General features: G+C 39.6%; 1 long non-coding RNA gene across 1 annotated transcript; it reads left to right on the forward strand.

Moving 5' to 3' along the window:
• The first annotated feature begins 13,798 nt into the window (after window positions 1-13,798).
• LOC104689368 lies at window positions 13,799-44,342 on the forward strand. Its single transcript, XR_751772.3, has 4 exons — window positions 13,799-13,901; window positions 33,389-33,486; window positions 41,752-41,793; window positions 43,609-44,342. It is a non-coding gene; the product is annotated as an uncharacterized LOC104689368 (long non-coding RNA).
• Window positions 44,343-70,239: the final 25,897 nt, after the last annotated feature.

Consider the following 70,239-nt stretch of genomic DNA (forward strand, 5'->3'; position numbering starts at 1 on the left):
AAGCCACAAAACAAAGCAAATTGCCCTGGAAGTTGATCTATTGCTCATGCATATTATGGCTGTTTAAAGAATGAAAAGTCAGGAGTCCTTTAATATGCTGTGAAAGCTTTGGACTTGGCTTGGTGCAATTACTGGCATTCTAAAATGTATTTGTTTTCAGGATACCCCGTGCAGGAGGCTGGAGAACCATCAGTCATTTATTACCACACTAATGCTCTGCTGTAACTCTGTTCCTAATGTTTCTGGACCCACTTGGAATGAACTGGAGGCTGATATAAATCCTGTTCCATGCATTTTGATTTTGTTCTTGAAGCCCTCTTTTTAATAAAAAATACATGACATGGAAAACTGATGCTGTAGTCTCTGAACTAATGGCAGATGCTTTGTTTAACTTCCAAATTTGGTAGTATTTCTAATTTTTTTTTTGTTGTTGTTATATTGCATGTGCACTAATGGTGTTTAAGGGTGGGGGTTTATTTGGGAAAGCAAGGCAGGCAAGGCAAATAATGTAGAGTGCCATGCCTGCCTTGCTGAACTCTCCCTGGTTTACTGCATTATTAAATATTGCATAAATTATTCAATGTCCTTTATATCAAACAAATATTTTTTTGCAAGCAGGATTGTGTGAACAAACGGGTATTAAGCAAAACCCCCAGACAGAAATGAAATGGTGTTTCTTTTTCATTCCTTGTAAAGAGCCAATGTTCTCCTCCTTTTTTCATTAATTTTTTTTTAATATCACTCAGACAGTGGAAGGAAAAAATGGTGACAATTATGTGAACTGCTCACTTTTCACGTGGTAATAAAATCCTCCCTTTTTGAGGCAGCCAGGATCTGGTACAGAACATGAGGTTCAGTGTAAAGGGAAAGGCAAATGCAGCACATGGTCTGGACTGTCCTCAGTGGCAGCTGAGTTTCTCTCACACTGCTCGTTTTTGGTGGTTTGGAAGCCACTTAGGAGGAAAGCCTGATGGAATGGCAACAAAGTCTGCTGCAGAGGAGAGAGGGCTTGCTGGGAGGAGCAGATAACACCACACAGAGTGCAGCCATGGCCATGAATTCAACCACAAGCAACTGAAAGCCAAAGATTACTTGTTTTTTTATTAATTTTGCTTTTTAATCTCTTTGTGAAGGGCATCTCAGGCACCTTCCTCATGTGAGCAGTCCTGTTATTTCCATGAAGATGACACTCTTGGGGTGTTATTTGTATGTGCAAAAATACCAGCTGGTTCAGGCCCCCCAAAAGAGGCTGTTGGGGAGGCATATGGAGATGGGGGTGGAGGGGAGGGAAAAGCCACAGTATGGAAAAAAAATAAAATTGCTTTTAATGCACAGGCAAGGTGGCTGTGGGGGGGAAGGGAATTCTGGTTTGTTTTGCTTTTTTTAAACAAAGGGGAAGGTTCCCTGTATGAGCACTTGTTCTGAGTATTGCGTGGTCAGATTAGCCATGCTGCTCTGAGCAGTTTAAGGAGGTCTGGGAACTGGGAATTACCTTCCTCTCCCTCCCCACGCAGAGCAACAGCCAGGAGCTGAACTAAATAGCTGAGAAGTGTGGACCCAGGCAGGAATAAAGGCCCCCAGTTGTAGAATGAGGAGATTTGAATGCGTTGCTGAGGTTTGTGCATCTTTCCCTTTCGAATAACTGTAAATGTGTAGGAAGGGGGAACTGGGCTGGGGAGTGAGAGGCCAGGGAAGAAGGGAAGCTCCAGGCTTCATTCCTCGATTTTGTTCAGCTTCTCACAAATAAAGGGGTCAGTGGAGGGAATTCCCGTGCCTGGTCTGTGGAGAGCTGGGAAGGAAGCAAGGATTTATTGAGTGTCTCTTTCTGTCACTCACATTTTCTTTACAAAGATGTTGGTTTTACAAAGGGCAAACCTCTGACTTGTGGAAAGCAGTTTACAAATTCACTGCTCGGTACAGAGACAATCTGATTTTTATTTTGGTTTATTTTGTTGGGTGGGGGAGGGATTTGCCTTAAGCACATCCCTGTTTCCATGTGCGTGTATCCATTTTGCTCTGGTTTTTCCTTGGAGATGCCTGGATTCTGTTTGGTTTTAGTCTGTGAAAACACGTGGGGTGGATTCTGTCACTTGGCCTCAGCCTGCCCTGCGCTGCACGCGATATTACGGAAACCTTGGAGAGCAGCATCTATTTTAGTGGTGCCCAAAGGTGAAAATGAAGTGGTATTGACACATCAGAGGCTGCTCCTGCATCCACAGTTTTTCCAATTGTGTCTTAGAAAAATAAATACTCCAGTGCCACATACTATTGGATATCTGAGCAAGGGGCTTGCTGGAGTTGCTGTTATCAACAAAGTCAGACTGTACAAAGGGAAGTGTTTGTAATTATTTACTCTGCTGCAGCAACATCCACAGGGTGTGAGCAGGAAGGGGCACCATCTGTGCTTCGTGTCATGTAAACAGAGGAAATCATACTTCTGGCTACTGGGAAGTTTATAGCCTTAAACCCTGTTTTTGTTCTTTAATCCTAAATCTAAGCAATAATCAGCCATTTCTCCAGTAGAGGATTTTTCTTTTCATGAAACCTTAAGTACTTGTATTGCATCAGCCAGTTAAGTTTCAAAATATTGGATTCCTCTGTGTGTGATATGAGATATAATGTGGGAGAGTATGAAAGGGTGCATAATGAAGGGATCAGGGGCAGGATTATAAAACATAATGAAAAGATGCTGCTTAGGAACTTAATGGTATTTCATTTTCATGGACATTGTACAACACATAAAATAATAAATAATTACTGTTAGGTTGTTAACTGGACAATGTTGGACCTGCAGCATGTAAAATGTACTCAGAGAATTATTTTATTTGTGTGTTTTGCTGCTCTGAAATCGCTCTTGTTCTGATCCTAAACTTCCCTCTGTTCCTGATGATGTCCAGTAGAACCTTATTTGATTTCTAAGAGGAAGAGAATCATATTAAAGGCTACATATAGGAGCAGCAATTAAAAAAAATTTATTTTAAATTCTACTTTTTCTGAACAATTGATACTGCAGGTTTTTGTAATTGATCTTTTTCAGCTGCAAGAAATGTTAAAGTTTTTCTCCTTTATGGGTTAACTACCACAGTTACGTTATAATTTTCTCATAGATGATACTTATTTCAAAGAATACACTAGTTTAAAATGTATATTTTAAAATATATATTATAGACACCCTCGTGTCTAGTATTTATTGTTATTGAGAAATGCTGCAGGAATGGTTTTTTTAATCTTAAATCTCACTGGGTACACTTTTCATATTGGAGTCCTACTACAGGATTCCTTTCTAAATACACTATGTCAAACTTCCATAATAACAATTAACGTTTCTTCTTTTTCTGCATATTTTTTTCTTTTATTTGTATCTTAAATTTGAGCATTTGCTAAACTTTCTTATTTGAGAGTGTGAAAGTTCAGTGCCTGATTGTTTTCCCAGTGTTTTAAAAGGAATATATCCTAAATATCCAATATCTCATATGGGGGGTTTTACGTTATAAAAAAAGAAGGAAAAGAGGACTCTTAAAATCATAAACTTCTGATACAGAATCTGGTTCTCCAAATATTGTTTGGTTTGGGTAGTGACGTGAAAATGGGAGAATACATTAGAAATGAATTGGTCTTTATCATGTAGCACATTTATTTTAATAATTTTTACTCCTCTTCGTTGCTGTTTATTATTTAATATATAACCTCTATTTTACCATTTTCTGGCATGCTTTCCTTTATAGAAATTCAGTGTATTTTAGATTTGCCTGGAAGACCAAGAGGTAATAAGAAATTATCTTCAGGAATTTGTTATAATTACATTATATCCACTTGAGCACCAAAAGAATTTAGCATGATTAATGCTATTATAAGGCATAGAAGGGTCAGGAACAATAGTTTTGCTGCTGTTCTAAAAAGAATTAAGTACTTGAACAAGAAGAAATTCAAGAATTCAAACACTTTTTTTTTTTATAGATATAGCTGAGAAAATAGAAATAGTTGGTTTTTTAACTACTTATGAGAAACTTAATAGCAAATACTGACAACTGTGATTTAATTCTGTTGTGGATGAAAGCTGACAAGTGGAATAAACTTGTTGGGAATTAGAGCTTTTTCTTTGTTTTTAACGTTTATTAAAATGGCTCAAATTTTACTTCACTTTATTATATCAGAACTTATCTATCAACCCACAATAAAATAATGTAACTTGTGTTTCAAATAATATCTGTTTGGTTAATCCTCTGGATTTATCCTGGCTCTGGGAAGGTGGAATGGGGTACATTGCTACCCATTTTTAAAGCTTTTATATGCAAATAAAGGGATGATGGATACTAAAACAAAATACTGTGTTAGAAAACCCCCAAACAGCAGCAATCTCACAAAAATGATGTGTGGCAAAGCCAAACTGTGATGCAAGCCTCAGCAGGATTTAGGACAATGTGAACAAAGTTGCAATTTTTCCTGTGAAATTCTGGTTTTAGCCTTAATTTTTACCCCTCTAAGAGAGGTTGCCAAGGTCAAAGCTACGTTAAGCACTAGCCTGTGTATTCTCTTGACGTGTTACTCCTGATTAGGAGCAACACATCAGGATAATTTGTTTTAGTAGGGGCTGGAGTTTGTCCCCTGGTGCATTTCTTCTGCAGCTTCGTGTGCAAATATTTAAGGAGAATAAACATTTTTCTCTGATGCTGTGGAGTGAAACATCTTGTGTTGCTTTAGTTGTTCATAATCCCTGGACTCTGTATTTATCATTAGGATTTATTTTGTTTGTGGTTTTTATATTTTTAATAGATAAAATATTTAAATATTTATTTTCTGCAGTTAACACATCGAAGTAGGTTCATTCTTTCTTTTGCTGGCTGTGGGGCCAGGTAGAGGAGGAGTGAATTTCATTACATTTAACTATTCGCTTAAGTGTGATTTCACCTAATTGCTGGGATGATTAGTATACCTGATTTTTATAACACCATAAAATGAAATATTGTGACTGAGACTGTATTTTTACCTCTGGTTTATTAGCTTTGCTAACAATTAGAAGCTGAGTTCTTTGTACCTCATTTAGCTTTCCTGCTAGCTAAGGAACTGAGGGGAATTTGCTTTGTAGTGGCTGTGAAACATAGCTAGGATTATTTCCTTGTGTAATGGGAAACTTCTTCACAAGGCATTTTTAGTTAATGATAGCCAAACCACTGTGAAAATCATGAATTGAATTTTTCTCTCGTTGTGATTAAGCATGCCCTTGTTTATGTTTTATGCTGGTATTTCTTTTTCACTTTGTACAATCTTGATGCTGTTTACTGATGATGTTTTCTTCCCCCCTGTTGTCTAACAGCTCTTGTATTTACACTTTCAGTTTTCTCCATCACACTAAAGTATTAAAAACTCCTTCGTTTCTTAAAAAATTAAGTGTTTGGCGTGGACATGGCGGGGTCAGGGGTGACGGGAGGGATTTGACCTGGGATTCCAGCAGGGGATGGGGACAAGAGAAGGGAATCTGGGGCGCTGTTTTGGAGCTTGGAGAGCACTCAGTCATGTTTTTAACCTGCTCCCTTGAGAAATCCAGTAGGAGAAAGTCATCTTTTGCTACTCGTTGCTTAGCATATCACCTACATGTAGGGGCATATTTCTGCTTCTGCTGGTGGAAACCAGGCTGAATATATTGTATTTCTTATCAGGTGCTCCAAGAGGCCGTGCAATGAGATTGCTGTTGGAACGGTGCAGGAGAGTCCTGGTTTTCCTACATTTGGAACTGTTTTGCAGCCCAGTGTGCTGAACTTGGAATGATCGTGTGAGTTTGCTAAAAACTGCTTTCCATTCCGTGCGTTTTGCAGAGTGCATCTCCTTCTGACAACATCCTTGGGTTTTATATTTAAGTGGAGAATTTATTTTTTACAAGTTTGATTAGCTGGATGTAACAATAATTTAGTAGGTGCAATAAATGCATTAAATGAGTTTTGTTTGGCAGTTTGAAAAACGTTGGTTTAATATAGAAGAGCTAAATAATGATTATTTTCTCTTTTGTGCCTCTGAAATGCTGTCACAAAGGTGGCAGGTGCAAACAGATGAGATGAGCATGTACCTGATGGTCTCTGCAAGTCAACCACTCATTAGATAGACGTGAAAAGCGACGGCTTCATTACAACCACAAATCATACATCGACTTTCCTTAGTTGTCTTTCACCCTTTAATTTGTTAAATTTTTGCTTGTAGCAAAGGAGCTTGAAGCTTGAAAGGAGTTGTTGGAGGCTGGAGGTGAGGGGGTTTGCTGTCTGTTGCCTCCACACCTCCAATTTGGATATAATTCATTTACCTACCGTGCTTCTGCGTGCCTGAGGCTCCTGCATATTTAAAGGCTGGGTATTCAGAGATTGTCTGTCGTGCTTTTCCTTTCCGTTTTGATCACGCAACCAGAGGAGAGCAGCCCACAGAATCAGAGGGAGAAGGCTGGGGCACTCTTCCCCTTGTGGCTTTTTTTTTTCCCCTTCACCTAAGCTTCTCTCTTGTCACACGCTCTGCATTTGGGTGGAGGAAAAGTTACCAGGCTGAGTGTGCAATTTTATAAATCAGGTGTCTGTGGAATATTTGCATGTTAACACGCACAAGGAGTTTGACTTAAAGGCACAATATTCCTTTTTACTCCAGGAGCTCCTAAAGGCAGGCACATGAAAGTCAGAACAGTGCTGAGAACCACTGCCAGTAGAAGACAAAGAAAAAAATTAAAACTAGAATTAACATTCAAGCAAAACCACAATTACCAAGTGACTTATGAGGCATCAGTTGATTAAAATGTCATGTTTATATTTGACAAAATTGAAAATTATTTTTATTTTCCTAAAAGGAAAGCCAGGAAAAGTGACAGTGACACAGAGTGGCATGTGGCTTCACTTAATTAGCTCTTCATTATACATTTGTTGCTCTGCCCCTTAAATTGTATTTCCAATGAAATTCAAACTGTTGTGTAATTAATTAAAAATGTCCTGTACCTATTTTGTTTCATAACCATGGTAGCTCCCTTCTTCTTCTCCCAGAGAATAGGAGCAGGTTTAATGGTAGAATAAGAGAATAAGGGATCAGCTGGATATGTCAGGAAATGGGAATATTCTGCTACACATCTTAATTAAGCCCCAAGTTGGATAAAAGAGAGATTCCCCCTTCTGATGACTCTCTGGCCCTTGTTTTCAGTTTAGATAACCTTAATTTTCTTTTTCAAATGAATGTGACTGAATTAGAAGCAAAAAAGTGTCTTTGGTCTTTTTTTCTCCCCAGTGTGAAATCCTTAATCCCATTTTAAATACCAGCAGCATTAATGGCAGTTAATAGCAATTACTGCATGTGTACTTTGATACAGGAAAAAACCCAGACATTTAGGGATTGGTATCACACTCGTGGTGTTCTGTGTTGTAAATTATTTGCAGATGAGGTTAATTGAGCCATCTCACTGCACAGCTTTAATTCCGACATGAAGGTCACAAATTGAACCACAAACCTGTGCAGTAATAATCAGCATGTACCCTTTAAAGGATATCCCTGATGAAACTCAGTGTGAAATAGACAGTTGCATTCCTCAAAGCCTGCTCTGAATTAACGTCTACACCACGGTGTAGCTTTCAGTATTAAAAATACAGTTTTAGTAGAAATACGGGCATATTTTCATATATGAATGGCTATGCTAATTTACAGTAAATTATTTTTATTGTATGTTTCATTTTAGAAAAAAAATTGTTCAATCATTATAGAATTTTTTTAGATGTAATTGCTAATTTTAAAATGACACAAAAACTAAGTTTAGAGAATTGAAAGAGGGACTTCTGCTTAGTTTTCCTTGATTTACTAAATAAAAAAAGTCCTAGTAATTGCAGCAAGTGATCTGTAAAGCAATGGAAGAAAGTGAAGCCAATTTTGATAGTTTTCCATGTGAAACTGGTCTTAATGTCACTCTCCCAGCATTGCACCCACCATGAAAATTTCAATGATGTACTTGTGACTTTGAAAGAATGAGAAATGTATGTCCTACGATTCAAAATAGGAAACCAAAGAAGTAGAATAATGGATGCGATTCATAACTACTCCTAAATATGTTTCACTTTAGAAATACTTTGTGAGTCCCTCACAATATTCAAGCTGTATGGCAAGATCTAATTTGATCTATAAAATATTTAGAGTTTCTGAGACTTGAGGGAGAAAAATGTATGTCCTAACTCAAATTATCTCATTTTATCGAATTATGGTGAATAGAATATAAGAAGTAGAGGTTGAATCTCATTTCAAGTGAACAGCCAGAAGACCCAATACAAAGAAACACGAATTTGTGATCTTGTAATATCTGTATTGCTTACAAACATTTTGTTAATGCTGTGAAATCCATACCAGCATCATGATTTAAAGAAAGGAGGTTTATAGACAAAACTTAAACTCTAAATGTAGTTCACCTAGAAAAGAAATATGAACTCTTATTCTATAGCCCAGCAAATATCTTTGGAGGAAAGTGTGGTTTTAATTCTGTTTTACTTGTGGAAAAAACCAAAGCCTTGAATTTGCAGGGAAAAGACAGAGTACTACCCCATTGTGGCTTTTTTCAGTGCAAGTTTAGAGAAATAAAAAGCAATGGATGACACTTTTCATTATAAAAGGATGAAACGTGTGGTTGTGTAGCACAAAGGACATTGACTAATCAGTTATTCTGCATTTAAATATGGGTTTAAATGAGATTAGGAATCCAGACTGTGCAAGAGATTTCCAAGTCCAGAGGTCAGAGAACATGCTAATGAGATAATAGGAAGTATTCACAAAAGCTTCTCTGCATTAGAAATTCACTTCTCCTCAAAGAAATCCTTTCACCAAAATACTTTTGGCTATGTGGTTTTGACCTGTAATGCCCAAATTTTATCAGGCTACCTGGTAATTTGGAAAGAATCCAAATCTCTTGAGGAAAAATATGAATAAATTGTAAATCTGTGATTTGAATTGGAAATTTTTGAGGTTTTTGGTGGGGCTGGGTATGTTTTATTTAAGTCTAATTCCATTCTTTAGGACACAGTGTAAAGCAGAGCAAATCTGACTCCTGTGTAAGGTCTTGGTGACACAGAAATATGTGGAGAGAGAGACAGAAACATGTAGGGAGAGTGTGTTCAGCTCTTTAGCATACTGAACATTATTGCACAATATTTTTCTGCTTTTATGCTGTTTCACTTGAAATTTAAAAATTACATTTTGAAATTGCTAATTATTTCATTCCAACTTAAAATCTTCAACTGGAATTTTGAAAAAAATCATAAATGATTTTAAATCAGCCTAACAACCACAGAGTTTTTTGTTTTGTGATTTAGTCTGAGTTTCTTTGACAAGTCTATTAATAAGTCCTGTTAAGTGTGGAATAAATCTATAGGATGTTTTACAATGTGGCACAAAAGCAGGTCTGATAAGCATAATAAAATGAATTTCAGAGCTATGCCTGTGTGGCAATAGCTACAGCAGATAGCCAGGCATTTTCTCCCAACCTGGATTTTCCAAGGGAGAAAGAGTCAAGGATATCATAGAAGAGAAAAATGTCAGGTGTTCACTTTGGTTTTCACTTTGTTTTTCACTTTTTCTGAAGATGAAACATTTATTTTACATATACATCTCCAGACACCGTTTAAAAGGAAATATTTTTTCCAAGAAATTATTCTGTGAAAATTTCTGTTTCAGTTAAGGAAAAAATTATTTGTGAAAAACGGTTTCCACCAGTGAGGAATATTTTTTCTTAATCAGCTTCAAGATACTGTGGTTAAAAATCAGACCAAACAAGAGGTCTGACAGAACAATGTATTCCTTTCAGGATGAACACAGAAGGATAAATTCAGAATGTAAATCTGTGAGGAAGAGTAATTACTCCAAGAAACGTCCAGTTGTTCCTGACCAGATGTTATCACATGCGACCCGAAAATGGTTGTTGTTGATGGCTTTGGTTTCCTCCAGGACAAGATGCAGAGCTTGTCACACTCCTGGGCCCTTCTGTGTGAGTGGGTGAATCCATGGGATCTTCAAGAGGTTTTGTGGGAAGTGTGTCCCCACTGGGAGTTTGGGACAGGTGCCTCCAGCAGTCGTGGTGGTAGAGGATGCAGGGGCAATACAAACTGAGATCTTTCCCAAAGCAAACCTCCCTTCCCCCCAGCTTTGCATTGGGAATGGGATGTCATTCATAGCTGAGTCTGCACCAATTGTGCTTTTATGAGCAATTAAATAATTAACAATGTTGACATCTAAATTATATTTGCTTGGCATCTGAGTTAACCCCTTACTGAGACCTCTGGGAAAAATTCCACTTCTTGGAGCCAATCCTTTAGACTTGGGCAGACATTTCTCTGGTTTCACATCCATGTTTGCTTTCCTGCTGCTACACCTGGAGATTTAGGGCTTGATTCTGCAATGAATTTAGCACTTTGATGCAATCCAGTGGGATGCTTTAATATCAAAGTCAATGACACTGGTTTTGCATTTGAAAGGAAATGTGTCCTTAAAGCAAAATACTAACTGGATCAGCTTCCTCACTGGCTTTTTGCTTCTTTCTTCCTAAGTAAAATCAAATTAGATTTTCCACAAGAGTCAGTGCCTATTTAAGAAATGTACTTAAGCCATTTGTTTTACTCTGGTTAATACCAGAATGTTTTGGGTTTTTTGCATTATGGAGGTTTTTCTTGTTTGTTTGTGGAGGTTTGAATTTTTTTTTTTTTGGTTATTTTTTAACCAGAAAAATGGAAGTTGGATTTATTTAACATACAACAAGCACAACATCTCTTTGTATTTCAGTGGACCCTCATTCATTCAGATTTTGTAATACCAAAAACTTCTGAGCTTGGGAATCAAGCGATGGTCATGTATCAGCTCACTTGCTTTTTACATCTCCTTAACTGATGAAATCAATGTCATCTCTATTTCAAGGTATCTTAAACATTAAAAATGGTGTTGTGATCAAATCAAGTCATAGCTAGTCCCTCAATTGGAGCTTAAAGAAGAGAAATCCTTCCCTCAGGTTTTCCTCGGCATTTATCTCAGCCATGCAGGCTCTAATCAGGAAATAGACTCAGATCCAATTAGCTTTATCACTTAATTAGAGATGTATTTTTGGATTTATGCTTTACTGACCTCACTGCCACTGAAATTAAATTATTTAACTTCTGAAAAAAAAATCTTTGCAAATTCACACCTCTCCATTCATCAGATTGTTCTGTTTGATGCCAGGCAACCACTTGCTTGTTTGACTGTAGAAATATCATCTTCAGCTATGCTTGGGTGTAGATGCTGCTTTAGTCAGCTCCAGGGATTCAGTTCTTCATTCTCTGCCTGTTTTCCAGTCTCTCAAATCCATGTCTGTGGATGTTTCCTGCCTTAACTCCATTTCTGACAAATAAAAAGCACTCAGAAAGATCAAAATGCTTTGAGAAAGCACGGGTGAAACCACAAGGACCTTTGGACAGTCTTGACTGTCTTTAGAAAGACTGAATAACTGGGCAATGGTGGGGTTTATTTGTTTGGTGTTGTGGGGATTTTCTCCCCCTGTTTTTTTTTTTTTTTAACTATTTCCTTGTGACTCTCAAATTATTTTGAAGAATATCTGGGTTTTCAGTTGTTGGGTTTAGTTTGTTACTTAAGATAACGCTGCCTACTACAGAATCCAAACTCTAACCTTGTGTTCTGAAGTCAGCTTCCCAAGGGATGCTTTTTTAGGCTTGTGTCCCAAGGAAACAAAGTTTGATCAGTTGTTTTCTCAGTCCCATCCTCTCTCTCTCTTCTCCCTTCCCAAACTATTTTGAAATTAATTCCCCTGCTTTAAATTAAGTTGAAAACAAAGCTGAAGTCTCAAAGATGATCAAAAGTTCAAAAGCAAGTTTTCCAAGAGATATCCAGGGATGAGAGAAAATACCCCAAATTATGCAAGTTGAAGGAGAATGGCCTGAACATAGTTCACAGGTGCTCTGAGTGTTTCATCTTAGGGAGGGACTGTACTTGTCATGGCCAGTGAGGGAAAGCAGCCAAGAAAGTTTAAAAAAACTTCAGAAAACCCCAACTTTGTAACTTCTGTTTGGGAAATTAAATAGCCGTGCTCCAGTCCCGACCGTTTTGTTCTCAGAACGACTGCAATCAGTGTGCAAAAGCTCCTCATGCTGTGATGGGCTCCCTCCAGGAGATTTCAGGTTTTTGGAGCTGGTTCATTTGCTTTCATGTGTAATGCTTGATATAAAACCCCTACTGTCTACTGGTGGGTGGAGAAAAGCATCTTGAACACAGTGTGAGGGTGATCCCGCCAGAACAGGCAGCAAAGCATTTGCATTTTAGGGGGAAAAATGCTGAATTTTTCCACTTATAAACGTGTTTCACTGACATCAGTCCACCAGCAGGAGATGCTTGTAACCCCATGTCTCCCCTTGTCATTGAAGTCCATTATTTAAATTCTGCTTTTTTCCTTCCAGAACTTCTTATTCTTGCTAATTTCTCTACCCATTTCTTCTTTCATTTACCTTTTATGCAGGACTCAACGGCACTGGGCTTTTGACTGAGTACTCGCAGTATTATTTCTCCAAACATTGGTAGAAGCCTTATAGGGAATGTGGTTTCTGTGTGTTGATTGGGTTTCTGGGATGTCCTTTTTTGTGTTTTGATTTGCTTAGTTTTTGTTTGTTTTCCTCTGGCAGTACAAAAATCTGTTCAAAATTTGTTGAGCTCAATTTTTGTTTAAATCCATCTGTACAATCACCACCTCTCCTAGGTGTGATATTATTTACGTTCTAGTTTTTAATGGGAGGCCTTTGGTAAAGGTTTTGTTTGTGTGCGTGTGTCCCTCATTATTTTGGGAGGCAGAGCAAAAGAATAAAATTGTGTATACACAATTCTTCACTTAGAAACTGCTGTTGAAGATTTGCATTCATAATTACCCTGCAATCATGGATGAACTCCAGGGTAAATTAGCATCTGCTAGTGAGAATTTAGGAGACTTAACCCCCCCATCATGATTGATTATAGAACAGTCTCTCAAATTCAATAAAATTTGACCACCAATTTTTTTGTTTGTTGTTGAAGCTGTGATTTTTCAGCTTGGATTGAGATCCAGCAATGCCTGGCTGTTAATCCAGGCTGTCCTGCTGCCCAGCCTTGACCTCTTGCTCCTTCCCATTATCCTCCTTTCCTCCTCCTTGGCACACAAGTGGCACTGCTTACCTTTCCTGACATGTGGTGCTGTGGCCAATTAAGATTTGTAACCTCTGAAATATTTCGCTGACAGGACCTGGGGAGGCAGAACTGCTGTTTTTTCAGCCTTGCATGTACAAACTCTGCTGTTTAAAACCCAGGATCTTATAGCCAGCATTTAATTGAGTATTTCTGTTTTCTTTTAGACTGGTTCAAACAGCTCAGGACCTTGGTTTCAGTATTGTGACTAGATATTATGCTAGGCTCTGAGTGCTACTAAGAAGGTAACTTCAAATGCCATTTATTTTGCTGAATTCAGTGGGAGAAAAGCTATGGTGCTACGTGCTCTGTGTATTTTAAAGGAATATATTGTACAGCAAAAAAAAAAAAAAGTGTTTTTCCCACTTCAATTAAGGGCCAATGAGCACAGTGCTGTGCCAGCTTGTGATTTACTGCTGATCCAGCCTCCTTTTGTATTTTGCCACAAATACTTGAAGAATTTCAGCTCTTCTCCAGCATTAGAACAGGTCCATCCTTCCCCTGCAGGATATTTCATTAATTGCAGTGGTACCCTGATTACCAACATGTTCATTCATCATTCAGGACTTCAAAACGTTTCTTTGTTTTGTCTTCCAGGTGTTGTAGCCAGCCCTCAGAAGGGTCTGTCCTTGATGCTGTGGAAATGGGAGCAAACCTTTTGATCTTGTTATTGTTGGTGCTTCAGGAGAAGGTGTCGAACGCAAATTCAGAGCAAAGTAGGTGTGAGAGGAGTGAGGGAGGGAAGAGCAAGCTGAGGTGAATAATTCACTGAGCAATTAGGAGAATCTGAGGGCTGAAAGATGAGTCAACACCATGAGCTGTTTTCCTTAGGCTTGGAGAGAAGCACCTGTGAGCCCTGGCGCCGTTCCTGACCAGGTCATGTTTGTCCTGCTGCTGCACCATCCAGCTTGCAGTTATTTAATCCAGTTTAGAGAAAGGAAGTGAAATGTTTTAGCTGGTTTCCTAAGGAAATGAGGCTTAAGCAGTCACTCCACATGCCAAATTTGACAGAAGTTTGTGGAAGTCAGCATCTGGGATCCAGAAGAGAGACTCAATTCATGTTGATGCTAGGCAGAAGCAAGGCAGTGGTCATCAGGATGGTTGGAATGCACAGAGCTGGACTAGTCACAACAAGCACTGTTCCTTGCCAAAGGAGCCAACAAGCCCAAAATTTTATGTAGTAGGGGAAGGAAATCCGAGTATTGAAGAGGAAAAGCCAGGAGGGAAGGAGCTGGGATTATGACAATCACAGAAAGGATGAGATGAGGCCGAAAACCATAGGGTTGGGCTAGGAGATATATAAGAGGTGTAAAGGTATTGTGGTGGGGGTGACAGAAGACCTGAGGAAACAGAACTCCATAGAAAACAAATTTTCTACAGCTCCACATTCTGCAGCAATGCTTTTAAATCCTGAGACAGTGTGAAAGAAGAGGAGAATCAATATTAGCTGATAATGTTCCTGCTTATAGGGGATTTAGAGGGGAACTGAGAGGAAAAATTTTTTTCTTGGTGATGCTAAGGCCAGCTGCTTGTAGGACCATGGGTTCAAGATGCTTGAGGTCAGTTTCCAAGTTACTGGGGCATCTAATTCAAACAACTCCTCCATAACTTGAAAACTTAATCACCTGCAATTTAGATTGGTCCATTTTATTTGTGAACTTGATCTCTCATCTCCCAAGCACCATCTGCTGCAGCACTAGAGTGATGTACACATCGCTGCATTTCAGAGAGATGAGGGATTTGGCATGAGGCAGTGAGAGGAGATTGAAAAAAGAATGCAGGAATGCATAGGGGACCACGTACAAATCATGTGTGATGAAATAACACTGCCCTGGTAAATAGAGATGGCTTCAAGGAGTGAGAAGTCAGAGCTTCAAACAGCAGAAACAGTCCACGTGAGGTAGGTGAAGGGAAGATGAGCATTTCTTGGATGGAGAGGGAGCAATTCTGGCAGCAAAGGCAGGCCTGAGTGGGTAATTGAAATGTGCTGCCGAGCACACAGAACCAGCCAGGGGATGAGGCTGAGCTCTCTGTTGTTCTGTTTTCTTGTGAGGTGACAGAAACAAATCTATTGAACTTGGAGAACACATTTAAGTGCCTTTTGAATATTTTTCTGTTAATGACTCTCCTGGCAGTCCTTCAAAATCCATCAGCTTGTTGGTTTAAAGAGCTTTTTTATTAACACACTCTCCTGAATCACTTTCTGTTGTTCTCTTTCAAAAGGTGGGGGGAAAAAGGTAAAAATATATGAATTAAAACCCCCTTGGTCTTTCTAAGAGGAGGAGGATTTGCCATCTGTGCAGGTGATAGATGAATTTGAAATATGATCTCTTAGCTCTATGGCAATTCTGAACACCTTGATAGGACCCAACCATTTAACATATTCCTACTGGTACAGAAAAGCAAATCTTTTTTTTCAGCTTCATGTGTTTGAAACTGCAGCTTAAGTAGTTTGCCATAAAAGCAAGAAAGTCTTTTAAAAAGGGATGTATTGTTGAACAAAAAAAAAGAATTAATAAACTGGAGGTGAAGTCCGTGTGCAACCTATTAAATTATCCACAATTTAGACTGTGTTCTCAAGTTTTACACACCAAAATGTCTAACCTTAGACGTGCAATGTAATCAGCAGGTCCCCAAACGTGTAATAATGTTCTTCATAGGGTTCTTCTTCTTGTTTGCACAGCTGCCAGATGGTGTGTGCCATATCCCATTTCACCACGTTGTTATTATTATTATTTCTGTCTCAGGGCTGGTGAGTGCTGCAGGCCGGATGGGATATTTCACACTCGGAGCTCGTCTGTGAGTTTGAGCCATGTATTAACAAAGGTTGGATCTCTGGAAAGCCCCAGACTGGGCAAGAACTTCAGTTGTGGAAAGTGTCAGTTCTTTGGGGCAGGTGGTCTTAATGCCTGTCCTTGAAACTCCCAACAAGCTTAGCCCAGAGCCTAACTTTCTCCTCCTTCAAACCTCTCCTGAGTTTCTTCTTGTCCCGTTAAAAGCCCACTCTGTCAAAATCTGTCGTGGAATCACAGGATAAGTTGGGTTGGAAGGGACTTTTGAGGATGAAGCTCCCCTTACAGTGAGCATCTTCAACCAGCTCAGGTTGCTCAGAGCCCCATCCACCAACAGTAATTTTAAACTTGACGCTTCCATCTCTTAAAACTATCCATTTCCATCCTCACCTCTGAATTCCTTAATGATCTCTCTGTGTGTGCTGTCTGCAGCTCCTGCCCCTTCAGGTTCCCCTCACATTATCTCTAAACCACCCTTGCCTACATACTTCCCTGGAACTGTCCTGCCTGCCGCCCCTGGAGGTTTCCTCAGTGCAGGTTTTTGGGTGGCACCTTCATCTTGGCTCCACCTCTCCCCCACCCTTTCCTGCTGGAGATCCTCTCAGTGGATGAGACACGTTGTTTGCATGTCATCTTTGATATAACCCTAATTCTTGGCTGTGTGGGAATGGTCTCCAGACCTTCCTCCTAGAATCCCTAAATCCAAGCAGTCACATCTTTCCATCTTCTCCCTGGCCTTGATTGCTGCCACTGCACTTGGCTGGTTTGAAGTGCTGCTGCTAAAATAATACTGCATGACTTCCTTTCTTCTTTATATCATTGCTTCTCCTTTCTTAAAGAGTTCAGCTTGTAGCATTTGGGTGTTTTCTAAAATAAGTCCTTTTTCATAGCCTGCATGTGTGGGGACTCACACAATAGTAAGTGTCCACTGAACCAGAGGCAGAATCCACGTGGAGTTAAATGTACAATCCAAATTTCCCAGAAACAGGGAAAGAATGAATGAATGGTGTGCAAATCAGAGTATGGATGTTGCTGCCTTCCATTCCTGTCTATGTTGTAGCTGATCTTTATGATCTTAGGGAATTCACTTTCCATCTCTGTGCATGGTTTTTCTCCTGCACTCCGAGTTGCTTGCACAGCCCAGTCCTAATCATAGCAGAACATCCCAAAAGAAGGAGGAATGAGCAATGTTTACAGCTTTCCAGAGATGGTTTTCTCAGCCTCTCCCTGGTGTGCCTGTCTGTGCATGTCTCTGTGTGTGTTTGCTTTCACAGTCAAAAGCATTCTTGGCAAATGTAATCTCCAAGCGAAGAGAATGCTCCAGCTGTTTATCTATTATGCCTTTTGGCACCAGGGAGCCAAAAGCTGGACTCCACAATAAAGCAATCACTTGCATAGAATTTGGCCAGCTCTAATGGGAAAGGAAGGCAACAGCTATTTTAAAATATCTATTCAGTAGATTAAAAAAAAAAGTTTTATAAAGTACATATCTTATTTTGTGCATGAGCAGGGTCTGTCCAACAGCTGAGGAATATAACTCCTTGAAAGAGTTAGAAAGTAGATAATAAAGACACATTAGCCTAAGAAACAATTTTTTTTTCCTAGTAAACAATGAAAAAAAAAAGGCAAAAAGTGGACATGGGCTGAGGCTCATCTGAAAATGTGAGGCTGATTTCACCCATCATCAATTTCTTGTACTGATGCCTGTCACAGCCAGTGTTGAGCTGAGAGCAGAGCATCTCAATTCTTCTGCTTGTTGTCATCAGATTTCAATAATCATCCTTTGCATCCCCTGGGACAAAAGGGGGCCTGATTCCTTGCACCTTAAGTGGTAATTCTTTTAACAGCTTGTATGCTGACAGAGAAATGGGACCAATTTTTAATGTACCTTAGATGTAGTGTTAAAGTTTAGGCTCATTTTTCATCTGGTGCCAGTTTTGTTCTCTTCAAAGTCATTCCAGTGATCCTCACGGGATTGGTCTTTCACTTCATGTGTTGCATCCTCTTTTGTGTTTGTACAAGTGACAGGATTGTGCAGCCTAAGTCTCTTGATATGAATTAGAATTTAATAATCGTAACAGTTGCCTTTCCCTCCTTCCCAGTACTCTCCATAAATTTGTATCCACGAATTTCCAGATAATTGGGACAAATTATTTAAACATAATGCCATAATCTGGTCCCTAATTATAGCCATCAAAAAGGGCTAACATTCAAATTTTCAGGACCAGGAGTGGCTCTGCATCAGTACAGAAACTTCTCTTGGCAGTTGTTTTATGAGCAGATGTGTGTGTTCAGTTTCAGGTACTTTTATAGTTGTAACCATCCTGGGCAAGGCTGGGGGACAATTGAATGTGTACAATAGAAGGTGGCATTAAACAGTGAAAAAAAGCCCTGAAGAAGAAGGGATGAAAAAACTTTTCAATTTCCTTTATTTATTCCTTGGTCTCCCATTAATGCCAAATCTTCTCGTGAAATTACCACTGCAGTTCAAATTGCCAAGTGTTAATGAGAATTTGCAGTCAGGTGAGACTCAAGCCTTATATTCAGAGCTGAGGTGTAGCTGCAGGATAAGTTTGAAGGACCAACTTCTTCCCACTGTTTCCTTGCTGATTTTCCTAATTTTGGATCAGAGGGTCACATTTAGACTGGTAGTGGGCATAGGTGAAAAGGTGCTGGGGGATGGTTCTGTGAAGAGAAGGCATGGTCTGCCCTGTGCCAGATATGGAAACCAAATAGGTAAATATATTAAAAAAAAAAAAAAAAAAATTGAGCTACTCGGGTCTGCTGTGCTGTGAATTGAAAGAAAAATAAAACTTGACCCCTGGGTTGTGCCACAAAACAAATTAAAAGAGCAAATTATCCCCAAGTACTGTTAGGCTTATCTTGTACAGCATTAGCACTGAAATGCACAGTCAGAGCAGGCACAAATTGATTCATATTGTGGCTTATTTTCCCCCAGTCAATAAGGTTTGCATTCATTAAAGAGATATTATGATGGCTTTTAGCTATTTTGCAACAAGTCTGTTCATTCTGGGTAAGGATCCAAGCTTTAACTCCAGAACAGAGGAATTAAAGAAGTGATTTATTGATGGAGCTTTAAAAGGAATATCTTTCTGAGCCCTGTTCAAGACAAAATTCATAGACACGAGATTGTTACTGATGATTTTTGTGTGACCAAAGATTTGGAGCTCTCAATGGACCCTTGCAAAGAGTGTGTGCAGGGCCACCTCCCTGGCTGGTTTTCCTTACTGGAAGGTGAATTATCATCCTAATTTCAATGTTTGTAGCTGTAGCCCTCTAGAATAGTAACTGAACTTGAAATTATTGCTTTGTTCTTGCGTACTTTGCAGTTAATGTTTGTTTCTGTTAGAAACATGCTCTGTCTGTGAATCAAGGTGCTCTACTGGAATGCAGAGTTTACAGCAGAAAACTTCTGCTCTCACCCTCTAGTGCCCCATTTTAAAATTAATTGGCTTTTTTTCCCTTAGCATATTTAACAGTACTGCAATCCTTAGGAGTATCATGGTAATTTTTTAAAATTATGTGGAAGATTTAAATGATTACTTATCATTAAAATAAAAATAAATACCCCATACCATCAGAATGTCCTTGGAAGTTGTGGGAAAGATGGAAAATGACCTTAATATGTGCAAGTGTTGTGTGGTTGTCACTCTACCTATAAGGATGGAGAATTGGAGTTCGGGTTTTTTTTTCTAATTGAAACTGTTTTTCAGTCTCAATTTTGCCCAAAAAAAATTGATAATACAACATGGACTGGTCCCTTTCACAGTAAAACAAGAAAAAATGTGTTGAGAGGATTTTCTAATAATGTTTTTATTGAAAAATGTGAGGTTTCTGATCACTCACTTTCACAGGCAGATTCAAGTGTAACGTGCATGAATTGAGTCTACAGATATATCAAACCAAAAACTCTTCTTCCATCATTAATAAGTTGGGTTTGTGATTTTGAAGTATCCTGCCCTGAAACCAAGCCTGGAACCATAATTTCATTTTTCTGAGAACCCACAAAACGTCAAGAAATCCCAGCAGTTGGAAACAAAATAAAATATTAATGTATTTTAATATCTAAGTGACATAAATACAATTTATCACTCTTTGAATAAAAGCTAATGTTTAATGTTTATGCCTTCAGACAGAATAGTTGCTTTACTTCAAAGCTATGCACAATTCACATAGCCAGTGCATATCTTTTAAGGAAAAAAAAGAAGAAAGAAAATCTTGCTCTTCTGAGGGAAATATATTTACTTTGAACCATTATTTGACAGTTGAAAAATCTGCTCTATTTTTTTTTCTTAGTATAATTTTGCCATAAGAGATATTTCTAACTGGTAATGGTAAGTACAAATAGTTCAATGTGTGGCATAAATATGACTTTACAACATGTAGTTTTTGAGAATTATTGTAATGGAACACAGGATGAAGCCCTGAGGGTGAGCACTATAGAAAATGGTAAGAAGAATTCTGAAAAAAAATTTGGATTTCAGGAGGGTGCAAGTATCTATTTTTGTGCATGGGTTTGAAAATGTGAGAGTCGTAGAATCTCACTGGATGCAACAGTTTTGTCTTCTAACTGTGAAATTCTCAGAGCTTTTTTGCTTGTTGCTCTGCCTCTTATGGAAATGGTACTTTTCCCTTTTCAGATAATTTAGTTTGTGAACAGTTCTTGTGTGAGAATTGCTGTCCCCTCTTCCTTTCCCCATTTTCCCTGCCATAAAAAAAACATTCCCAAAGAAACTGACTACAACAACAGAGCAAACATTTTGTAAAGCACTCTCTTAAATAGATAATCTGCCAAAAGAGAGAAGAGGAATTTCACTGCCATTCCCTTGCCCCTGGTATGTGCATCACGGTAATCGCTGACCAATTTCTTGTTTTAAGTGTTTATTCCAACTGTTGTTTTCTCCAACTGTGTTATGCAGCCCTGATAGAGGAAAAAAGAGGAAAATCCTGGCTAGCCTGAAGGTGAATTTTCTCAAAAAAAAATCACTGCTCCCTTTTAAAAGCGCACCAAGTCTGTAAATGTTCTCCTAAAAGTTGAAAACTGTTTATTTGATGAGAATCCACGGCATAGCTGCCTGATTCACTTCCCAGTTCTCCACTGACCTTTTGACTTCCTTACTGCTGCACGACACAAATTGTGTGATCCTGTCTTCATGCTGTTTCTTTTTGTCATTAGCCGTGATTCATCTTCTCTGTGACTTGTCAAACTTGAGTTATTTTTAATCCTTTGCTGGGCCTCCCTAAAGGCATTATATCATATCTCCTGACACTGCACATGATCTCTCAATCCCTATTGTCCTACCCTGTTCAGATTCCTCGTGTTTATTTCCTACCCCTGATAGGCTTCCATCCATTACTGCTCTCTTTAATAAATCTGCAGTTTTTGACAATCTACAGCCACTTTCATTTTTCCAAACAATTTGTATGAACCCCTTAAACAAAATCAGTCACAGTAACAAATCCTTCAGGGCCTCTGTTGTTATCTTCTCATTTGGCAGGAGACTGTTCCAGAACACAATTTTATGGCAAAATATTTTTCAGACAGTTTACTTTTACCTCTCACTTCATTAGCCGGAGTAATATCTAGAAAAGTTTGCTACTCTTTTTTGCTATTTTGATTATTTCTGTCCTTTTTAAATGCAGGTTGTGCTTAGCTGGGGTTTTTTTAGTTATTTACTGGCTATATTAAAGGAGAGTTCCTTCTCTTCTGCCATGCCTACAGATGCCAGGAAATGTCCCTACGATGAGACAGGGGAAATTCAGATTTGATCTTAAACAAATTTTTTTCACTGTTTAGGTATTATGGGGCTACAGGGGCAGTTCTGGGTGGACAGTTGCACTGGATGATCTTAAAGGTCTCTTCCAATCTTGATGATTCTCTGATTCTACTGATTCAAACTTGCAATATTTAAGTTAAATTCAAATCTGTTTGCCTTTGTTCTAGAAGTGATGCTGGAATTAAGCTTAAGGTTTGTTTTGTTTTTATTGATAATGTAATAGTTACATTTTGCTGCTAAAAGCTACAAGAATTTTAACAATTCTATTAAAAGTAATCTTCATAAACCTCAGGAATTTGGGATATAATCTCACCTTTAAAAGAACCAAAGTACATTCAAAAACAGGAAAAGTACAGTTTAAACATCCAAGCAATTGTAATTCTACTGTGTCATGACATTTCAGTCCTACTTCCACGTAAATCACTGTTTTCAGGATGTAGAAAATTATATACGAGCAGTAGAATTGCTGACATTCTTGCATGGATTTCAAAAGTCACTTTCAGTGACACTTAGGATCTGCTTAACTCACTTGGAAGAACAGAAAATGGAACTAAAAAATAGAAGCTACTTTTCTGCTTCAATAGTCTCTGTTCAGAAATTGTTTCTCTATTTATTAATATTGTAGTAGGTTTATGAAATCTAAACAAGGAACAGTAAATTACTGATTTAAATAGGAATTAGTGTTTTGATAGCTGTGGAATATGTGTGCTGTCCAATGGAATGTGTGTAGCTCTGAAGAAAGTCATATTTTCCAAGCACCCATATAGAATTACATTGAATGTGTTTGGATGTGGGCCTGAACCAAAGTGTTTAACTGTCATGATAATATTTTTGTTGTTTTTCATTGTATTTCCTTGCAATCCTAGCAAGACTCAAATATATGCAACAAAGTTTTATGGTTTTGGTTCTTTGATTTCAAGAACGTGAATTAAAACTGTCTTTGTTATGGAATAACGGTGAAATATAAACTCAGGAAAAATCATGCTGAGGATGAGACAGGATATTAGCTTTGAAATTAATTTTGCAATGCCATGGGTTATCCAGAGTACAGAGAGCCTTCAATTTATGCTCATCTTTAAGTTACACTGGGAATTTGATTTCTCATTTCACCTAAGATGGGGAGCACTGATCAGTGGCTGTGCCTGGTGCTCTACAGTGCCTGACAGTTCTCTTTTGACTACAGACAAAATAAGTATTCTCTCTTACTGAGACCTAGATTGATGCTGGGAACTGGGAGGGGGAGGTCAGAAACCTGGTGGGCTGCATGGCCCCATATCCAACCCAAGGGCTCAATCTCAGCCCTGAGAGGTTCTTGTTCTCCTCAGCTGGAGATGGTCAATGGGTTATTGAACTGTCAAAATTTCCAGCTCCTGTGTGCTTCTGTCCAAGGGTATATGTCCAGCTCTAAAAAATAGTGCTAAAATCTTCTTTTTCTAGGTTGATTTCCAATGTCAGACAGTTTGACAAACACATCAGGCTGAAGGTAGATCTGTCTGCTTTTTATGAGGAAGTGGTTGTTGAAGGAAAGCTTGAAAAGCTGTTTTGGAGGGCAACGCTTTTGTTGCTGATTGAATTGAAAACTCAGATCTTTGAGTTTCATGTGTTCACCCAATATCCTGCCCATCGCTCTCGTTCAGGAAATAGTGGCTTATTTAAATATCTAGTATATTACATAGAGTAAAGTGAGTGATTTTACTTCATAAAACTAATGATATGCCCGGAAAAGATGAATTATTAGGTTTCCAAAACATGGATTAAAAGCCATGGAATTAAAACAAATAAATAAATCAGCAGTGATATTTACAAGGATTGTAAGCAGCAGGGACAGGTAGGTTTTATGGTGGGTTTTATGTTATTTTTTTAGGCTGCTGTGTGGACTATTTCACCACTCTTTGGCTGTTACAAGAGTGGGAGGTGGTGCAGGAAAGGAAAGACTGAACATTTATGGGCATGGATGCATTTACCTCTTGTTCTAAGGCAGCTGAATTAGAAGGAAATGAATGTAAAAAGGCTGATGATTAAACACTTCCCAAACCTGTGGAAAATGCTCACATAAACTTCTCGGTAGTAGTGGAATGAATTAGTAAAAGGATTTCCAGCTCCCAGCCAAGCAATAGGCAGCAATAAGTTTCTTTCCTATTAGTAAGAGGCTGCTGGGCAGAACATGATCTTAATTTTTTGGAGTGTTTCTCGATCATGTGAATTTATAGAGGAATACATCTTAGTGTTTCTGGTTCACATGCCCCGTCAGGAGTGGCTTACGAGTCTCAGAGCTTGATGAATATTCAGCTGGCCTTATCAGATCCTTTACTGCACTCTTTTGGAAAGCTTGTTGAATTTTATTCTGTACCTTTCCTGGTTCAGAGCTGATAAATGCTCGATATTGAAGTCATGTAAACAACGTGAATGTTTTTAAGGTTTTTCAGAGCTTAAACGCCCCATCTGATCACGTTTCACCCTTTTCCAAAAATAAACAGGATGCAATAGATTTTTATTATCTTCTGTTCCAAAACTATGTCAGATTAGCTGCAAAATAACTTTTGTTTGACAATGTTGTATAAATACTTTTTGCTTGAATGGTAGTGGTACCAAAAGATTTAAACCCAAGAGCTTTGAAGTATTGTCCAATTGTCTCAGTGTATACAGCATTAAGAAATGTTTTAAGTTTTGTAGCTTTGAAGGGTGTCTTAACATTAAGCAAAAGCTGGTGTGCTTCTGCACCACATGGAAATGAGGAAAAATTCAAAAGCACTTTTCCTTTTTGATAGTCCTTTATTGGGTGATGCTGAGTGACCACTTCAAAGATGAACCCCCTGCATTTGTGTGTTTGCACAGATCTTAACTCCGGCCCAACTGGGACCTAAGGAACTGATGCAATACAAAAATGACTGCTGGAGTTCTTGGGGAAAAGAGCCATGTTTTAAATCACACTTCTGTGAAATTGGAATCTTAGTCCCTTATTGTGAGAAATGATGGATTGTACGAGTTGCTTTTTACAAAATAGCAGGAAAGGTTATTTCAGAAAAAAGCAGAGAAAACTCAGAAAAGGGAAAGCCAAAATGTATCTTGATATCATTATTGAATTTGGTAGCAGAAAGAAGAAAAAAAAAAGACAAAACTAGATGTAAAAAAACCCAAAAGACATCAATAAGTCTTTGAAAAAAACCTGAAAGCTGTGTGGATTTGCAGCTTAAATAGAAAATCTTTAAAATATCCTTTGAGTTAAACCACATTGGCTGATCCCACCAGCATCAGGAGCTTTAATAAGATCATCAGTTTTCAAATCCATTGGCAGTTCATCAGGTTTCCTACTGGTGTCAGTGCAGTGGTGGTGCAGTGTATTGAAATTCTTGCACTATTCCCATTCCAGCAGTTTACATTTATTCCTGCATTTGCAGGGGTAGGGACAGTTTCAGGATGGGTCTTTAGCCCATATAAAGCACTTCAAAGGAAAATCACTTAGAATGAGCCATCCTTTTAATTTTGTCACTTTTTGCAATGAGGGAACTTTGGAAAAGAAGCCTGAGGATGAAAGCAGCAAATAAAGCTGTGATAAAAGCCTTTAAATATTCACCTGCCTTTCAAACACTGCATGCTCTGTGACCATTGTCTTCTTACCTCGAGATACCATTCATCTCTGGGAATTTTTACCTCAAACTTTATGGAAATGGAACAAAAAAGTTGAAGGTTTTGAGTAATATCTGGAAGTATTATTTTAAGGGAATGTTGAATTTGATAAAAAGGGTTTTTTTTTTCTTTTGAGTGGTTGAAATATGATTACATTTTACAGAAATGCTCTGTAATAAGTAAAGTAATAACTTTAAAAAGTTTATTACATTTTCTGGTAGTCTCAAAAAAAAAAAGAAAAAAACTCTTAGAAACTTTTAGCAGTGTGGGATAATAGATATGCTCATGATGGGTAAAAATGACGAACAGAACAAGCAGGAACAAAAGTACTTTTTGTGCTTGAGACTCTTGGATGGAGTTTCAAAGCAGTCATATTATTCCTAGATTATAAACATTCAATAACATCAAAGAATACATGCTCAGCATATGGATACATACATTCATTATAAATAATTTATTTTCTTCCCCACTGCTCAAATATTATTTTTTAAAAAATTGTTGAACTTTTATTTAATTCTGTGAAGTGTTTCCTTTTTTTTTTTTTTTTTAGAAGTGCTTGTGAAATTTATGCCAGATGGAGGGCTTACAAAAATATCTGTGCAGCATGGTAGCCACTGCCAGTGATCCAGAAGTGCTCAACTCCATTAATCTCACATTAAAGCTATAGATAATTTCCTACACAGATAAAAATGACAGGCAATATAAACTCAGAGCAGTCTTACCAGAAACAGAGACTTTTGCATGGTATTTGGTTTCTCATTGCTTGTTTTTGCATCCTTCCCAAAAACACATGAATTTCAGTGGTCTAAGACTTTGTGCCAGTACATAGAAACCAGTGGAAAAAAATTCCAAAGGGAAATTTTGTTTGATTTTTCTGGATATTTATCCTGTGCAGAATTTTCTGTTCCCCAGGGGCTTTCTCTTTTAAGTGAAGCTGGTCTGGTTGAGGGGTACAGATTTCCTGTCCTTGTCTCTGTAGGTTTGACATCACAACAGCTCCTGGTGCTTTCAAAGAGAGAGAGAGGGTGGAAAGCCCAAAGAGACTCAGCCCCTGCATCCCAGCTGTGCTCCTGACTGGCTTTTTAGGGAAAAGGAGATAAAAGAGGCCTGGAAACGAGGGGCTCTCATGGAAGAGAGGAAGGGAGCACGAGGGAATATCTCAGAATTATGGAGCTCCTCCCATGCCAGCCCCGGGGTGCCATCAGCAATGATGGTACCACCACGGTGGGGTGGAAATGCACGACAAAATCTTTGCTCTCTGCGTGGGGCTGTGAGAGATGCCTGAAGAAACCTCTGTCCCCAAGCACTGAATTTTATTTATTTTTAATCTGGTTTTTAGGCCAGCATCAGCTGCCACGTCCTGGTTGGGCTGTCCTTTTCTCTCACAATTAATAATTTGATGAGATCCAGAGCAAAAGTTCTGTTCACATTCGGGAGAGGAGCATGAAAGTGCCTTTGCCAGTATTGTGCTTTCTGGGTGCTCTTCTCTTAGGTGGGCACTGTGCATAGAGAACTAATTTGGCTTCTACCTCATTTCTAATTTCTAACTCTTAGTTGAAATGCTAGATTTCCTGCATGACAGGCCTATCACTCTGTCCTGGATTCCTTATTTAACTTGTCTGAAACACACGCTGTCTCCCTTTTCACTGTCTTTTGAAATATCGCCCTTTTAATGTGAAGGGGCTGCTTCTAGGGGGAAACTTAATTGCCTTTTTATTTTCACTCTTTTTTTTTCCCCTGAAAAAGGGAGAGCGTTCTCTTTGATTTTGCTGCCTTTGGACGCTTCAAGCAGCTTGGAGTGAGAACATTTGAAGCGATGTATTGACGTTTCAGATGGATCACTGGCAGCCTTTCATGGCTACCGGTGCCAAGCTGTGGTTTGACAGAGTGGTCTCCACCGAGTTGCTTTGTAAAAACCGTGTTGTGGTGTGAGGTGTTCTCCTAATATTTCATATTTAAAGCCAAAATAAGTACTCAGAGAGAAGTAGCTAGAGATTATTTGTGTGCACTGAGGTTAGGAAAGGTGGGCCTGCAGGTGGAGGGGGATGATTTGTCTCTGGAGAATGTCCTGCTGGTTTGGAAGAGCAGTTCCCTGCTCCACACCATGAGACACACAGGTGTCCCCAGGCTGTGTGCTCCTCTCACTCTGTCCAGGGTGGGAGCTGATTTTCAGTGTTCAGCAGGTTCTGTGTGTCATGGGCTGAACTGGTGATCTTGTTGCCACCTGTTTCTGACCTGATTTTGGCCAGGATAAGCTGTTGCATAGTTTTCCCCCCCACTTAGACGTGGCACCGGAATGTGCCACTTCCTTGGACCTCATTGTTGGATTCAGTCTATTTTCAGTGTCAGGGATTTCAAGTCCTAATGTGAAAAGATAGTTTTGATTTTACTGTGAAAAGTGGTGTTTGAAGACAGCAGCAGTTTTTAAGAAGCAGAAGTTGGGAAAAAAATTAAATTACAAAGCCCCTGGGTGGCTTTATACAACGACTTATTTTGCAACTTTCCTTTTGGAGAGTATCACCACATCATAAAATTCATTTCTTGAGTTTATTTTTGCCATTTTTAGGCATCTGCCCATTGTACATGACATGCAGCTGACAGGGGAGAAGGAAATCAATAAGGGGAAGAGTAGGCTGTGTTCTTTCTGGTACCAGCTTGTTTTATGCATTCATTTTGTATCCTCAACCCTTTTTCCTTCTCCTGGAAGCTGCTGGCCCACATCAACCAAATCTCTTGGGAGCAGCAAGTCCCAAAATGATGTGGCTCCTGTGTCACCAGGGAATCTTCCTCCTTGAGAAGGAGGAGGGAGGGTGGCAGGAGGAGATAGTTTCAATGACAGGGAGAAGGAGTCCCTGGGCATTTTTTTGTTTGTTTATTTGTATTTGCATTTCGCATGGAATAACTGTTTTGGTTTTTAATGATGTGTGAGGAATGTTGCCAAAAATAGAAAACATTCATTTGAATTTTCAATGAAGCTGATTGTACCTCTCTTCCACTTAATTTCCATGAATATTCTAAGGAATATAAAGGGAATATTCACTGGAGCAATAAATGTTATGTTAATTCTGTGGGACAAAAATGGGAAGTGAGTTTCGAATTCCAAATATTTGCAACAATAATCTATTTTATGCAGTACCCATTCAAAAACAGGCTTAATTTGCATTGAAGTCAGAGACTTGAGACTTCAGGGTATTTGTACAGCTTCTGCAGAATCAGTGCCTGAGCTGCAAATCTAAAAGTCATCAAGCAAAATCGTGCCTAATGAAAGTATTTCAAATTTTAGAAAAAAAGGAGAAAAAAATTTAATTGTTGAAGTCCAGACAAACAGTGAGATGTCCTGGTTGTGTAAAAGTTTTCGTTGGACTAATCCCATGCTAATATTTGTTACTGCCTTGAATATTCTGATAGTGCTTTGATTTTTTTTTTTTTTCCTTAAATTCATTTGGACAAGGGGAAATTTTCCCAGGAACTTTTGCACTATTTGCTGGTGTCTCCAAACAGAATGAGGAGCGTGACAAAAAGTTTTTTTGAGTTTGGTGCTGAGACTTTGCCTCTTTCTGGCATTTTCCTGCTACTGCTGAATTTTCAATAAAAGCCTAGATCTGTTTGCATAATTATATTGTCAAACAGTTATATTTATAGTAGAGAACAGACCATTAAGCTGTTTTATAATATGCTTTTGTTCTGCTTTTTTTCTGAAGTTTTCTTTTTGGAAAGAATTTTTAATAAGCAGAATTTTAATAATGCTGAATTTTGGTATATTTCTAATATTTGTTTTAGAGTTATTTTAACCCTGATTTAGGCCATTCACCAAAGCTTTTCCTCTGAGGCTTTTTCTGCCTGAAAGTTCCCCTTCAGTACAGACAGGTATTTTGACACTGCATGTGCTGAAACAGAGCGCTTTTAATTTCGAATTAATATTGCCTTTTATTTCAATTTAGTTTAAGCCTCTTGCAAGTGCTGTGATAGAAAATGAGCAGGCACTCTGAAATCTGGAATAAGTGTGCAGAGAGGATCATTTCAGAATCTATAACACATGCTTTGTTGTGCTGAAATTTCTTTCCTTTTGTAGAAAGGAGAAAGCCCAATATTTATGGGCCGCAAGATTTCATTATAGTGTCAATAAATCCTCAATGTATTATCTATATGTGAGACAAATGCTTTGAAATTTCCACACCAAACCAGCTTGATTGGCTTTTTTCCTGCCTTTCGATGAAAATGCAAATCAATAAATAGTATTTCATTGTCTTGTGTCCATAAGCTGATTTGGTAATTAATTGTATTGGATATGAGCTGTGTGGCTGAGGGGGTGCTTGCAAGGAGCAGTTGATGGATACACTCCCCTTTCACCTTTGGAGACCTCACTTTAATCCTGCCATAGGTCACACTGGAAATCAGTTTCTATAGGCATGTTTTACTCCTTAAGGCTTGTTTGTCCCCATCATAAACCCATCAGGCCACATGATGCAGCTAACAGTAAATGCCACAGACAGGCTGCTGACCAGATCAGCAGGCAGCATTGTGAAGGCTAATTCCTGTCCCTCAGCAGAATTGTGATTGGGAGCAGCCAAGCCCAGTTTGCTGTGAATTTCAGGCCTTAATCCGTCACTCAGTTACTTAGTTTTCAGCAAATGTATATATTTGAAAAGCATTTTTTTCCTCCAGTGACCTTCCTGAAACTCCTTTAAGGGCCGAAGTACAACTCTAGAAATGAACATTTTAATAAAATTGGGAACCACCCATTTAACAACATCTCTTTGTCAAAGATTCTTTGATCTTTTGGGTTGCAGTGACAAAATAAATCAATCCATAAGAATAAAGAGATGTTATTGGTGGTGATGCTGATTCCAGTGTTACCTGTGTTCCCCAGGCAGCCTGATGACCCCATCCCAGGTTGAGCAAGAGTCCCTGAGCCAGAGCTCTGCACCACATCCAGAGCCTCACAACAGGAGCTGTGCCTCTCTGAGACTTGAGTGGAGGTGAGAGGTTTATTATTTCACACATTCGGTGTGTGCCTTCATCATGCACACCCCCTATTTCTCATAAACTCCCTGCCTGCTGGGCAGGAAAAAGGAAAAGCCGAGTGGAAAGCGGGAGGGATCTGTCTGCAAGAGGCACTTGTGCCACTCACACACGCAGGTGCAACAGCCTCATCAGCTGCAGTGCCCCTGCTTCACACCGAGCCTGCATGAATAAGCTTTCCCAGATTAGCTGGTATGCTTTCCATTTAGCATTTCAAGGTATGACTGTGTTTCTGGCATGTGGCGTAATCACAGGGAAGAGTTTTGATGGATAGCAGAGGAGGAGAGGGAGAGAGATGCTCACTGAGACCGGCTGGTGCATACAGGGTCATTTACGTCTTGTCCATAAACATATGAAGTACAAGAAGAGACCCCTGGGAGACCAGTGACACTAATGGAAAAGTTAAGTGTGAGACTGTACAGCTGGACTTGATGGCTTTTATTCAGAGTTGTTATTAATTTAGACAAGGCAATCTAAAGCTGTCAGGAGTGCAACCGCTGCATTCACTTCTGTGAATTATCCTAGTCTCCATCACCTTAATAACAGGAACTCAGGTGTGGTTGTTTGTCTTAGAGGTGAGTCTCAACCTGCTGGGTTAACTTGTGATTTGGAAGGAAACAATTAACTTTCATTCTCGAATAAGTTGTGGGGTTTTTTTTAACATTGCCCTTTTAATAAGCTTTGTTTCACTTTGTCAGTAGCTGATCTGCTTGAGAGTTGTACAGGGTGAAGGTGTGAGCCCATATCCAATGCAAAATGTTGAGTAGCAGGCATTACCCTTTGTCTCACTAGAATGTGTATGGCCATCAGAGGCCATTAGTTCTGAAATTCCAAATATTCACAGGGATTTCTGATATTGTAAGGAAAGGTTGGCTCCAGCAGTGGTCAACTTTTGTCCTCGTTTGCAGTTACACTTAAGTACCAGCTGTAGCAGGTAATTGTTGTAACATTTTTTTCCTTCAAAGAGAGCATCCCTCACCTTGATGAGGATTGCAGCCTGGAAAGATCATTCTGATTCAGTGGTCTCAATTGTCACCTCTCTGATCTCACAAAATAGACTTTTCAGCTTTTGTGTATCCCCTCCTGCTTTCTCTGTACCTGGTGCATTCTCATCACCTCCTCCTCCGCACTGGCATTTGATTCATTGAGCTGCATTCTGATAGAGAAATCCCATATTAGCCCCTCTTCTTGGGAGACTGACAAAACCTTTGTGATAAATAAGCTTTCTCCTGAAGTTTGAAATAGCCTAGTGTATACCTGCCTTCATTTTTTTGTGATTCTGCACCTACAGGGTAGGGCAGAAAGCAGCTTCAGAATCAGGACATCTGTCACATGATATTTTTAAACTCTAGCTATGGAGAAGCACAAGTGATTTCATGTAATGTTAAACAACAGCTAGGTTCTCTTTCCTTTTCCTTATCTAAGGAAACATAACTCACTCTGTGCCTGTGTCCCTAATTAGTAACACTTGCAAGCCTTGACCTTTCAACAGAGAGCTCAGCTCAGCCTCATCTGTAGAGAATTGCCCCTATGATGTAGCTGTGCATAATAATAAAAACAATTAAAAACCCATTAAAATGTTAAAAAACCCCACCAAAACCCAAACCACTTAAAAGCTTAGACCCAGACTTCTCCACATTTATTCATGTTGAGCAGTAATTTGCTCTGGTAATGGTCCCAATGAGGCTGTTTTAAGATGCTGTGGACTGAAAGTAAGGCAGGCAGAGCATTGTTTAATAAATAAGCAGTTGTGTCCTTCTGCTTTGTTCGTTTATGGCTCAATGTTCTTTGTGTCCAGTTCATGATTGTTCCCTGGACCAGCCTACTTTCAACACTTTACATGTACATTTGCTCATTTGGCTTATTTTTTTCTGATTATTTCTCGTAATCTGGGGGGGTGGTGGAGGAAAGGTTGCTAAAGCACCAGCTGGAGTGAAGTGATTTTGTCCACACTGGTATCACTGCTAGGGATGACTGAAAATGTTTATTTACCAAGTGACCATAAGCCTTTTTTCTTTTTTTATGCCACAGCCATATATTGCCAGGCCTCAATTTCTTATTTCAGATCATGAAAGTGTCCTCTGTCTGAAATAATTTTAAAATTTAACTAGCTCTTATTCATAAACATGAATTTAATATACTTATCTGTCGAGTTCAGAATAAAAACCAGCAAGCCAGACTCCAAAACCAATACTTTGTCTCTCAGTTGGTTCTGTGGTCTGAAGAAAAATAATGCAATATACAATTCTTTTCTCTCTAGTCAGAGCACTTGTCCAGGGATTTCCATGGGATTTTCCTTCTGCTTTCTCTAAACTGGACTTCTCCCTTTGTATCAATCACTGAAGAAGGAAATGGTGAATCCTTAAAACCTATCCTAAAAGAGTTGTTATTGGTTGTACCTGAAATCTGACTTGTACAGGTTCTCAGATCTCCTTATTTTCACTTTGTCTCGTGGAGAAAATAATGGGTTTCGGTTTTATTCAGAGTAGAAATTATGGTAAGCCCTGGTACCAGCTGAAATATGTTGGATTCCTTTTCTAATTAGGATGAAGCTATGCTAAAAAAATTTTTTCCACCTTGAAGGTTTTACACATTAGAGAAGAAAATTTCTGCTTTTAACAGAAGGGGGTTTACTGTTACATCAGCAAAACTGGGAACAAAATCTGTGCCTGTTTTCCTTTCTTTTCTTTTTTTTTTTGTGAAGCCAATAACACTGGTTGCCCGAATATTTCTTTATTATCATGTTCAAGAACATGAATATTACTCTATTTGATCTAGTAAATAAGGATGTTTCTCCTCAGCTCCCCCCATTTTAATTCTAAAGAAAGAGTACATTCTTTTGGTAATTTCTTTTCTTTCAACTGTTTAAAAAGCACTGTTAACCCCCAATTTAGAACATTTGGGGGTTTTAAATTCAGATTCAGAGTGCCTGAAAAGAATAATGTGTCTACATTTACATTACAGATTTCTGGAGCTGTGATGAAAACAAGATTAAAGAAGAAATCATTGGCAATGGAGTGCTTCAACAACTGAACTGCTGAAGTTTTTTCGGTGGAATTAAGGTATCTTTAGATCCCATTTTAGCAAAATAGTTCTCTTCTATATTGTATTCTCAATTTCAATGGGTACATATAGAAGAAAATGATGCCCTGCTACTTAAAGCGTTCAGTTTTCTAAATTTCTCTATTAATGTTGGATCTCTTGCTATTGCACATGCACCTTATACTTTTGTAAGGGCCTTTTCCTGCAGCTGTCATGCAAATAACTGTATATTTTAGATGGCTGAGATCATACCTAACTCATCTCCCTTAAAAGCTGCCATTTCAACTCCTCCTCCCCCTGCTACTTGACCCAGGCTCTGTCTGAGCTGCTCAGCTGTGGAAACAACTCAAAAGGAAACAGATAATGATGGTAAACTGGGGTGTCATGGTTCTCTTTGTGTATGGCCATTGTAATACAGATCCAGCAGGCCAACAATGACTCATCAGTGGCACCAAGCCTGCAATTTCACTGTGTTTGCAATTTCAGAGAAGAAAAGCAGCTCACAATTACATGTATTAAACTTTCAGATGATGCAGAAATTATGATGTACATCACTTATATTATCAGTCAAACTCCAGGGAGAGGACGTCAGATCTTTATGTGGCCCAGGTGCACATTTCTTATAATTTAATCAGCTCAAAGCACCCTCATTTCACCAGAGAACTCTAATTCATGCCTTGAAAACCACACCATGCCCTCTGTCTCCTCCCTGCAGCAGTCAGTAAATTACAGCTCACCATTCATAACCCTTACCTGCATTTAATCCAGCGCCCTCTGCAAGAAGTTCAGCCAGCTCTGCTCCACAAGCTGAAAATGCTGGACAAAATGCCATGAATTATCTTCATGGAGATTATGAATATCAAAAAGGACTGCTTAAAAAAACCCAACAAACCAACAAGTAGCTGGTAATTGGGTTTAGGCAAATGCAAGTGAGAAATGTATTCATGCTGACCTCTGGGAATGATGTTCCTCCGCTCAGCAAGGATGCATTTGTTGTGGGAGAGAGCAAGATACCTGTCTGTTTTCCTCTCCAATCCCTCTTTTCTGCCTCTCTTTTCTGCCCCTTTTCCTTCCCCCATTTTGTCACAGGCCAGGATTGCTGAGGAAGCAGCAGTCCTGGTGGGGACAACTCAGCTCACCTCTGGGCCAAATCACAGTCAAATTTGAAAACCCAGTTAGGTATGATCTCAGCCATCTAAAATATACAGTTATTTGCATGACAGCTGCAGGAAAAGGCACTCATAAAAGTATAAGGTGCATGTGCAACAGCAAGGGATCCAACATTAATAGATAAATTCAGAAAACTGAACACATTAAGCAGGGCATCATTTTCCTGTATATGTACCTATTGAAACTTAAAATTCAGTATAGATGAGAGAGGTGGGGTTAGAGGGATGACCTAAGTAAATGCCATGGTGGGTGGGACGCATTTCCAGAGGGCACAAATGTGATTCAGGGCTGGGAGGAGGTTTTTGAGTCGAGGTGTGTGGGTTTGGTTTTCCTACCAAGAGCTGGCTGCCAGCACGAGTGTTCCTAATTCCCGCTGGTGCTGGGGATCCTTGTGAGGATGAGGAGGGGCTGAAGGTGGGTGAGGGTCCATCCATCAGCGTGGGGGGCTCAGGGACAACCCCAACTCTGGTCTGCACCTCTCCCCCTGCGGTCGTCCCGTGGCTGCCCCACCCTGGAAAGGTCCCATGGTCCTGAGCGCTGGAATAGCCACGTTTGTGTCCCCCAAAAAAAGCTTAATGAAGGAGCTGGGACTGCTGTTTTGAAAGCTGTCCAAAGAGGATTTGGATGCTCTTCTCTCATTAAAAAACTGGTGGGAAAACAGGTGCCAAAATCCTGGTGTTGACCTCATAAATCTGCCTGCACCAAAAAAAACTCAGGAGAGAGTTGAGAAAGACAAATGCCTCTTCAGCTGACTGGCACTGGCTGATATCACACCAGTTTCAAAGTAAGTTTTTTCTTTATATTTTTTTGTCTTTGCCTACTCCAAAATGCAGGGTGGGGATGGGGAGAAGAAACCCACCTAAGTATTTTTTTAAATGTTTTTCATTTTTAAATTATATTCTTCTCTTATTTAAATTTCATTTTAAAGGGAATTTAAAAAAAAAACCCACTAGTCAAGAAAACCCATTAATTTCTTTACTATTCTAGTGAAAACTATTTCTAGGTACAGAACCTGCCAGTCTTTGTAGGTATTAGCATAAACTAGGAGGAAATAATGGAAATTAAGAAATGCATCTCTTTTGCCAGTCTTTGTAGGTATTAGCATAAACTAGGAGGAAATAATGGAAATTAAGAAATGCATCTCTTTTTCACCACCAAAAGAGTATTTTTACATTCAAAGAGTGGGTGAAGAAAAGATAGTCAAAGCTTAATCTCCACTTAACAAAAATATTTCCATATGTTTTACTCATATGCATAATTCACAAGACATGAGTCACAACTGAGGAGTGAAAAAAACTTCAGTAGACATGAAGAAAAATATTAACAAAGTTACTACTTGTAACATCTTGCTTTAAAGGGGCACTCTAAAATAAAAATGCTGTGGAGGTTAGAGAGGACCAACATGCCTAATTTCTATTAGCTGACCTTTGTCATTTGGTAATCAAGGTAAATAGTGCAGGTTTTATGAAAGGAAAATAAGTTATCTTAAAAATTCATGATTCCTGCTTAACATATCTGAACTTTTATAAATTTAAAAGGTACAGAACAGCTAAAGAAATCGTATTGGCTCATTCAGAGTAGTATTAAGTGTAATAATAAAAGTCCATCCATGTGATTGTAGGGAAGTTTCTGATAGTCTGATACGTTTCTCCTGGTGATTGAAACATTGTGTATGATGAGCTGAGACACTAGAGTATTTTTCAGGTTGATAGATTTGTCACTGTTGTCACAGTTAAAGATTAACAGGGCTCCCGTCACTTGTTCTTAGAGTTAAACAATAAACAGCAGAATAAATTAATCCTGATCATCTTTCCAGAAAGCAGTACCATGTGTCCCAGATCAACGTACCTCTGGTGTCTTTTTCTCTGATATTCTTGGTGGTGAGGTTAAACATGTTTCAGATCAATACAGAATGACTGAACCATGCTTTTTTTCCTTCATGTTTTTGATAATTATTCACTGTTAGCCTCTCCATAGTGGAAAGTCTGTTGCTGCATGGGAAGTGGTGTTCAGCATTTTGAAATTTAAACTCTGCAAGGGCTTTGCAGTGCAGTTTGTCACCTTGGGAGTGGAGGTGGGTGTGATGGAGCAACAGGCTGAGGCTGTACAATGACACACAAAGATCAGAACATGGAGCAAATCCCTGGAAAGCCTCAGCAAAAAGCTGTTAACAGATCTGAAAATAAGTCTGAATGGCTCTTATTGTGATGGTGACACACATCTCTCTGCAGGTTTGAGCTATGTCAGGGCAGCTGAAGCTTGTGTGTAGTTACAGAGGTGACATCACAGAGCGTATTGATATGTGCAGGTTAAGGATTCTGCTCCGTATTTATGGGACACAAAATTAGCATTGTCTGACATTTTGTGTGAGGGGTGAACACTTTAAATTTCAAGTAGATTCGAGAATTGTCAGTGCCATAGAAAGATGAAAAGTTGCTGCAAACCATTTTCCCCTTAACTTCTTTCCTGAAACACTTCCCCTTACTTATTTTAAAAGCACTGCATATTTCCCCAGACGATTTCTTGGCTTTCCTGTTCTTTTGCTGGTGCCAGCTGTCAGTGCCAGGGGTTTCTCTCCTGCCTGTTGTGATTGCAGTGTTTCTTGTGCAGGAATTGTCTGGAGGCCACAGATGGGTTTGGCTGCAGGCAGGAGACGGGGCTGACATGGCGTTGACTCCCGGGCTCTCTCCGTCTGTTTCAGATTATAACCATTGACCCGGGGGTGAAAGGCTCTGGATCCCATTACCAATTCCCTGAGTCATCCCGTTCCTTACAGCAGGGCTTTAAACAGCTGATGCAGGATGCTGGTGCTCGATAGCATCTGCACTAGGAGCACTTACTCAAATTTATGGGCCAGCATAACTTTCAGGTTTTGTTTACTGAACAGCAAGTAGGTATTTTTACAGAGCTGCACTCATGAAATGCTCAAGTCCTTATGCATCTGAACTTTTTGCTGAAGACAGATATCCTGAATAAGAATTGAAGACAAGACTGAAGTTATTTTAGACTCCTGGCATACTATTATTCACAATAATATACTGGATATATTAAAAGCTCTGAATTCAGGAAATCCCCTGGTGTCACATTTTTCTAATTTGGATGCCATGGCAGTGCTTTTAATTTGTGGTTGGGACTTAGGACACTTTCTCATTACTGCTATCTGAAAAGCTACACATCTTTGCATTTCAGCCCTATTGTTCAGTGGGTGTCTCTGAATGGAGGAGAAATGAGATAAAAGGGAGCCAAAGTTAGGGAGGGGAGAACTTCTTGCTCTTGGATGCAGGTGAAAAGCTGGATCATCACCAGCCTGTCATGTTTATCAGATGATTTTTTTTCTTTCATTCTTTTCACACATTACTCTAAACAACAGATGTTGTGTCCCCTTCTGTCTGTATTATCCTCTAACCAGCTTTTGGTTGCATGACGCAACACAAATGAAGCCGCTAGGCACCATCTCAAAGTTTTCACTACTTTCTTACATTTTTACATAAAAATTATGTGATCAGATGCATTGAAGACAATCACAGCACCAGAATTTGGTAGGGAAGAACTTCAGATTTTTTGCTTCAACATAATTTTATCTCTATGGTTTGATTTTAATTTTTTTTCCTCCTCTCACTTACTCTGAAATACCTCCACTCAAAAGTGCTGCACCCTCCAAAAGTTATGTCAAATAAACCATTTTGCCCAATAGGAACAAAACTTACTTGCATAAATCTCAGATAATCTTTTGCAGAGTTAGTCTCACATAAATGTATAGAAAAGAGTTTTGTACAATAAGAACTAAAACTTAGAGTGGTCAACGTTGGATTCACGTTAAATTTCTTTTCTCCAAACAGTTAAAACGTGATATTGTTTTCATGAACTTCAAGGCAGTGTATTTATTTTAGATATAAAATGTATAAGTTACTAATGTTCCTCAGGCATCTATAAACTGGTAATTTCCCACACTGACATGTGGTTGTACTGCTATTTTTGTTGGTTTTTTTCCGTTTTTGCTGTGCTAAAATTGTCATGGATTGTCAGGGCAACAAAGAAATCGCTTCTCTATATCCTCAATGCATTTGGTTGGGAATTAATTATGCATTCTGGAAAGCAATTTTGGGACACTGGAGAAAATATGTGAAAGTGAACAGAAAAAATTTGTGCTATAGGAACAAGAGTGATATATATCTGATTTATATGGAAATATAGCAAAAAATAAGAACAAAAGTAGTCCTTTAAGGCAAATTTTCTTTAAAAAAATCACTAAAAATTATTTTTACCATTGATTGCACATCAAAATGAGGAGCAGATTTCTTATTTTTGAGTCTGTCTGATCCTCTTGTTCTTCCAGGCACCTCAAAGCCTGTAAGTAAAAGGGAGGAAACATTTAGGAAAAACAGTTTGGAAACTCTTAGTCAAGAATGGCTAGGATTTCAAATAAGAAATGGCAAAAGCAAAAAAAGAAAAAGAGCAGTCTGAAGATTTTATAGGTTTTATTGTCATTAACTGGAAAGAGGAGCAGTCTGGAAGGAAGTGGGCACATTAAATATAACTAAGTCTGCCACATTTCCATCTGCTTTTATGTATCTAAACCAGAAAGGAGCCACCTGCTAATCAGAAGCGCCACGACTCATTTATGAATGCAATTAGTCTTTTTTAGTTAATTGTTTTAATTAGTTTGGAAATCTTTAAACATACGGGGAAACAGCAGAAGATCAAAAGATAACAGTGCTGCAAATGAAAGTCATAAAAATATGATGAGTAATCAAAGGAGTTCAGGGCAAATTCTTGAAAATTGCAGCATAAACAAGGTTGTGGTAAAAATAAGAATTAAAACCCTAGCCAATCTAAATAAAACATTATCTAAACAAACAAAACATGTTAAAAATGGGAGAGGGAGTAAAGCAGTGGAAATTGTGTCCCCAGTGCCTTGGTACCTTCCTCACCTCCAAAAATCCCGTGATATAAACACAGACTGGGGAAAAGGCATATAAAAAAAAGCTCAGTTCACCATATTTAAGTGTTCTGCTTAAGTACACAGACCTTCTTTGTCTAGGCTTTAGCTGGTTCTTTTTATACCCTTTTTGTTTCTTCAGTTACTTTCATGTAAAAACCCCACAAAAGAAGGTTATTTACATACCACACACTGCCTTTAAAGGCAGCAATAACTGAGGTTCTAGATTTTCTCGAGACTTTTGCCCACTTTTTTGCGTTGCTACAGCTGTGAGCACAGCAAAATCCATCCATGGAATCTGTACAAAAAAGATATTGCAGCTCTGTGGAAGCTTTCACTGAGGAGGAGGAGCAGAGCACGTTGGTGCTCTGCAATCTGCCTTTGGAAGCAGAGTTTTGGGGCTGGGACAGTATTGGATTAATTTGTTGACACTGTTTTCGACCTGCCAGTTGTTGATTTTGGTTTAGTTCTGGTCAGTGATATTCCTGGCCTTTTGGGGTAAATTCCATGCCTTGAGCAACTTCAGTGAAGCCCCTGGATGAGCCCTGATTCTTTAGGAGGTTTGCATTTCTATGATGTATCCATGTAAAAGTCCATTCCCACTCATTTTTCTCTTGAAAGAGAAGTTCCTGGGAAATTAATTTCACCCGTCCTTCTGCCAATCTGCACTTCCAGGGTCAAATCATCCCAGGGCCAAGAATTTGAGGATGTGTACCTGATACTTTGGAGGCTGCTGGAAGCATTTTTGCTGCTTGGCATCGCAGGGGGCACCCTTAATTTTAGCCCTTCCCAGCTGGAATGTCCCTGCTGGAGGGGTTTTTGGATGCATCAATGCAAAGAATGGATGCATCCATTTCATGCAGCAGAGCAACAGTGTCATTTTACAGGCTGGTTGGCACAAATGTGTTGGTTTAGGTGAATTCAGGAGGTGTCTGGGTTGTGCAACCTTGGTTTTTTTATGAAAGAGAGCACCCAGGTAGACTGCAAGACACTGGGAGTGTCAGGGAATGATTGGCTTGTAGCATGAAACAGACTTTTGGGATAAAGATGAGGAAGAGTGAGTTTTAATTAAAAATCCTCTCAGCTTATCTTCTCACTCAGGGGAACATGATTTTTCATCCATTAAAAGCAACTGGAGCATTACAGCTATTTTTAATTTTTTTTTTTTTTTCTGGAAGGAGAGCGAGTTCCTAATAGAGTGAGGCTTGCACTGTGCAATTCAGAAAATTCAAATGGGCCCCATTTGCTCTTCTGTGTAGAGGAGCAGTTTCTCCACTCACACTGAACACCCATCAGGCTAAACAGGGAGCCAGCCATCAGCTGAATTAAACAAAACCCAGGGAATTGCAGGGAAACTTTGGAAAAAGGCCTCAGCTTGAAGAGGAATGAAAGAGCAGCGTGAAGTCTGGATGTTTGCAAGCAGAAATTTACAGGTTTTGAGTCCCCAAAATACTGGTTCACCTGCTCTGTTGTTGGAATTGATCTGCATAATCAGGTCAAGGTTTGGCAGTTATTAGCAAGTTGTCAATAAATCAATAACTGATGTAAAACCACATGAATTGAGCAGGTTTTTTGTCACCTGTGATGCTTGTGAACAGCAAGGTTAGGCTGTTGTGAGAGACTGGAAAATGGAAACACTGGACAGCAGAGAACTTTTTGTTCTTCTATGATACTTGTGATGTTTCCCAGAGTTATTATAGCTTCTCCATGCCTTAAATAGTATGTGTGTTGTATTGATATTATTGCTTCTTTGTTTTGTAGTTAAAAAAATAGGGCCTATATCAGACAGCGAATTAACTTTTTTCCTCTACATACAATGCTTATTTTGTAATGGAGGAAAGTGAAAAAAGGAGTAAACAATCCCACAACTTACTCCTTTACTTCAATTACTAAAGAAAAAGTGAATAAGAGCAGGTGTTTGAAAAACCCTTTCATATAAAGATTTTCGCTTTCTTTGGAAAGCAAGAACATTGAAGTGAATCTACAATTCCTGGTTTACTCTAGAAACACTAACACTGACCTCCCTCTAATCCTTTTGACCTACTGTTGTGAGGCTGCTTATAGACAGAAATAGAAACCCCATGCTGTCAGTCAGGGCATCCTTAATTTCTCATCCTGAGTAAAATCAAACTAAATCCTTTGTGAAAGAGCTCATAATTCTTTTCCTTTCTTGCAGCTGAGAAGGATCATAATGGAAAGCGACACTGAAAAATCACAGGTGGGCAAGAGTTGTGGCAACACCTTTTAGAGCTGAAAAATATCCATCCAAGAGATGAAAGGATGTGGGTTTGATGGCTTTCTGCTTGTCTGTTTGGGGTTGGTTGGGTTGGGGTTTTTTTTGTGTGTGTGTGTGTGAGTGCTCCTACAAACAGCCTCTTTTTTACGTGTGAAACTATCTTCCTTTAAAGGGGAAATTGCTAATTAAGTTAGAAATTAGTATAATTTTCTTTTTAAACCATTTCAGAGCCATGGGACAGTGGGGGTGTTCAGCTGGGCTGTTAGACTCGCTGTAGGCCAAAGCAAAACCCCTAAAATGCCTTCAGCATAGATGTGAGGACCTCAGAAATATTGGTTTGCACAAGAAGATCTTTCTCTTTTAGGCAGTTTGACTTGTAAATGTAGACAGAGACTAAATAAATTCCAGTTTGTAGAGCTGGGTATCTTCATAAAATACTTTTAGTTATATATGGAGATATCAACAAAAAAAAAAGGGAAGGATTAAAGAGAAAAGCAATTTTTAGAGAAGTCCTGGTAGGTTTAGATGTCTTGAAAGAGACTGTCCAAGTAAGAAGAAAATCAGAATTCAAGTTGCATGTATTCATAAAAAATTGATTAGAAGGGCTCATGTGCTTCTGGAAGATAACCTGACCCTAGGAAAAAATAAAAAAATATTGTGACTATTTCTCTTTAAGAGCTAATTGATGTTTTTGCCACTTTCTTTACCTTTTAGTCCCTTTATTTAATTATAACTGTTACTGTGTCTTGGCTCCTCATTTATGCTAAGGCGGTTTTGATTATGTAAAAGAATGGGTTGCACAAACATCACTCAGGATGGGGTTTGGTATTAATGAACCTGCTCTTGGGTTGAGGACTGCAATACATCACCTTTATTGATTCTCTAGGGCTCTATTTTATTACTATTATTATTATTATTCCATATCTTCCTTTAGTGAGCTATGGTAAGATATTTTCTGTGTATCAAATAGCTTGGATAATGGGTTGCCCCTGCAAATATCAAGCAATTCGAGTGCTGGATTTCCATCCCAGGACAGGTCAGGACCAATTGCTCTTGGGGTCAGAATAGAACTGGTGGTGCAGCCGTAGTTCAGAGCAGCACAGAGATTTTATGAAGCCTTCTGTTTCCATGAAGTCCCTCATTTGCCCACAAAGTTCCTCATTTAAAGTAAGTAAATGTGTCTGAATGCTTCACAGTATTTGAGTGTTTAAAAAAATCAGTGAAAATGAGATGTGACCGAATTACTGAATTTTTTTTGAGTTACTTGGAAGCACGTGGATATTGAGGTGATTGCTCCTTACTTCTTTTTGGAGTGATAGATAACAGCAACTGATCAGGGATCCTATTGCTTGTAGGAATGGGTTTGATTAGGAGAAAATGCATCTCAGCTCCAGGATCAGGTTTCTCCTAAAAGAAATGTACAACCAGTTGGGTGTCTGTAGCAGATGCTGAGTATTTTAGGTGTTCAAACCCCAGACAGCAGATATTCAGGTGTAAACTCATGTCTGTGTGTGCTGGTGCCACTGGCGACTCAGGACTGGCTCTCCCACACCCCAAGCTTAGTGTGAATGTGTGTGTTTGTTTATATAAAGTGGATATCTATCACTAAGAATGACTGAAGCATTCACTACTCCTAAAAAATGGCCTAAAGAAAGTATTTTGAGAGATCCTGAATCATATTTTTCCCAAAAAAACACCTTCTGTATAGAGAAATTACATATAAAATCAAACCGCAAACCGTTGTGAATTTTTGAGCTTAAAATATAATTACAATATTTATATTGTTTTCTTCATCAGGTTGTGCTTTAAAGTCACAAGATGCCATCAGTTTTGGGGAGAAATCTCTATCAAGGTCATTCTCTTTCCTGCATCAGTTGCTCACTTACACTGGGAGGACCCTGCAGCACACGGCGGTACCTTGAGATGCCAATTACTCTGATTTGGAATTTTGTGTACAGTAATTAAACAACCAGGTAGCAGCAGACATGTGTTGCCCTGAGATAACACGCTCCTTGGAAGTATCATGAGGCAGGAGGTGGAATGAGTGCCTCCAGTGACCTGGGAAACGCATTTATCTCAGCGCTGCACGAGCCTGGGGGGGCATTGCCACTGTACACCAGCTACCAGCATTATTAGCTGCACTGTGATTGATTGCACCATGTCAAACATATGTTTAAAACATGTTCAGCCTTGTGCATCATGTGATAATTATGTCTGACTCTGAAGGACCAATATATCAGGTGTGAGGCGATAGGAGCATGAAGTGTTTGGGGTTTTTTTGTTTTCACTGGGATACGCATGACTGGCAAAAGTTATCTTGAGAGGGACTTGAGCTCCAGAGTGGCACAGCTTCAACAAACCCAACATCCATAATGCAGGAGAGTGCTCACATGTAATTGGCTCAAGTGGAGCATTCAGAGCTGGTGTGTATTATTCCTTTTTTTACAAATACATTTGTGCATGTGAGTGTTTGCATGCCCAGAGTGATCTCCACTGTGTTTATTTTCAACCCATGATTATTTTTGCCCCCTGCCTGGTGCTGTGAGCTGTTTCATTTTTCAGGTGACTGACAAGGAGCATTTTTTCCAGCAGCACTGAACAGCCTGGCACTGTCCCTGGGATGAGGGTTGGCTGCTCAGCACAGCCCTGGCAGACAAAGGGCTTTGTGCTGCCTGCTCCTGCCCACAGCTCCACATCACACACAGGAGAAAGGTCTATCTTTAATCTGAGCTGCTCAGGAAATCAAAGGGGGGCGATTAAAACAAGAGCAGTGACTGATTTCCGTAGGAGATCGCTTTCCTGTTTCATTTGATATAATGAACAGGAGAATCAAAGCAAGGTTAGAAGCCCCTTGCACCTTCTTTTCCAGCAATTTCTGTGATGTCAGTTCACAAGGTATTACAATAATGGAACACATGTGCGATAATGATTTTAGAAAATGTCCTTTTTTTACCTTAGAATAATTTACATATAGCTGCTCTGGCAAGGTGTGTGCCTTGTGAGTCACCAGGCTTGTAGTTAAACATGTTAAAGCTGATTAAATCTGCAGCTGTTTGTTTCTTCGCGTTCTTTTAATTTTTGCTAAAAATAGCCCCAGTGCCTTCATAAGGAGTAAATTTCAAAGGTACGGTGAGATGTTTCTTCAGCATTGGATTTGAACAGCCAGTAATGAACAACAAGAATCTGGTTTGTGCTCAGAGGAAAGAGCATTGAGAGGAAGGCAGGAGCTGTGGGAAGAGTCCCCAGGCTTGGCTGGGCTGTCAGGTGCAACCTCCTGACTCAGGGATTGCTCTGCTCACTTTCAGCCAGCAAAGGATGGTGGGTGTCCCTGGCAGCTCCACCTGAAGGTCTCCCTTTGCACTCATTCAGGGGCGGCCCAGGAGCCACCTCCTGCTGCCTTTGCAGGAGAATGTGACAGAGACATTTCCTGGGCTGGCACCAGCGCAGTGACCCCAGGTCCCCCCCCAGCTCTCACCGTGTGGAAGCACAGGGATTGCTGTAATGGGGAGGGAAGCGTTGTGTCCTTTGCTGGCAATGCCTCCCTGCAAGTGCAATGTGCTTCTCTCATGTGTTTTAGACAAGTTGGTGATTTTTTTTCCCCCCCTTTTTGTTTTGCTTCTGGAAAATGAGGTTAAGGTGGTAGTGCAGGATCTTGGCTTATTCAGTGCTGCCTTTCTTTGCACTTCAGTGGAATCCACATGGGAGGGTGGTATTCAGCTCTGCATTACTGCTATTTCTCACTTTAATGACCCTGGTAAATCTTTAATGATTGCCATCACTGTCAGAAGGGCACAAAGGGCCCTCATCTGTCTTGATGCAACCTAAGAAAGTATGTTCACAGATGTCAGTTAAAATAATGGCATTGCTGGTAGGTCACTTGGATTTTTATGGGTACCCACCTCTTCTTGCAAAAAGCAGCATGGAAATTCCACTCATAATCATTATAATCACTTAAAAAAAAACCCCTAAATGTCCATGTCTCAGATTTTGTTTTGATTAAGTAGGGCAGCACGTTCCAGACAAAAAGAATTGGGGCAGGTACTTCACAGGAATGGGCCTTCTCATTTCAGTGTTCCAGAGCACCTGAGATATAAGCTCTTATTTTAAATTAGGTATTTCCAAGGGTGAGATTTTCATCCAACACTTGCTTGAAATTCTGTGTTAGAGGAATTCATTCAACATTAGGACAAAGATTCTTCCACCGCTTAAACATTGCTTCATCACGAGTGATTTCTCTATCCCAGCATAGCCTTTAAGACATAATTGTCTGAAATTATGGGGTGTGTTAGCAACCCTGAGAGTTAGAAACTGGATATGCACATCTCCTCTTCTCATTAATAGCACTTGCCTGCCTAATTCACTGAGCAGCACAGAGAAAATGGAGCCCTGTGGGTCAGCATCAATGGATTCAATGAGGTCTTCACCCTCTAAAAATGTCATTAGTGGGAGAAAGAGCTGGCTGTGGGCCCTGGTGTTTGCTATGGCCCTCTGGAGAGCGTAAATCTGACACAGAGGTGCTCAGGCTTGCCTGGGAAAGCTCCCACCCATTGTTCCATTGTCTACCACTCTTGTTCCCCCCATTTCTCCGGTGTCACCAGCTCATCTCAGTGTAGGGACAGAAACTGAACCATTGCCACCTATCTCCACTCATCCCAAAATTAAATGTTCATGGTAAGCCAACCCACGTCTTTAAGAGAGTTCACTTCCCACCAGAAGTTGTCCCTATAGAGATTTTCATTCCTGGTTCAGTTGCAAGGCTCAAACTGAGTTTGCAGGTTGATCTGGACAATGAGAAGGTTTTTCTGGTTGTTTCTAAAGCAGGGACTTGGTGGTACTTCTGCTTAGTGGTGATGGAATGTGGGATCAGATTAATCTGTCTCCTGGAGTTGGGTATTTTTGATTTCCTTATCATAATGTAATCAACTACATACTAAATGTAAATTTTTCTTGCTTTCCACAGACATTTCAAGGCATGCTATCTCTGAACCTGACCAGTAAAATGTGGGTTTATTTAAGAATCCTCCTTCTTGGGCTGTTCTTCAAAACAGAAAAAACTTGAGAACTTTTTTGCCGTATGTGGAAGTTAGTGTTTGAATCCATATAACATCCAGAGCATGAGATTAGGGTGGATGGCCTAGCAAACACTATGTAATCTTATTAAAAGCCCTAAAAATGTATTCAAGCTCTAGTGGGTCATTATTTTATTCGTAAGCCATATATTCATAGCAGATTTTTATTACACTTCTATATTCACCTAACTTTGTAGTCTCTTTTGATTTTGTTTTTGTCTGCAGTTATTTTCCACTTCTAAGACATTTGATCTCTGTTTTCCTTCTGCCTCTTTGTACAGATTACTAGAAAGGAGCTCAATTACAATTTTGTCTCTGATGTGGATATTTCTTTATTGAAGGTTGTACAAAGGCATCCTTCCTCAAGCTCCATTTCAAACAGGGCTTCAAATACAAACTAAAAAAAAAAAAAAAAATAAACAGCTAATCTGAGCAGGCCAAGACATGCTTAATTTCAACTTTCATGGCTGTGTGCTTGGTACAATGTCAACAGCAAATATTCACCATCTTCTGTGCTAAACAATTTGAGCAGTCTCAGGCCTTCTAATTTTCTATTTGAGGACTTTATGTAGAGCTCCTTAAAAAAAATAGGTTCTTGAAGAACATATCATAGTACTGTATTCAGCTGTAATTTGAGGATGCAGAATTCCTCTGTTAAATATGCATTTCCCCCCCTTGGATGTGGGATTTCCTGTCAGCATTTTGTGTTTCCCTGCTGCAAATAAACATAGCACAGACCTTTTCAGTCTGTGATGAGGCAATATGAGAGTATTCTTCTGGGAATACATCTTTTACATGTGTTAATATAAACTATGCAATAGTTCCTCAGTTAAAATTTTCACTTAGAAATGTTTTAACCTGCTTTGGCAGATATGGATTTATAGAAAGACTGTTCACCCTACACTTACAGCACTTACTGTGATTGCTGGGTGAGTTCTGTCAGAATTTATGAGCAATGATGTTAATTAGCTGAATTATACATTTTATTAGATACAATTTTCCAGCCATATAATTCTTGGAATCTGAAAGACGAAAATTGACCTGCTTGGAGTTTATTCCACTGTCAAGGCTAGAGATTTTTAGTCTTTCTCTGTAGGCATGTTTTTAAGTAAGGATGTGATTGTTTTCATCCATTTCCATGCCATGTTGTAATATTTTCTTAATGTTATTTTGTCTTCAGACATCTCTGAGGTGAGAATCCAGCTGATGTAGCTGCTTGTTTAGGGAGAGAGGGATGCACAGCTGAGTTTTCCCCTGATGGTTGGTATATAAAGACTAGATAGGAAAATCTTTCTCTTAAAGAAGGCTTGGACTTTAAGATGTTAAACATAAAACTCTCTCAAGATATTTGAAATTGCTGCAATTGATGTTAAGGAGATATTTCAGAGACAGCTGGTATTTGTGTTCAAACTTAGGTCCTGACTACTCTGCAGGATACAGGACTATTCTGCATGGACGCCTAACCTCAAAGGAACAATCTTACTGCTGATCTTTCCTTACTGAGGAAAGCAGTTTTTCTTGCTTTAACAAAAAATAATAACAACAACAACAATTTTATCCTAGGAAGATCCTGGATGGAAAGCAAAACAAAAACATTGCTTCTTTCCAACCTCTGAATGGCAAGAGATGATGGCAACTGAGCTGCACTTGCACCTGATGGGGACAGGAATTGCCACACTTGGCAGAAAATGTCACCATTTTTCAAAGTATCAAATCCAGATCTGACTGACAAACTGAACATGCTAAATGGTTGTTGGGTGTGGGGGAGAGGATGCTTCAATAAAACACAGAGGGAAGAGGAACCAAATGGCATTTGCAAGATGAAGGCTACAGCTTGGACCCACAGGTGCCTGGTGAGCCTGAAATCCCTCACATCCTGAGACCTCCAGGAGGCTCAGGAAAGGACCCAGATGCTCCAACCTCTCTCAGGCAGGCATCTCCCCAGGTGCCATCTCATGCCCATGATTCCACTGTAAGTTTGTATTTGTTTATGTATCTTAACTGTGTAATTTGAACTGAAGATAACGAGGGTTATGCCTACTTGCACAAGAAATGTATTTGGCCCAGCATCTTAGTAAGCATTAGGTCTGAAAAGTAGAGTGAAATTGTCCTAATTACGTTCTTTATTGCTTGCTTTATGAGGTTCTAAATCAGGAATTATGCTAAGTCTTCCCTGTTTTCCCCCAGGTCGTCTTACTGGCTGATTTTGTTCTTCCTAGGATAAAATTGTTGTTGTTGTTATTATTTTTTGTTAAAACAAGAAAAACTTTTCAATATCTCACCTTTAAGATAGCTTGGGGAAATTTTCCTTTTGATCTTCATTCATTTTTTTGCCCTTATGTAAACTTGAATTTACACTCCATCTCTTACTGGCAATCTGCCACATCCTTCTGAGTTCTCATTTATTTGTCTCTCTTTCCCTGCTATCTTCTGGTTCCTTTCTCAGTAAAATTAACAAGCTCTTGCTTATAACACAACTGAATTTGGTCCACTGACTGATCCAAATACGCTGCTTGTTTCTGCATGTTCTTTGTGTCTGGAGTGAATTCTGCTTTAGCATTGCAATTCCCATTACAGCTGATTGGAAAATCAAATTTTTTCATTTGGAGCATTTCACAAAAAAGAAGTTTCTTAAAAATGTTTCTGCTGAACATTGTAGAAATGTTCCTATTTTCTCTGTGAAAGACTGCAAGCAAATGTTGGAAGTTTCTTTAACATTTTGTTGAGACCGGCACAAAAAAAGAAACTACATTAGTTGAATTATTTTTAATTACAGAAGTCATATAAATGTAGTCTCATATACTAAAATACCTTGTTTGTATGTGTATTTTTATGGTGCTGAAGGAAATTACTGCAATTTAGAAGTTAATATTATATTATATGCTATCACAGTGGGAGAGAGTAATGGGTCTGATTTTGGTGTTCCTAAAGAAATATGTCACAGAAAAACTCATGTAAATAATGTCCTGCTCCTGTATTTCTGCTTTTTACAGTGACTCCTTGGCCCTGTCAGACCTTACATTGCACACCCCAAATCAAGAGCAATCTTTGAAAATATTGCATTTAAAATCTGTCGTGAAGTCTGAAATGAGAATGCATTTTGCTTGTCTCAGTCCCTGCAGCGGTATCAATGAAATAATGGAAATCATCTGGTGACCTGGCTGAGAGAGATCCTCTCTGACGAGGAATTTGGTGTCAAACCCTGCTGGTGGTGCCAGGGCAGAGTCAGGAGGGGCGGGTGTCTCATCTTTCCTGTCCACACCACACATTGCTCAATGCACAGTGACAAAAATAGCAACGCTGCTATTCCTGAGTCACTGCAGCCTGTTTGCTCCCTGCAGAAGACAATGAAGTGTTATTATTTGCTCAGCTGATAAAAAGGGAGCGTTCCTGTGGCCTGTTTGCTGAGTGATCTGGCTGTGAGGGCACCACTGCAGGCTGTGCAGAGAGATCTAAGCCAGAGCACATTGCACCTGAGCTTTATCTAAGCCTGGGGGATGAAAGCCCTGATTTGATCATGAACCCAAGCACTGGCACAGAGATACAGTCTGAAGAAAAAAAACCAAACCCAGCAAGCCTGTACACTCTTCCTTTCTGTCTCTGATTCAAGCACTGAATCAGGCACATTTATTTACATACTCTGCAAACTGTCAGTGCTGCCTTACTGGTGCTGTTACTGAAGCTGCTGTTTGCTGTTTCTGTAAAATTTAATCCACGTGGGAGTCATCATAACACGAACCCTGGCAAGGTCAGTCTTCAGATGATGTTTTATCTCTTCCTGGTCTTTGTTGCATTCAGAAAGCTGTGCAAATATCCACTGGTTCTCACAGCAGCGCTGCTGGAAACCAGAGGGAGGAATTTCTGGTCTCTTCCACAGATGGGAAAATGAGGCAGGGTGGGAAAGGACTTGCTGAAGGTCATGTGCCCAGCAGAGTCAGAAACTGCATCAGAACTCATGGCTCTTAAATGCCAGCTGGGTTTTGCGGGATGTTTCTCTTTTGTTCTGTTTTTCTCCTTCAAAATCAGAGTGGTTTTGGACAAGGTAGGTTGAAGTGGCCGAGTTATCTTCAAAATAAATAACTGGGCAATCTGCTGTACACTACTCAATACCAATTCCTACTGGGTCATCCTGCTCCTCATACTTTTCCAGTAGCCTGGAATATTGTGTAGTTAGCCTTCATACTGTACTAGGAAGTGGAAACTCATTGCATTGGACTCTGTCCAACATTTCAGTGAGTTTTCCATGTCCTAGAACAGTGCAGCTCCATTTGTAGTGACTGTTCCAAAAAGACCTCCTGATAATTCCCGACATTCCAATTTGGATCTGGAGAGCACTGGGTGCTGCCCTCAGCTTTCCCCCAGAATGTCCTGTGTGACCTCAGGGAAGTAATTTATTGCCTCTTGTCTTGTTTCTCCATATCTAAAAAAGGGCAATAATTATTCTCTCCCTTTCAGGGCCTCTGATCAAGAGATGAATAACTTGAAAAATTCATTTTGAGTTCTTCAAGGAAAATAATCCAGGAAATGAAGAATGTACTGCACAATATAATGCCAGCACCTATCTGTGTCTGCTATTTTTTTCTCACTTTTATGTCACCCCACAGAGAATTGTGAAGACTTACCTCTACTTTATCTCCCCATCCAGGATGTTCTGGACCTCTGCTTGCATCCTGCTGGTATGTGACTCTTTAATGTGGAAGTTTTGAACTAAATACCATCTTTTTTGTTTGTTTGTTTTGGTGGTTTGTTTTTTTTTTTTTTTTTTTTTTTTTTTTTTTTTTTTTTAATGCAATTCAGACTGGTGAAATCTGCTTCTGTAGTTCAGCAACAAAATCAAGATCTGCCAAATTATTCAGAAATAATTAGAACAGATGGCAAAATATGGCATCTCAAACCTCCCAGAAACATTTAACATCCTGATTACAATTCACAGAATAAATGTTGACTGAGATAAGTGCAGTAAGGCACTTTTTATAAGTGTATTGACAGGTTTTGTTTCCCACAGACAGAATTATGGTTTAGTTACATTAGTAGAGACATTGTGATGTAATTTTAAGGCAAATTTCACAAACTAGGATAATACAGATGGTAGCACCTGTGTTCTTTATTTTCCAATGTTTGCAGGACCACCAAGAGAGAAGTAATCTGTCACAAGTGAATTTGTTCTTTTATGTGGGCTTTTTTTCCCACTGAAATTACTGTTAGTTCTTCCAGCCCAAAAACCTGATGGAAATGTCTGGCCAAGTGAGTTTAGCTGTAATGAGAAGACTTGTCAGGAGGTGAATCATACTCTGCAATCTGAAGGACCTCTTTGGTCCCTTTTCAGATCTTTCCAACCTGCTGCTGTGAGGTGAAAGTTGATCAGCACCTGTGAAGAGGCTCTCCATCCCTGCATGGCCAGAAATGGCCTTTTTAATCTCAATTTGGAGGGCATTTCATCTTGCCAGGAGTTTAAAACTATAAAATAGTAGGAGGAAAGGAAGAAAAAGGCTTTTTTCTATCATTTTAATGGCTTTAAAGCTCACTTCTGCAACATTTTCAGGTTTCCAGGGTGAGGTAGTGGTAGGAATTCCCAAGGTGAGTGGTAAGTGAAAATGAGAAAGAGGAAGATGAGGTTTTTACTTCATTGCTAACTTTTAAGAACTGCAATTCTAGGGAAAGTAAATGACACAAGATCCACCACAAAGAGTGTTGGTGCTGTCAGCAACAGACAGATTCCATTCGTTTCAGTACACTTTCAATCAGGTTGTGCAGAAGAAACCCAGTTTTATTTGTAGGATAGATGTAGGTGAAAAGATAAATTGTGCTTAGTGCTGACTCCTTTTTGTTGAGTTGAGGAAATCAGGCCATCACCAGCATTTAAACCTCAGAGACAGATTCTGGTGATGAAGTCCCAGAGGCAAAGAAGGAAAAAAAAAAAAGAGTCAGAAATAAGCAGTTCAAAAATTATTAGGAAATCTCTGGTGTTTTGAAGAGCTGGGATGTAGGAAGCTGACACCATGGATGGAGCCAACAACTACTTCTTTCTCCTGATGGGAACACTGAAAGTGGAGATTATGGATTTTTTTTTTTTTAAAGGTTTCAGGATCTGTAAAAGTTGTTGATGAGCTGAATTTTGTAAGCTTAGGAAATAGTTTAACTTATCTTTCTTGATGTAAATAGATAACATGAGCCAAAGGGCTCAGGTGAACATTATCAACCTATAGCTCAGAATTTTAGTGGTGAAAGAGGTGGCAGTGATCAATTTTATGCAGGGGCCTTGGAGGGGAGGAGAAAAAAAATTTAACTAAGTTCTTCTCTTATTCTGGTGACACTTTGGCTAATTTTGCCTGACTCCTGAGGTGGTGTGCTGCTCCAGAGCTACCTGTCCCTGGATAAAGGCCATTTGGAAATGAAAAGTTGTCCAAAGGAAGGTTGTTGCGGGAATGTGTCACTTTGGGTGATATGTTCGGCCAGAAAACGTAGACTTTGCAGTTAACATGGAGTGAAATGGGAACAAGGGAGAGTTAAATTTTCTGTAGGGGAATTTCAAGGAAACTCTGCTGCTTTGAACTCCATGGAACACACCAGGAGTTGCAGAGTGTGCACGGGGTAGATAAGTGCTAAATAGAGAAGAGCTGCTTACAGAAATGGAGCAGCAAGGCTGACTTTGGCAGGGCAGCCAGAGCACATTTCCCAGGGATGTCAGAGACCCCTGTGCTCCCAGTTTGCTCTGAACCCAGAACAGCAGGAAGCATAACCCAGATCTTCCACATCACATGCAGGTGCTTTATCACCAGAAACTCAAAAGCTGCTCTGTCTGTATGAGATGACCCCTCAGTCAAATGTCAAAACTTTGAAATCTTTTCTTAAGATGGCATCTTTATTTTGTGATATTCTGGAAGATGTAGAGGCAGAAATGAGTTGCTTGAGGCTGATTGTTTCATTGATTGACTGTCTGTGAAGGCACCTTTGGTGTTCACCTGTACAACCACACACCTGGGAGGCAGCACAGGAGCTTTCAAAGCTCTCTACTCCCCTGGCAGCTAAAAGAGAGGTGTAAAGAGAGGTGGAGGCCTGGTCTCAAGCTGGAATACACTGCGAAACTCAAGTAAGGAACTGATCTCAGAAGAAAATACTTTAGTGGAGAGAATATAATAACACCTGAGCCTAATTTCTAAGCTCCATATCTAAAAAAAAGAGATTAGTAAATCTCTTGTGTTTTGAAGAACTGGATTGTAGGAAGCTGACACCATGAGTGGAGCCAACAGCTACTTCTCATGATGGGAACACTGAAAGTGGAGATTATGGCAATATTAGCTTTTCAAGGTTTCAGGAGCCTTAAATGATGCTGCTAAGTTGAATTCTGTAAGCTTAATAAATAGTCAGTACAAAATCTATGGCTGGTTCTCTGAGGGAGTGAGAGACACAAAGGGAGAAACTGCACACTCTCAGAGCTGGAGCAGGATGAACCTGACTGCACTCCATTTCTTTATTATTTAACTCTAGGTGAGTAAATTGATGCTGAAATCATACAATATCTGTGGCAGGAAAGCTGACACCACTAACTGCACTTTAGGTGTTCAGTGTAACAGCTTGGTTATGCTGAGCTTGGTCCCAGTGGTGAGTTTCAGACTCTGGAGACACCCTGTGAAATGGTTTGCTTTATACACAGAGAATGCTCTCAGGTTGGGTTATTATTGTTTCACGGCGTTTAATTATTGTTTTTATTAATTATTTATCATGAAAACTGCTCAAATTGTTTCCTAGAGTGAGTCAAGACAGCTGCCAAAGTAGCATCACCTTTACATTTCACCACATCACCATGATAAAACTGCCTCGCCCTTAATGCCTTACAGGAGTAGTGAGCTGAAACGTCGCTTTCAGAGAAGAGAATAAGTGCAGGTTCCAAACAGGACAGGATTTTGTGCTGCTAAGTGGATTATACCTCTGTTAGGGTACTCCAGATTTTAGAGACTCAAATCTGAATTTAACATATGGCCTCAGCCCTAGGCCAGGGTCCTCTTTCAATTATTTCAGACTTGTACATAGAAAGCTGTGCTCCAAACATGAATCCAATTACCAGCTGCAGTCAGGCAATTGAATGGCGACAGAAGAAATAATCTGAGACACTGGGGGAGGGGTGGGAGGGAAGGGAAGCAGGGGGAGGAGTGGGGAGAGGACTGTGATTTGTGCAGTAATCAAGAGGAGAAGGTCAATTGTAATAGAACAGGCTGGTTTAGAAGACAAAGCTAATGCAGGATGCCTTCCACTCTGTTGAGGGATGCTATCAATACATCTGCTGCTTTCATTACCAAAAATGTCACTAACTGACAAGATGAATATAGGCAGGGGAAGAAGGGCTTTTGATGGATCAGGTGATTAAAACCTAGACTGCAGACTGGCAATTAGCAAACGCCAGGCTGAGACCTGTGCAGGAACTCGAGTACGTGGAGAGAGGAATGGAGAAGGTGCAGCAGCGCACACACACAGGCAACTGGCTCTGATTGGTGACACTGAATGGGCTTTTCTGCCTGTTTTCTACTACTGTGAGCCCCTGAATAGGAACCCCAAAATGCCTATTGTCCCCAGAAAGCACATGGGTTTGTCAACAGTTTGATAGCAGTTTAAGCAGCCTGCTCTCTGCTTGTCTAGAGGCAGCAGGATTAGAAATGAATATCTATTGATCAGTCCTTGTATGGTGGCTGTGGCTGCTCAGAACCTGGTTTGAAGTGTCTGCTGTGTCAGTGCACCCGTGCACCCATTAAACATTTCAGCTGCTCGTTTACTGAGCAGCCTGGGCAGCTGACACCCACATTCCTCGAAAATTGCTTACTTTTTTATCCCTTCTTCATCTCACAAGATGAGGGCTTTTGAAAAATCTGAGGGTATGTTTTCTGCTAGGATTGCAAAATAGCAGTTAAGCCTTCAAGTGCATTCCCCCAGCCCACAGGTCAGCCTATAAATCAGGAAGAAAAAGGGTTTGGATACGTACGTTTGTTTTACTGCTGTTTGCATAATGTTATATGCTGTTCTCCAGATATGGCAAATGAGCTAATGCTTTCATCAGTTTAAAATACTGGCACTTATCAGTTACAAGAATTGATTGTCACAAAGCTTCTAGAATACTGAATTTATGGTTGAGAGAAATGCTGTGGATTTCTTCAACTGTTTCTGAGATTTTAATCGTGTCTTTCATAATATAAGGTGCTGAGCTGCAGCTTTTAAGGAGAACCTACAAAAACCTACAGGCTTTGTTGGAAACATCTACGATTTCATTAAAAAAAAGCCCAACCAAACCCAGATTTTGAAAAATTGGGGCATCAGAAGTTATGACGAGATGTCAGAAGCTATTTATTCCATAAAAGCGTATGGTGTTAATGTATCCATCAGTGCTGATAAATCCATCATGGCTTAATCTGTTGTGCTCAGTGTGGTAACAGGACAAGGAGCAGCCATCTGCTTACTGTATTTGATTGCTGTTTCTTTGCACAAATACAGTCCTGCTTCCAGCACTTAGGAGTGATTAGCTGTAACTTATGGAGCTCACTGTGACATTCCCACTGAGTAATTACTGGAGAAAGCAATCTGAACACAGGGGCAAATGGTTGGCAACTACTTTTGCGACAAGTTTAAGGTCTAACAAATCTCCCCCCCACACGTGTGCCATAAGGGAAAGGAAAAAGGGCAGAGCACAATCTGTAAAGGACGGGGATGTCTGTTACAGATATTTTCCAAAGCCTACTCTGCAAAAGCTTGAAAAGCCTGATTTCCTATCCCTCCAAGCCCCCGAGGCAAAACAGTCCTTGATTAAAAAAGGGGGAAAAAAATTAATTGCTCTTTCTCTCACATTTCTAGCTCAGTAATTTATTTTTCCAGTAGTTGCACAGGGTCAGGGATGGGGGCTTTGTGCTGTGACTCCCCTCATCAGGAGGTGGTGAGGGCTGAGGCACAGGCATGGCAAAAGCTGCTGTCCCCCTGCCTTAATGGGTTATTTTATTTAGTGTGTTAAAAGGGGCTAGCTCTCCAAAGCCTGTCTTGAAGTTACTGGTTTGGAGAGACTGGCTCCCAAAACGGAACCTTCCTGCATCCCTACCCTGTCCTTGAACTTTACTCACCCAAATGTTTGTTTAGAGAGGGGCAGATTAAATGTGCAATGAAAGAGAGTTGATTTAGCAGCACAGACTAAGATTCAGAACAACTCCAAGCCCCAGTTTTGTCCTATTTTAAGTTCTTAAGAGGCATTTGAGGTTTTCTTGGAACTACTTATGGTATTTTGAGCAATTTTCTTTTTGATGAGCTGCAGCTATTACCCTTCTCCTTTTGTAGCATTTATTCCTTCCCTCCCTCTGACCAAAGACCCCAACTCTCCTCTTTTCCCCACCTCCTCTCACTCTAAGGGGGAATTAAAATGAAACTTTATATTGCCTGCACTGGGCTTTCCACCAAAAAGAAAAGGCTTAACTGTGGCTTTAGATTTACATTGGTCTGACACAGAAATTAATTTATCTGAAATTATGTAGCTTTTTTTAGCACTTTGGGACATGTGAGAGATTCTGCATGTCCTACAACTAACGTGAGTGTATTTTACCTGCCCTGATAATGGCCAGCTGTACCTCAGGATTGTGCTCTCACTGGTCACTTACAGCGACTTCTCTTCCTGGGACAGGAGTAACATCAGCCAAACGTCAGAGCTCTTAGAGCTGCAGCTGTTTTCAAGGGGCTTTTTGCCTTTTGGAGAAGTAAAATCATTCATTGTACACTTCTGCCCACGCAAAGTGAACTTGAACATGGTGGTGAAGATTTTCCCTGGTGCTCTTGGGCTGTGTGCCAGAGCACCCCTTGCCAAATCTGTGTGACTGACCGAGAAAAGAAAGATGTTTTTATGTAGCTGTGGACCAAGATTTTGACTTTTTTTTGTAAACGGGTGAAAATGCAAATCTTTCCTCTGAAAATTCCAGAGCATACCCTGCATAAGGTCCTTCTTAACAACAGAAAATACTGCCCAAAGCACCTGACCACATACTGAACCCTGAGCAGCCCTAATCCAAGCTACCCCTGAGGCTTTGCCCTGAGCAGGACTGAGGGGTTTGGGGGCCAGGCAGCAGATCCCAGAATGGCAGGAGAAGGGTAGCACAGGCTGAGACTGGGAAAAAAGAAACCATGAAGTGTTGCAGTGAGTTTTACCATGAGCAAATGGATGGAGCTTTTCAAAATAGAAGAAACACCTGTGATTTCCAGTTTGGAGGAATTTTCTCTGGTTGCTCATCTGTAGCCAGATAAGACATTGTCTGTGTGGGGATGTGTCTCTGCCTGGGGTTGGCCTCCCTGGTGTCCCCTCTCTTCCTTTAAAAAGGCAAGAACCAGTGCCTTTCAAAATGATGAGGTAAAACCACTCAGGAAAAAAGACAGAAAAATGAGAGAAGCTAAAGAAATCTTCCCTTCCTTACTTTGTCTTCTCCTGGAAGGGTTTGTGATCCCAGTTCTCAGTCTGCCTTCTAGTCAGCTCTTCTCATTCCCAGTCGAATTGTGATAGGACAATTTTCTTTCCATGCCATAACTTGTTGCAGCACTAATTACATCTTTGCTTTAAGAGCTGGAGTCACCAGTAGAGAGTGATTGGGTTGTTCTTTCCCTTGAATGAGAAGTGGTGACTTTTGTTTGCTGCTGCTGCTGACTGGATATGTGCCAGAGTCATACAGCAAATTAAATATTATATGTCTCCCACATAACCCTGGCTAATTTAGATCCAAAGTAATTGCTTCTGGAGTAATTGATTTATATCTATAGCCAATATTTCTGCGTGTCTTTTGTTGTTTTAATTATCTAATGATCTGATTGTGCAAGCAATGCAGGAGAAAGGCCCCATGTTTATTTCATTTTGCATCGCAGAGAGTCAACAATTTGAAAAGCAGAGGTTTGCAGACTAAATTGCTCAGGACCTTTTAACCTGGACATCTGTTTGACCTGCACAACTCAACAACTGTGATATTTTTATGTACAATTTTTATTACATGTAAGAAACATCCTGTATTGTGTTGCAAGTAAATTCTTAATTCCCCCATTTTATATGTGATCATAGAGTTTGCTTTTTGTCAAGGAATAAATTTTTAGCTTGTTTTATTAACCAAGATTGAGAAAAGACTGCCTGGGGTTTTTGGTTGGGTTATTTTATTTGAGTTTTTTTTTCTATTCCCTAGGAATACTGTGATTTGATGTTGTTTGACTGTGCCCGCTTTTGAAGGCTGATTACAGCATTTGAGGACATAGGATGCAATCAGTCCTTAGCTAATTACTTTAGCTAGTTCATTATTAATTTGCAATGCAACCTCTTCCAATCTAGCAAGTCACTGTCTATGCCATGCCAATGACAGTGAAAAATGAAGCAGAAAGGGCTTAGGAGCTCTGGAAGGATGAGAAATGATGTTAAAGTTTTATTCCATCATTGCTGGCTGAGGATCTGTCTGGGGAAAGTTTTCTGCTTGTCATCAGAGAGGGATTGGAGGATGGGAATCCAGCTGCAGGTAACTTACCAGATATTGTGTCAATCTGAAGATGAGAGGAAAAAATATTGATAATGCCTTTGTAGAAACCAATCAGAATGAAGACCAGAAATCCAGGGCATGGAGAACTGGAAGATGTGAAAGAGGAGAGTTGGGATGAGAGAAGGGGGGTGCTGATAAAAAAAAACTTCTATGAAATACATGAACAGAAAGCAAACTGCTGTGCTACCAGAAGGTTTGAAGAGGGTATGTGCCTCAAACACCTCGTCAATAACCTTATCTGAAACAATCTAAATTCTCACTGTGTCAGGATTCATTGGAATCAAGCATTTCTGGAAGGAGTTGGCAAGGCGTTTGCTCCCACCAATATGCTAAATAATCCCTCTTCTGTTGCTGCAAGGGGAGAATCAGAATAAATGCTGAGAATTCTGTACCATTTGTGGATGTTTGCAGGAAAAATTAAGCACGAGGTTGTCAGAGTCTCTGAATTTCATCAGATTCTTTCAGATCATGTTTTTGTCAAATCAGAGAGTTGATATTGTCTCCCCGCTTTGTGCCCTTCTCCCTCTCTCTCACTTGCTGCAGGATTTTGTTTACACCAATCTTGGACCTTTCAAAATGGCCCAGTGCAAGTTTCCCAGAGATGCTCCAAAACCTTGCTGCTATTTAATTTGTCTGGCTTTTAAGTAGTTGCTTTAAAGTTACTTTACAACCACCAGAACTTCCTTCTTTATCCAATATGGTGCCCCTGCCTGATGATCACAACCATATTGTCACCTATTTTATTGATGTTGAATTAACCACAGTTTTTAGCGATCATTAATATTATTATTTTGGCAAACACTACGTTTTTGTGCCCTTTTCCATTGTTCTATATTGTACACATTTTCTATAACCTTTATTAACTGCTTCTGTGGCTGTAAAATCCATGAAATGTGGAGTTTGAAATAGAGTCATATAGTGGTTTAAAAAAAGGTTATTCTCATTTTATAGCCATTTGTTAGGTAATCAATTTAAAGGTCACCTATAGTGCCCTTTAAATGTGTAGGTTTAATTCCTATAAGCATTAATAGGATTTACATTTCCTGTTCACTGGAGACCATATTCTTTAATTTGCTTCTCTTTCTTTCAGTACACAGGTAAAAGGAATCTGGTGTTGAGTAAAATACTACAGCATATTTGCAAGTATTTTCAATATTTGATTTTAAAAACTTTGTCTTTAAATTTATTCTGGTCAAAGAAGCAAAAAACACAATAGCACTGTTTTTATTGCACCTCTTTCCTGATAGTATAGCAACAATTATTTCATAACTAATACATTTAGAGGGACAAAAATCTGACTCTCAGTATTGATCACCCACCCCAAGGAAAAAGACTCAGTGGATTAAAAACCCTGAAGTGGGAACTCAGGGTCATCCCTGAGGGAAGTGCTGTCAGAGCAATCATCCAGGTAAAATAGAAGGTGGCAAATTAAGAGGAAAGATGGGGCAGGTGGCTGCCAGAGAACAGTGGGCAAGCAAAGAACTGCAAACAAAACTGAAACCCCTGTGGGCATACTGGAAACAAAACCCCACAAGTTTCAAGGAGAAAAAATTTGGGGAACACGTTCTTAAAAATCCTGGATTAAAGAGAATTGTTTTCTCCCTCCAGCAAGTGGGCATGCTGTACGTGTCTCTGCTGTCTTGCATTTGTGCTGAAATCGGCCCTGACATCTGGAGGCCACTGCAGGATCTAGATTTTAGAATTTAAAAAAAAAGGGCAAAGTCATGTTTTAGTCATGTTTTCGTCATGTTTTTCTGCAGTGGGAAAAATCTTTTTGTGTTGCAGCTGCATAGGCAGGGGTTTCCTGAGGCAGATTGAACTTTAGAAGATATTTGGGGTAGTGTGTGTGGGAGTCAACAACGCAGTGAGCTTTGGTGCTGTTAAATGGTACAGAGACCATGTTCAGACTTCAGCAACTCCATCACAAATGAAGTGCTAACAACTCTGAGATTTCTACTGCCTCTATTTAGGAAAACACACTTGCAGTGTTCATCAGAACCTAGAACACAAGTTCACTGAAAGCCAGAACATTTTTTTAGTATTTTCAACTGTCATTTTTAGGCACTTTTACTTGGTATCATAAATGATTATTTAAAAGTAATTTTTCTTCTGGAGTACAGCAAAAAAAAAAAAAAAAAAGAGTGCCTTTGCTAGCTGGCTTTCCATCCTTGCCTGAGAGCTTGACTGATCATTTCTTTCATCAGAGGTCATCTGTGCTTCTAAAAATGAAACCTGTGTGGCCACTGTTTGTTCAGTTGTTGCATATTAGCTCCTCAGTGGTTAAAAAGATCTGAACAAATAAGAGGGCTTACCCTACATTATATTACCCTTTATTAGTAGGAAATTGAAGTCTAGAGATTATTATTAAGCCTCAGCCACTGAAGGCTACCCATACTTGGGTAAAGACCCCTCAAGCTGACCCTTGATCAAGCTGCATTAGGAGGGTTTTACCCTCGTTACTAATTAAATAAACAGTGCTGATGGTATTATTCTTCCTCAGAGGCATTCCATGACATCAGCTCTCTGTGGCACCCAGGGACAAAGGGAATCAGGTTCCTTTTGGAGGCTCAGTGGTGTGTTCAGGGTCTGACTTGGGCCATCCTGCCCTGGTGTGTTTAACACACGGGTGGATCATGTGTCACAGGGCTTCTCATTGAAGCTGGGGCAGAATAGGGACAAGGTTTCTATTAAAATAGAAACTTTGTGGATTTTTGCTTTCCAAGTGGAAGAGAGGCAATTTAATTTCTGCCTTGGTATGCCAGGAAATATAGAAGGAAACAGCTTGATGAGTCTGAGAAGCACAGACATCTAAAGAGAGGCTCTTTGGGTAACTTTGATGCCTTTCCAATACTTTACTCAGATTTTTACTAAGAATGTGTCTTTACAGACACATTTCTTCACTTCAAGGTAGGAATAAGGTTAAGGTAAAGAACTCTTTAATTTTTCCAGTGTTTCATATGGAAATTTCAATTGAAGGGCAAAATCTCTCTGCCAATATCACCTAAAAGTAAATAAATTCCAAGCAGAGTATTTATTATTTTCTGGGAAAACATTCATCTCTACTTTAAACAGATAGAGTTCACTGGAAACAAAATAGAGATGGATCTGGGATTTATTTTGTTTTTCTGATTTTGTCTGTGTGAAGGAAGTCCTGAGGTTTACACAGAGCTGTAGTGAGATCAAAAGGTCCAACCTGGATAACAGAAATTCTTGTCACTCAGGATGATATAAAGGATCACCTCATCACTGTACTATGGAGTGCACTGCCTTCCAGTCCTGAGTGTGGAGAACATGTGAGCAGCAGCCAGAAAAATCAAAATAAATACTCAGCTTTTCTTCCCAGCATTATTGAATTTGGTTTTTTTTTTTTTTTTTATCTATGGTGCAGTGTGCGCTTGGGGAAAACACATGGGCCAGGGCCTGGGTTCTCCAATGAATAAAGGCCTTCAGAACTTCAGCTTTAAGACTAAATAAGGAGAAAGTAAAAAGAAAAAAAATTACTAATTTAGCTAATTAAGAAGGTGCCATTGCTTATTTTTTGTTTGTTTCACAAATCAAATATCTTATAACTTAAATGAATCTTGTTTGAATTAGAATATTTTCAAATTAAGAAATTATCTAGTTCAAATGGGAAAGTTTCTAGCAATGAAAAAAAGCCTGCTCCGGTTTTGGCAATTTGTTCCAGGTGCTAATTATATCACCATAAAAGAATTTGTCGTACTTTTTCTTTCCCTATCCATTATTCTTCTTTTCCCTTTCCATTACTTTTTTTGCAATAGGCTTCACTAATTACTTTTCTTCTACTTTTAAACTAATTAGTTAGTGAACACCCTGATCAGCAGGGCACCATCCTGCACTAGACTCACAGGGAAATGCCACCATGTCCCTTCAGGTTGTCACTCAAGGATTTTGACCCAACGCTGTCACAATTGCTTGTCTGTCCTGTCTTTTCCTCTTTCCCATTTCTATGAGACCCATCCCAACACGTTTTTTGCAATCCATGCTAAGAGAGAGGGCAGAAGCTCCCTTCCTGCTCTCCCTCTCCCAGAATCTGTATTTTATTAGCCTTTAAATATAAAGGATCTCAAAATGTATTTTTCAAAGCAGCTGGCACCACTTAGAAGTTGTAACATTTCAAACTTCTCTGTGAAAGATGGATTTGTTGGAAAATTGCTAACAATCTGTAAATCTTTATAAAACCAAGATCAATTCTGAAGTAACACTGTTTATTTTATTGCTCACCTGTGCCATGGTAGCTCTTGATGACACAGAAACCTGAAGCACAAGACAAATACTGTTTATCAAACCCTATAAATTCCAAGCAGTTCTTGGAAATTTTTTATTTGAAATGCCTTCTACTAGGAAATGAAATCTTGTGAAAAGCAAAACATTTTGAAGAAAATTTAACTAAGATAGATTCTTTTTTGGCAGGAGAATGGCTAAAACCAGTAAGCTTGAAGATTTTATTTTTTAAATTTCTCTAGTGCTTTTTTCCCCCCCTCAATTTGTTTTCTTACTATTTTTATAATATGGAGCTTCATTAAGGCTTAAAAATTTAATAAGGAAGTTTTAATTTCTTAACAGCTAAATTTTTATTTATTCTAAGTGGATTTTTTCATAGTGTGTTTGGCAATTTGTTCTGTTTTGCAACAGGAATTTCTAAAACCTGCATAAAATTCTGTTTCTTGAAGCCTTTATTCACTTGTGCTGCTGACACCTACATTTCCTTGGAGGCAAAATTAATTCCTTTCAATTTTCATTTGATCATTCATCTTTTTGTTTTCTCCTTGTTCTTCTAGGGCAAAGATTTCCACAGAAGAATCAGCATTCCTTCTTTGATAATGACCAAAACCTGGTATCTGAAATACCACTGCAATGATTTTTCTGAATGCAAGTTGCCCTTTGAACAGCAACTGTCATAATTAGTGATAAAAGTGATCCAAGGCAGGAAAATACCTTCTCCAGAGGCATCCCATTTAAAGAAGGATCAGCAGTGCATATTTTTCCGAGCTTCAAACCAAGCCCATAGATTATGTCAGACGAGGACATAAATTCTTGCTGCGTGCCACAGTGTGTCACAGAATAATGTCACGCAGTTTATACTGACATCACATAAATGTCAGACTCTGGCACACTGGAGAAAACAAGTGGCCTCGTCCCAGAGCAGCCTGGATTTTTAATTTTTTCCCCTCTTTGTTAAGAGAAGGAAGCCCCCTGCTCCAGCTTGACCTTGCAGCCCGAGTGGAATGTGCGTGTAGGGCACATCCTGCATTCTGGTGCTGAGAAATTTGGTGCCCTCTATGTAAATCTCTGCTTGAAATACAGCTGCACCCTGAGCTGATATGACTGATGAAATGTTGGGAAGCCAGAATGAATCATAACAAGGCAGTTATAAGGGATGGGAGAGTGTAAATAAATCAAAGCAGAGGTATTAAAGTGATCTTTTAACAGTAGCATTTCAGAGAAAGTGGGAAAGGTGGGAAACACTGCTGGAACGATATTTGAGTTTTCTGTGTGTCAGTTGTTAAGTTGTACTCCAGGAAATCCTGAGGTGTTAGCATGTGCTCTTTGAAAGAGCTCAGCAGTGGCATGTTCACACATTCAGTACAAAGCAACATGTGCTGTACATCCTAGGAGTGGGAGAAATCTCTTTTACTAAGATTTTTCTCATCGGAGTGGCACCTAAAGGAAATAGGAATTAAGCTGGAATGAATAGGAATGAATTTGTATAATTGTAGGGATTTTATTTAGTGTGAATAGGTTGTTTGGGTTTGGATCTGGGTCCTTCAATTTGAAGCAATCTCTGATTCAGGAGAAAGTTCGCTGCAACTCTTCAGAAATCTTTGATTTACAGTTTTGTGGTACTTCAGGTTAAGAACTTGTCCTGTTTAAGTGCTGTACTTGAGAAAGCACAGGGTGTGGAAAAATGGGTAAGCACAAAACTCCACATTTATAGCAGTTGCCTGAACACATTTTTTTACTTGATAGCATATCTCAAAAGCAACAACAATTCTCACAATATCCTGTATCCTTATGCTCTGTTAGATCAAGAAATGTCTTACATTTCCTTTTCCTTTTTAGCTGGTTTGAGAACCTATATTCAGATGTGACAGACAGACTTTAAAGTATGGGACTTTGCTATAAAATCAGGTGTTTGTTGATTTATATATAAAATATACATGCATATATTTCTCCAGGCTGCACGCAGTAGGTGGTTGGCAGGGGCATTTCAATACCTTCACTGTCTTCATTTATGTTTTCTCCTTATCCTTCACATACTTCTGCTTTTATCTGTTTTGTCCTGTAATGAGATTGGCTTTTGCCATCTGTTAATTTGAATCTGTTCCCAGCTAAATCATTTGGGGAAAGAATTTGGATTGCCTCATCTTAGATGATAGGAGAAATTCAAAGAGAGAAGTTGCATTAGTTGTAGTGCTGTTTATTTCTTTGCAGGGCTGTCCTTACAATTTCTTCTTATAGGAAATTTTCACTGATTCCATTACAACTTTTTGGCTCTTTGGAGCAATGATGGAAATAAAAAAATTATGAATACAAGTGAAAGACTTTCCAGAGAAGATGATTTAGATTTCTTTTCCAAGATCAAATGTTGACTTTAGCCCAAGGGGCTTAAAAAGGCCTGTGGATTTTATGTGGCATTTTCAGGTGGGATGATTACCAAGATACTCAAGTAACAGGAGAGAGGAAAGGCCTTGATGTATATACACTACAGAAAAACCAAGAGTGACTTTATGATCATGAGGAAACCCATATGTTTTGAGTTACTTTAGTTGCCTGTAACAGTTTGTACATTATTGGCTTCATTTATTTATTGTGTTGGCCTCAGTGCATTAATACTTCATAGACCTGTAGAGTAAGTGATGATTGACAGATGTTTTAAGGCCCTGATTCAAGAACGTTTTTTGGCTCATGTTGATGCCTATTCAGGTGAAAATCAAGTGAGTTAAAGCCTTGCCTTGGATGGAGTGAGCAATGTGCTTAAATGCCTTCATGAATCATGATCTGCACAATACTCCCTCAAGGTAAACCAAACCAAACACATTCCTTTTTTTTTTTTTTTTTTTTTTTTTTTTTTCTAAGTGAAAAATATAGATCTCCGGACTTTGTCAGTCAGTTTCTGAGTGACTTCTTTGACTTGCGCCAAAAAAAGCTTTCCTGCAAATTACCACCTCTGGAAAGAGGACTGAGCAGGAATTTGTGAACAAAACAAGCAGGAGAATTAAAATGAATGACTTCCTAATGAAGTTGCTATGGAAATGTCAATAAGCAGGGATGCAAATTAAATGATCTTGCTGGCACTTTTTGTTTCTGTTGTTCTTTCCTCACTGGGTGTGGGAAAGAATATATTCAGGATGTCTTAATGTTGCATCAGTGACTTATGAATGGCAATCAGATCAGTAGGTCTGCCACGGAAATGGCAATTTTCTCCCATTCTTAAAATGAGAGCTGGAAACCCAGTGTTTTCCATTCAGAAGATAAACCGCAGGAGGAACCTCTGTGCCTGCAAACACGCAGTGCCCTGGGATGCTTGGTGGCACTTTCCAGGCCTGGCCACACCACGGTGGCAGCCAGTCTTTGTTTTGGTCTGCCAGCCAGGCCCAGCCTGGGGTGCTTTAATTGCTGGCGGTGGCTGCCCTTTTGTTTTTGTGTGTTCCCCCTCTCAGCGTGCCTCCCATTATGGGTTGTTGGCAGCTCTGAGGAAACTGGGGGTTCCAGCAGGGGTTGCTTTCATGAGAGTCATGAGAGAGTGCACCTTTAATATCATCTGCTCTGAGGGTAGAAAGCAGGAGTTATCCTTGGCAGAGAGCCAGGGAATGCAAAGTGACATTTTTAATGGGCACTACTGGTGCAGCTGGAATTAAAGGGAGGCTGGGACAGCTCATGAAAGGCTGGGGTGGGAAAAACCCAGCTCGAGTTTGTTGTTTACAGCCAAACACACCTGGTGGGATGGGGACAGAGCTGATTGCAGGTCACAGTGGGAGTGAGGAGCTGCTGCATGACAAATGCAGCTCTCCCAGGGGGGCATCAGTCAGTCCTTGCCTGTGGAGATGCAGAGGCTGAGCAACAGCTTCTGAAGTGCCACCAGCAGTGGCTGGGGATTCTTTAGCCAAGAAAGACATTTCTGCTGCTTCATGTGGGGAAAACAGCAGCTCATTTCCAGATGTTAGCAAAACCAAAGGAAAAATGTGCAAATGCACAGAGAGCAGAGTTGAAACGTAGATAAAATCAATCTGGCGTCACTGAAAAGGCAAAACTAAAAACCATATATATAAAAAATCCGTCTTAAAATTCCAGTTAATTGTATTTACACAACTGATAGCACTTGCTGCTGAATGCTAAAAGGAAAAATATTTGTATAAAAAGGTTAAGGGATCACATGGACATTTTAACAAAGTCTGTGTGCTGAGTTCTAGTCCCTGTCAAGTGAGTGGGGTTTTAAGTGTTGGCCTCTGTGTGACCATGAGTTGGATCAAATTGAGTCTTCAGTGAAATAGCTCTGCATTCAGCAATATCTTGGCTAGCACAGTCAGTTTTTAACACAGCTATTTTTACAGACATTCAATAAGATTTGATTTTGAGAAAGGTAATGCAATTTCAGTTTTTTTTTCTTTTGTTATGGCCCTTCTGCATTTATTTTTCAGAATTCTCCAATAATTTTTTATTTTTTTAATGCTTGCATTTACATACAATCAGAAGTCAGTGTTAAAATAGCAGGAACTACAGGCAGGATTTTCAAAAATTTCAATCCAAAGCTTCCAACATGCAGCTCCAAGCTGGAGCAGCAAAGGTATTTCCCAAATATGAGGAATGAAAATTAGGTGTGTTCTGGCATTTTTGAATGCTAAAGCAAATACCATCATGCTCTTCTCCAGTTTTCTGAAACCTTTTAGGAAGTTGTGAGTTAAAAATTGACCTGCCTGTGAATATTTTAGTGAGTGAAATGTACATGAAATGCATTGAGGATCTCCTGTTCACACTAAGAAAATAGTTTTAGGTGCACAGCTCTGCTGTTTCTTGGTGGAGTGGATTAAGCCAGGTACCTGATTCAGCAGTGATGTTTTTGTTGGCATAAGGTTGGCACTTCCTTTGTGGAGCTGCAGGACCAGCAGATGTTGAGCTGTTGGGGTTCTGTGAGCTCCAAAAAAAATTACTTAGAGAAAACCCATTCCTGTGACATCCCAGGAATCCTGCATGGTTGTATTCACCATTGTTTTATGTTTTGAATTTTAACCAATGGCAACTTCAGGCAGCCACAAACAAAAAGAGAAAATAAAGTTAAAAGCTGATGAAATACAGCTATTGCTAATAGCTGTAATGGTTTTGAGACAAGGTGAGGGAGAAATTGCAGGTATGTTCTTATTTTCAAGCAGCTTCATTCTTGTTAGTGAATTATTTAGGATCTCATTGTTTGTGCTGATTGAAAAGAGTTCAAATTCAGAAACCAGGTGGCCAACAAAAGATGAGAAACTGGGCCTTCAGGATAAATGTGGATTTGAAACTGTGATGGATTCTTATCCTGTCTCTTCCCTTTGCTTGTGAAACTCATGAGCACGGCTGGCACTCGGGGAAGGTGCTGCTAAGAGTGATGATTTAGAGATTTTTGACCTTATGGCTGGCTCCTTTTGGAAAGGGCAGATGGTGAGACTGGGAGTCCCTGTCTGATGTTTATCTGGGAGAGAAAATCCCTTCTTGATTTCCTTCTTCCCTGCAGAAGCACAGGAACTCAATTCAGATTGGTCCCAAGGGGAACAGGGAACAATGCCAAATTCCAGCCTAATTTCTGAGCCAACTCCTTGCTAACGGCAAAGAAATGGCAAAGGGTTCTGTCCTGGGGGTGCTGCAAAGGGGAGAGGGATCCCTGCCTTTTGGGAAGGAAAGGCTGTAAGAGAAGATTTAGGGATACATTTGTGGGGGAAGCACAGATGGGATGGAGGACCTCATTCCCTGTTGGTGCCTGGGGCAAGATGAGTCAGCAAAGGCAAAAATTCATCCCTGGGTTACCACCATATTAAGAACTGTGACTGTAACAAAGCTTAAAAGGCATCCTTAATAAGGACAAGCTTCCTTTGCAGGGGCTGGACTAAGAGTCACACAATCCAGCTCTAGGATGTGTTTGAGGCTCTGGGTTCCAGTCACAATGCAGAGCAAAGCTCCATGGTACAAATTTTTGCCTCTGCCACACCCAAACTGTTGAATTATTTTCAAATGCAGATTGATTCTGGGGACTACTTTCTAATTACTTGACATTTTTAAGAGTGAACTGAAATATTTAGCTCTCGCTTAAGGCAAACATGATTCTTCTTGGGAATTGGGAGCTCTGTAGGGTGATGAGATACCACTAATTCACAGTATTTCAGGAAATACAGAGGCTGAAAATGTGAATGCAGATATTTTCACTGGTACAAAAATGGACTTGCACTTACTGAAAAATGGCAATTTGCACTGGAAATTGCCAAAGGTAGGCACTTGTACCCACTCTCTCTGCAGCAGCATAGCTATTCAAAATGAAATTTGTAATGGATTAGTTAAATTTCTTAAGGATACAGAGATTCAGAGGCAATGAAAACGCTGTGAAAAGTTGGCAGATTGAAACCTCTTAGGAGACAGATTGTTCCAACTGAGTTCTATGTAACTCACAGCACCAAAAGCACAAATGGCAAGCAGAAGACAGAAATTTGTTTTCAGACAAACCAGGTAGAAGTTGCCTTCCTTTGTAAAGAAAGCAGAGATCCTTTCTTAGCATACATAGCAAATTGAAGGTTTGCATGCTTATTTACAGGCTGAAAAGACTTCTGTTTCTATTCTGTGAAGTGCTT

The sequence above is a fragment of the Corvus cornix genome, chromosome 1 (genome assembly GCF_000738735.6).
Source record: "Corvus cornix cornix isolate S_Up_H32 chromosome 1, ASM73873v5, whole genome shotgun sequence".
NCBI classification, from domain to species: domain Eukaryota; kingdom Metazoa; phylum Chordata; class Aves; order Passeriformes; family Corvidae; genus Corvus; species Corvus cornix.